Source organism: Micropterus dolomieu, linkage group LG02, assembly GCF_021292245.1.
Source record: "Micropterus dolomieu isolate WLL.071019.BEF.003 ecotype Adirondacks linkage group LG02, ASM2129224v1, whole genome shotgun sequence".
NCBI classification, from domain to species: Eukaryota; Metazoa; Chordata; class Actinopteri; order Centrarchiformes; family Centrarchidae; genus Micropterus; species Micropterus dolomieu.
Genome location: NC_060151.1, coordinates 2,812,896 through 2,878,231, shown reverse-complemented (window position 1 = coordinate 2,878,231; position 65,336 = coordinate 2,812,896). Strand labels below are relative to the sequence as shown.

Below are 65,336 nucleotides of genomic sequence, written 5' to 3'. Positions count from 1 at the left end.
GGGGGGGGGGGGGGGGGGGGGGGGGGGAGGGGGGGGGGGGGGGGGGGGGGGGGGGGGGGGGGGGTGCGCTCCCCGTTGTCACCCAGTAGTCAAAACACCGCCGTCATCTTCATCACCGCCCCTGTCATCATCATCATCATCGCCATCCTCGCGATGACAAGTGACAAATGAAATGAAATGTCAAATTAAAAATAAAAATAATGAGGTCATCTCCGAGATGTTTTTTTTACGGGTTCGGTCTCGCGACTCGCCCCCTCTTCGCCTCATCACGGCGGAACTGTCCCCATCTCGGTTCGCAGATTTAGCGTAGACAGCAGCACGAGACCAGGCGAGCGCGGAGCCGTAGCGGAGGAGGAAGAGCAGGAGGAGGAGGAGAAGGGGGGGAGGGGGAGGGTTCTTGTCAACGTCTCCTCGTGCGGGTTTCCACAGTCACAACTAGTATTGTCGTTAACTAGTACCTTTAATTACAGCCGGGCGGTAGCCTAATTTCCTCGCGGTTGCCGGGCTCCGTGCGGCGCCTCGCGAGCCCTGGGCAGAGCACGGGAAGAGAGGCGGCTGTTCGGGCCGGAGCGGAGTGCAGCAGCAATATAGCCACTTGGGAAATCATAAAAAGTTCATGTTCACGTTAAGCGCGTCCACATGACCAGCCCGTCGGCCAATCCCCGCGCGCGGCCACTCATAAACGTGTATCACAAAGTTGTAAATTTTCATAAAACAACAAGGAATTTATTGCATTTCTTCATGGAGCAGAGCTGCTCCTTCTCTTTCTCTCACTCTCCCCGCCGCCATTTTCCCTTACAAACTAGCCAGCAGCTCACAAAGCTCAGAAAAGCAATGGAGAACTCTGCCTTTGTTTTCTTCCTCTATTTTCCTTTCGTTTGTGTTTGTGTGCGTGTGCTAACAGGCTTCTTTATTTATTTGCTGATGTATGACTTAAGTTGGATTGGACCAGGAATTTGTCCAGGTTGGAAAAACTTTTCAAATAGCCTACATTTTATTCTACAAGGTCAGGAAGAAGAGAAAAACAATTCACATGTGACTAAAAAGACAGATGGTCAGATATCACTTTATAACAATGGTGTCACAATTTGGCAGGGCTGATGCAGAATAAACAAAGCATTGTATTCATTATATTTGAATCATATTTATTTAATATTGCAGTGTTAGTGGCACTCGATGTGGATTTGAAAACGTGCTTTTTAATGCCAACATGTATGTTCTGAATTATTTGCACCAGCAATGTTTCGTGTTGTGTTGTTCTGGCGTCAAAAGATGTGGATTGGGGGGGCGGTCAGGTATTTGGATGAAAGCAGCTCAGAGGTGAAGCCTGACTCTCTGGGTGGCTGCACCACAAGGCAAGAAAAGCGATGATCCCTGCAGTGTTGGCAAAATCTCAGTTCCATGGATGGAAACAGAAAATTCTCATTATATGATGGTGGCCTAAGACTTGTTAAATTAGTGAGGTCATTTTGGGCTACAAAGTGAAATAGCTATGGTTTTGACAGAGGTTCCTGTCCATTTTTGTAACTAACAAGCTACAGAACTGCTGCACACTTTTTCAAGTGAACTAGATGAAATTTGGGCCGCGTGCGATTTGAAGGCACAAGCACAGCCAGCACCTGAGTGGAAGTGCGGGCCCGAAAAGCCGTGCGTAAAAGCGGTTTCGCAATGCGGCAGCGCGTCACCATTTTAACTGCCCTCAGGCCCGGAGCCGCAGGGTGCTCAGAGAGCTGCAAAGACACTGCGGTGTATTTTTGTTGTTGTTTCTTTGTTTGTTTTTTGTACACAATCTTGCTTTACAAGATTGCGGTTAGTGGATGGTTTTGCCTCAGAGAAGTGAAAACACACCTGAATAACCAGACAGTGAAGTTTAAAAGGTAATGTTTGAAGTGGGATTGGTTCCCTTCGTTCCTCACGCGTTAACGTGTTTAATTGCTTGTACAACTTGATTTGGTTAATTAAGTGTCTGTCCACCCACACAGGAGCCCAAAATCCAAGGCCTCAGATGCCGCCTCTGCGTCAATAATACCTCACGGTCCAAATCCAGAATTTGTCCAAAGTACTGTTTTCAATATTGCGTTTTCAAAACCAGCGTATTGGACAAGTTAAAAGGTTTGGGGAACATTTAACAACCCAAACATCCGATTTCAACCATGCAGCGAATACTGCACAACATACTCGATCATCTATTTCTGGTTTCCTCAGTCCGCGTTCATTACCGTCTTCTTATGTGTATTGTAAAACATCCAATTCACACGTAGGACTTCAGCCAGGATTTCTGTCTAATCTGCTGTCAACCGGACTAAATAAAGGACACTGGCAAGTCTAAACAATATACGTCTGGATGGTAGGCCTAGAAAACCGGTGTCGAGCACAGACATCATTCAGACATATAGTTCCGAATCCTGAAATCCTGATTTCAAACCTTCTGTGACCAACACGTCACCTTCCCAAAGTGCAGGGTGTCTGCTTAGCAGGAGATGCGGATCCAGCGCTTCCTCTGTGCACATGTCCCGAGTTAAAAATTAACAGAGCACAAAGCTGCAACACAGAGCAGGAGGCACAAACAGGCCGCTCGATTCCCGTTCTGTTGCTGTCTTTGTGTTTGTTGCTTTTACTGGGGTTTCCGGCCTTTTCATGGAGGCAATAAAGACATTAGGACCTGCTAACATCCCCCCACACACCGCCAGTCCACTGCTCTTTTTGCTGTCTACAGACAGTCGAGGACTTCCAGAGGCAGTGTCTCTCATGTCTATTAGAAATGTCGTTTGGATTTGGCAACACTTTGGGCGGCTTGAATCCAGAAGACCTGGATGTTTTTGTCGTAACTCAGGTAAAAGGCGGGGGAACCTGCCCGCTGTTCCGCAGTTTGTGCTGTGCGCAGGGTGTCTGCCGCTCTGGAGGGAGTAAGATTAAAAGAAAATCCAACGTGATATGGCTGCTTGTTATACACAGCAAGACATCTTCAAATATAATGAATGTGTGAATATTTTAAAAAATCCTTCAAACGGGAGACAGATTATATTGTTCTGAAATCACCTTTATTGAGGACAAAACAGAAGGATCTGAATTTTGGAAATGAAACATGAATATTTTGTGTTTTAAAATGGGACTTTATTCTATGACAGTAGTGCAAAATCTGTTCCTTTTTTCTTTTGTATTCATTAGCCTATTTTATATTTTTTCATTTTTTTCTGAATGTCGAACTGGTGATGGCGGGATAAATGTCCACCAGCTTTTTGGTGTTGGCTACAAAGTGTTATCTTAGTAAATTCGATCTTAGTAAATTCGAAACGGGCAATGTATTTTTCAACTTTTTGTGTAACATATTCAGACACTGGAGCCAAAACATAGCATCTTCCATTTGTATTCAGTCTTTGTTACAGCGTGTCGAGCTTGGGCAATTTCACAATGTGCTATCCAACAAAATAAAGATATTTGAAGAAGAGTTTCAGTCCGTTTCAGAAAAGATACTCAATATTAAAAATTCAAACGTAAAAATAAATAAATAAATAAAATCAAGTCAAATTCCATGTCTCTGGCGCTTTCAAACGCATCTCATGGTCTGGGTCAACAAAGATACAAGTGTAAATGCTGCAGCTGTGAATGCCATTTAGCCACTGGGTAACAGCCCATTAATGCTTTTAAACCTGTAAACAAGGTGAGGATATTTTAAGATCGCGCTGGCACTTAATACTGTGGTTATCGTGTGTGTGTGTGTGTGTGTGTGTGTGTGTGTGTGTGTGTGTGTGTGTGTGTGTGTGTGTGTGTGTGTGTGTGAGGTACAACCAAAAGGGGTTGCTTTCTGACAGACTCTCTTAGCTCGTGGGAGAACTTCATAACTTCATCAGATTGCGAACTGAAAGTTAAGCAGTGTCACAAATTGCCCACATTTGAAAATCTCTGTTGTACCTGAACATGCCATGTACATATTTTCCTGTAATAACATGCTTCACAGAAACTCTTTTTAATGGAAAACCCAAAATGTTTATATGTGGTCAGGGGCGCAGCACAATATTCCGGACCTATAGGAATTCTCTATGGACCCTTCCCTGCGCACAAGCATTCTAGCATCTTTGTGTCCGCAATCTCTGTCCCCTTTGCCCCCCAAGTCCTACGTACATACATGATGTTTACATGTCTATGTAGATAATTTGTATAAAGTGATTTCCGGTTAGAGAAGATAGAAACTGTTTGTACACTAATACATATATGAAAACTTACTGACCACACAAGAATCCATGTCTTGGACCTGTCCTGAATGACTCTATGCCACATAGGAACTACATGATAATACCACAACATTTATTTGCTATTTTATTTACTCTCTCAGCTACTTATTGAAAACTGCAGCTTGACGGGATGGAAAACATGCTGTTACTCCAGACATATTATTTTGTCAGATGTTTATTGATGAAATGTAACCGTCCTGAACTGTCTTTATTATTCTTGCTGACAGTGTAATAGGGGTTGTAGAGGTTATTTTCATGTTATAAATTAGATTTATCTTCCAACAGAACCACAGAAACGTGAAAAATGTTAGCAGCTGTGATCTTAAAATATTTCCAGATGAAAGAGAGACTGAAAGATATCACAGCAAACTCACTGCAGTCCACTATATTTATTTATTATTTACATACAAGAAAAGTGCGTTTTAATCTGAACATGTATAGCTCACACAATATGAAAGCACTGGTGCAAATACAGAAAAAAAGCCTATAATTAATTTTAAAAGCTTATAATACAGGAAATAGCTTAAAGAGGCATGCAGAATGAAACTCTGACTTTCTTATATCCCTTTTAATTTTGTGTTCTTAAGTGTATGATTTCATGAAATGTCTCCTCACAGTTGTTTAGGGCTACTTAAACCATGCTGATATTAATTATTTCATTAGACAGAGTTTAACTCTGTACTCACTGTATATACCTTGTGTGTTAGCAGCCTTATAAATGAAATATAATCAGGTATAGCAACACTATCAGCAGCCCCCCCACAGTCTTTCTTTAACTAATATTGATGACAACAAGGTCCTGAGCGACAACAATTCTGTTGACTTTTTTTCTAGTGGATTACGAAAAGTAAAGAAAACGCAAGAAAAAAAAGTTCTCCACTAGAAATACATGCCTGTACAAATGCTCTAAAAATCTGGACCTCAAGGGAGATTTCAGTTAAAGGAATAAAACGTGACATTTTGTGATTTGTTCAACTCACCTTTTCAGAAAATTGGGCAGAATTTGGTTCGTTGCCAGGCAAAAAGAAAATTCTGAAATGGGTGGGGATCTGCAGGGGGAATCAGGTCTCCTGACCTCTAAAATCCTGGTAAACAGCAGTTTAAGTCTAATATTTTAATAGCATAGCACATTGCTAATTTATTTCACTTGTGTCACTAGCCTTGCTGTGTAGGAATTATAACAATAAGCTTTGTATCCACATAAATCATAACTGCTGCGGTTTCACTGATTTAACTATTTTGTCCCTTTCTGCAGGAGATCACCTCCTGTGGAGTGGACCAGAAATTGGTCCTTTAAGAAGAACCCCGCATGAATATGATTTAATTTTTATTGCTGAAGATGTTTCTTTAAAGTAGGACCCTGAATTTGTCTCCCTACTGTCACTTCTCCACATGTTTAAGAGACAAGAGGAGCTAAAAACATCCTGATCATGACTAAAATATGATGTTTACATGGTGGTTAGTAGTTAGTAGTTTAACCTCCTTGTATTATTTGCAGACTAGGCTGCCTTTTTGTAATCTGAAATACATGAATTTAACTGTAAACTGATGTAAGTTACATGTGTTTTGCTCATAAAAAAACAAATTGTAATTTAAAATGCATTTTGCTCCTACTGGCAGTTGTTTGCTGTAGGCAATAACCTGACTGCAGGGCAAAGGTCACTTTTTATTTCAGGTACCCCTACAGCACTAATGAAAATGTAGTTCAAGAATTAAAACCTGAAAACCAACTGTGTTTAATCTGTCACGTGTTAGCCCTTGTCCTCGTCTTCTTCTTCAGCAGTCGGTAAAGCTGCTGTAGGGGAGCCGCTCCCGGCCACCCTGTTCTCCTTCTTCCACTTCATCCTACGGTTCTGGAACCAGATCTTGATCTGCCGCTCCGTGAGGCAGAGTGTGTGCGCGATCTCGATCCGCCGCCGCCGCGTGAGGTACCGGTTGAAGTGGAACTCCTTCTCCAGCTCGAGGGTCTGGTGGCGCGTGTACGTCTGTCGACCCCGCCTTCTGTCGGCACCTACACGCACAAGAACACGCACATCCTTTCAACAATCTCCCAGCTCAAAGAAAGTCATCTGTTAGGGATTGATCATGAGTATTGTTCCCACAAAATCTTCAGGTTAAAGTTAGCTGAAATATTTTGGTGCAAGATTTTTTTTCCCTTGCATCCAATAGGTTAGTATGGAAGTCCATTTCGAACGAGAAAATATAAAACCATGTGAGATATGTCAAACTTATGCTGGTAAGCTTTCAGTTTAGGTCAATATTTTTACTAAGTAATTTCACATTTTTACATTATGTCATCATTTTGACTTAGCTAGCTTTTGACTTTGTAGGGGGTTAAGGTTATGGTCAATATTGTGCTACAAGACACTTTTTTCCCTTTGTTATATCCAAGTGGAAAAACGTGTAGGCCTACTTAAAATACTTATTCTAAGTAAAACATCTGATTTGATAAGCTAAAAGTATGACTCATTAGGTTAAAATGATGAGATAAAGGCTTCCCCACACATCTCTCAGCCATGTGCAGCTAAGGTGCATAAGATAAGAAGAAAACATGTATTTATCTTCATTTTAAAGACAAATCCAACAGTCCGTTTTCAAAAGTCTCTACACTGTCTCAATAAATAACTACTTTAAAAAATACATTTATTGCCTAAATGAATAAATAAATAAATAAATACTTATAACCTCTTAATCATCTTTTTGAATCTTGGTCTTGTTAACTATATCCAAAGCCACTTGTTGCCACCTCCACATCCTGGCAAACACATTTGACTTGTGGCTTTGTAAACACCATAAAACAGTTACTAAATAATGTGGGTTCAGCTGCTGTCTCTCTGGGCCTGTGTTCAATATTTACTTCACCTTGTGTTTAGCATTAAAGGAGGTAGGCCCTACATGTGGATTTGAGTCAACTAAATAATTAAAGGGGGAATTTAAGGCAGAAAAGGCTGCGAAATCTGACTGATAGGGGTTGCTGATGTGCTGTGGCGGGTCTTCCATAGCAGCTCCCCTGAATAAAGTTAGCAGATATTCAGAATCAGCTTCATTTGCAAGGTGTGTGAACACATACGAGGAATTTGACTTGGATTGCACATTGCATATATTTACCCATAATCTAGGTAGGACTATGGTGAGAGTCAGGCTCCTGGTGTAAGACATGTTGGAGCACTTTTAATTTGATTACAAAAGAAAAAGAAAAAGTGACATGTGCTGAGTAAAGACCACAGAAATCCTGTTGACCTTCTGTCTTTGCGAGGTCACACAGTGCCTGAAGGTTAAAGAGAAACTGGGGCATATTTTCACAGGGGTCGTCTGCAGGCCACACAGACCACTAAACTCTTTTCCTCTGCAGATTCCCATAAAAAGAATTTTCATAAATATTTTTTTTCCACTTAGAAATTGAAACTCAACAAAACTGACCAAATACACTTTTAATGTCTAAGGTTTGTAGTGATATTTCTGCTGGTCTAGTATCTTGAAATAGGCCCTGACTTACTCTGCAGATCGTCTGAGCAGCAATAAAATGCATTGACCAGCCTGTAAAGAATTACATCTTTAGTCATTATAGGGCACCGCAGCTGAGCTCTGTTTAGAAGACAGACACATGCTAATCAGAAATGTAGTCCACCACATTTTCACAGTGTCTGACATAAATCTTTGGGACATAAATCCTCAGCCTCCAACTGGCTGTTTTCTGGGTGTGAGCTGAAGAAAAGAACATGTATTTACTTTGAATTGATTTCCAGGTCTTCTCTGGCAAAGACTACACATTTTCCTTACTGTCCAGGTCATGCATAGACATGCTGACCCGGCCATGTTGACACTGCTGATAATTAACTTTAGGTAAATACATACATTATGAAATTGGGAAGGGGGGGTGACTTATCTCATGACCTCAGTATTTCTGAAATTCTGCCGATGGTGCTGTGTGTAGTATACTTAACTGCTGACAATGAATCCTTACTGTTCAGTGTATTTCTGTGTGGCGGTGCATTCAGGCTGTCCTCTGGATGAATTCAGTGTATCACAGATTTGACCCAATATAAACTTCAAACAATATCAGATGATGCTTATAAAGCTTTTCATTTGAACTGACCGTGTTTTTTTTTACTTCTTCTTGCATTACACACACTCTCATTTTAGCAAAAGATGAAAGTCTTTATTTATTTATTTATTTAGTTAGTTAGTTACTTCTTTATCAAGAGATTTCCACTGACCCCTTAGCTGTTTTTACCTCCATTGGGTGACACTTTCCATGTCATATGAATATTCTTTTTTGTGTGATGTCTTTCTCATTCTTGTGAGGGTCTATGTAAGGATTTCATTGTATTGTTTGAAATAAAGAGCTTGCTTTCTTTTATTTTGTCCTGGTCACATTGCTTTGAGTGGAGCAAGAGAGAGTAAAACAACACAAAATTAAAATTACACTACACTAAAAAAAAATACATACTTACGAAACATACGGTATAGGCTACATTTGTTTATGAATTCTCGTTTTACTATATTTGGTCAAAGCAGTCAAACATTTGCGAAGGACCCAATCTAGTTCATATCAAAATGTTAAATATTGAAACATCTTCACAAAGCCTTACCCACCGCCCGCCCTGTGCAGAAATACTTTTCAAGCTTAAACGAAATGTATTTCACCAACAATCATGTTGTCCTCCACGCGTGATTCTTCTTACAACTTGCGTGTCCGTCTGTGTGTATTTGTGCGCGCGAGCCACAGTTTATTGAAGGCAGCGGTCAGCATGTGTGAGTGACTGAGTGTCAGCAGCGTGGAAGTGTGTGTGATGTAGTACGTCTATGCAAGTATATGTGTGTGTGTGTTTATCTGTGTGTCCCTACCTTATTACTGCATGGCGAGGCGATCATTTGTGCTATGTGTGACTGAGCGAGAGAGAGAATTCATCTCCATTGGTAATATGTTTTCCTCTCGCGCTGTCTGCGGTGATTTGTTCGCGCTCGAGCGCAAGTTGGAATTCTCGCTATCAACAACGAGAAGGGGCTGTATTGTGCTCGCTCTCTCTCGCACACACACACACACACTCACAGCAAATACATATAATACTAAAATACATTTATAAAACAAGTAGCCTAGTGAGTTAGTGTGTTTATGGGTGCTCATGCGCGTCCCTGTGAGAGCTCGAGCGCCTCCTTTAATAAGCACTCATGTGTTACTTATTTGTTGTGTTAACGGGAACATCCGGGACGTTTCCTTCCAATCCAATCGAATTTAAATTAAAATCTATAAATTCATTGTGCAGTCTGGCTGGCCCGACGCCACCAAACCTTCTCCCTCCGCAACCACATGCACCCTCGTTCCAAATGTTTCACCCTCCTTCTATAGGCTACTGTGTATGTGTTTCGTTCACATATTTTCTATTTTGCCGGAATACACATCATTTATTTTGTGTGATGACATAATCGTGTGAAAGTATAGGCTATAACATGGATGTAACCCCAAACGTTATTTTGTTTCTCATATCAGGTCATGAAATGTATAGCCTATTTTGTTCCATTGCTGTGTATAATATTTTAGAATATGATATAATATCTTCTGCCTTATCCGCTCTGGTTTTCAGACCAAACGGACTGGTTTGACTTTATAAGCCTAAAACCAAAGCAAATAAAATACTTTTGATTTCATGATGCACTTTCCACCCTCTTCATCACACAGCTCTCCAAATGAAAAAAACAACCGATAGAACCGATAGACCCTTTCTATCACACACGCAAACACACACATGCACGGCAGTGGGTCTGGAGGATGGTATGGTGACGGAAATTAACGAGGAGGCCTGCAGCGACGACGAAAAGCTGTCCAGTAGCCGCCAAGAGCTCCTGCTAATGAGGAGGGACCTGATTTGTCCAAAAACAATTTTAGAGTGAGTCCGACTGAGCTCTGCAATCTGCGTGTGTGTAAGTGTGTGTGTGAGGTAGTTCTAAAAATACAAGTGTTCAAATGCGGGTCCTGTGTGATTCGACGTTGCTGATTTTGAGAGCAACTCTACTTTTACGCACGTTTGACGCACAAACACTCGCACCCTACTTCTCGGTATTTACGCGCAATGACTCAGTATATTAAGGCAAACGTAAAAATGTTCTTTGTGCTGTTTGTGTTTGTTGTGGTTCGAGGCTCCGAGGCCCTGCTTCCATTCAGGATCCAGCCCGCTGCTGTCGCACAAAGCCGCTTTTACAGTCGGGGGAAAGAGCAGGCATTCAGAGATCAAACCCATCTGCTAATTTATAGTGTTTATAGCGGGTTGGGGTGACAGTGCAATAGCACAATGGGCTTTCATTGGATCACCTAGGACTGACAAGGAAACACAAAACTACCAGGGCGGAGAGGCTGAGCTGAGCTGAGCCACACACTGAATATGAGCGATAGCCGTGAGCACTTTAACCGGTGGTTGTCCCCTCTTAAACACAATACCACCTAATGAATATTCACCAAGTCTTAAATTATGGTTTTATGGAGGTCGCAGTCCAATAAAAGATCTGCAAAGATAGAGAAGTTGTAAAAAAAAAAAAAAAAAAAAAAGAGGCAGAGAGAAAGAGGCAGACAGGCATAGTTCAGCTACTGGCAGCGCAACCAGGCCAACAGTTTAAAGAGCGTTTAACGTAATCATTGAGTCGAACTAATAACACCCCCCCCCCCCCCCCCCCCCCCCCCCCCCCCCCCCCCCAACACTCACAGCACCCATCACGTCCCCTATTTTCCCAGGGCCTCGCCAATAATCCTCCCAGCACCCACCTCCTCTCTCCTCACCTGAGCTTCTCATCCAGGGGTAAATCCGAAGCCCCTGCTCGTTTAAGTGCCGCTGCTGCTGCCCCGGGTTACTCTGTCTGCTGCAGTCCGGCTCAGGGAACCTGGCGGCCAAAGAGCAGAACTGAGGCCGACCGGGGAGCTGCTCCGCGGCGCACCCCTGTAGAGAGGAGCACATGGGCCCGGCTCCCGTCGCGCAATAAGCCCCTCCTGTGAGCACTTCAGAGGGATTGAAAGGATGGGCACCGGGCTGAGTACTCCCACTGCTCCGGTTCAATCCCGAAAGTGACATACAGAACGATGATGAAGAAGCGGAGGAGGGAGGGAAAGGGGGCCCTCCGCTGCCTCTCCCACCGGAGACATGGAGGTGATATTTGCTGGATTCGAGGGCGCACGAAGAAGACACGCCAGGAGCAGCAGAGGAAGGCGGAAAGGGAGAAGTTGGAGAGTCTGTGAGGAGCAGAGCCGAGCAGCTCGTAGCGGCTTGTTGGTATTTGGAAAACAGCGCGTTGGCGAGCGAACTCATAATTTGGCGCCAGTGATTTGTAGGCCCGGGGCGCTTTAATGTCGACTTTTTACGAGGTACCGTGAATTATTGGCGGGGTATTACTGTCGAGATTTACACCAAAAAAAAGAGAAAGAAAATCACCCCACCCCACTCATCTCCTCCCCTCCCGCACATAGCCTCGTGGACCACGTGACCTCGAGTCCATGTGATGTCAAGATGCCCAATGGCCGACGGGGTTTCCCTCAGGATGCAATATTATATTGGAAGAAATTAGCTGCAACACACGCACACACACACACACACACACACACACACAACAAACAATATAATCTATAAAACAGAATCAATACGCAGCAGTTCAGAACGTGTCCACTAATCACCGAGCGCATGTAGAGCTGGAAAATGAAACGGCTGAGGCTGACAAACATCGCTTTCAAACTTCAATCTTTACTGTCCCGCTTGCTGGGTTGGGGGCGGGTTGAGCCGTGTGCAAAAAGTGGAAAACACTATTAGATGGGATATTGATTAGACTTTGAATGGAGTGGCTTCAGGCACGTGCGTAAAGTTGCCGAGAAGACTAAAAGAGGAGATGGATTTCCCCTGTTATCCACCAACGTCGTCTTATCCCAACTCCTACTTTTCAGAGACCACACATGCAGAAGAGAGGGTCCCACGCAGCAGAACAAAACGGGCTGTTGTTTGCTCCCAGCTAACAGTGTACCGCTGCTGACTGGTCACTGCAGACGGACATGAAGACCGTGTAAACAACATTACAGAAGGACGTTTATGGAAGCAGTCAAACATGTCACTTTGAAAATCATTCTGCAGTAACGCCCACATTTGAACTAATAGAGCTATAGGCTAGACAAACAAAACTAGAAACCTGAGTTTGTGCTGGAAGCAAGTGAGGGTTGATGGATATTTCCGAGAAGAAACACGTTACCGAATCCATTATAAATTCCGACAAGAAAAGGAGGAGAAGAAGAACAAGAAGAACCACATAACTAACTGATGGTAGGCTACAGGCTACGTGTCTTCACTCTCCAGGCCATTCAGCATAAATCACATCCGCCTTTGAGTTAAGGTCTGATTAGTTCTGGTCCCTGGCACTGGATCCAGAAGAAACTCACCTGGCATGCAGGTGCTCTGCTTCGTGCTTAGTTTCGTATCCACGACTTTGACCTTTCCTAGCCATGCCGAACTGAGATAATATCTCCGGGCTGAGTGTAATGTTTAACAGGCCATAGAGAAGTTGTGCGTGCATATGTTATCAATGTTTGGGCTTCCAGATTCCAGGTTTTTGGAACTTAGGTCCAAGCATATTGCGCTTTACTGCTTTGATTTGGATCTTTCTTTATCTAAATCTTTATTTGGTGATTCCACCAACTTTACGACAATCAAAGATACCCATTAATGCTCCTCTTGTTGTCTTCCTTTCTTAAAGCATAAAGCCAGAAACAGCATAGTAAAAATGCACATTATTGTTTACTCTTATTTTGAAAATTGGATTCCTGAAACAGAAAGGCGCATTTTATTCACTCAGTGCAGTTGGGGTTGTGTCTGCAGCCTCTGTCTCAATAATGAAACTCAAACCCAAACTACACACTCCCTTGGCTGCGTTTGACTTCCTATCGCACATGAAAAAACGTGAACCCCAAAAGCTGTTTCCATATTAATATAAAATGTACAAATATCTGATATACAGATGGGTGACAAATGACGCAGGAAGAAACACGACGAGACTCAGTATGGAGTCAGGCCACCACCAGCCTCCAGAAAAGCTTCAGTGCTCTATGCCCAGTCTGTGGAAGGATACACACCATCCCTCCACATGACATCCCCATTGCTGTGCAAGAGAGGCCTGGGTACAGCAGAGAGAGACAGATTTGCAAGATTTGAAGATAAAAGTTTATATTATATAATTTGTTGGTGGAGAGCATTGTCTGACGTGTTGGAGCAAAGCCATAGGTGTGAAACTGGGTTGAGATCAGCTGACATTTCATTCACATCATTTTCATCTTCACCAAACCAGTCCGTGAGCCCCGGTGCACAGAGGAATCTGCATTTCAAATGTTTATCCACTCTTTTTCATTCGTCCCCCGTCTGTATAATGCATGTGTAAATAGGCTATGAATGCTCAGTGAGTTTGGCCTTCCCATATGGAAACAATCCGACCTCAAGTCGTCACCGTGATGATGATGAAAGACAGTGTAATGGTGAATATAGAGGCCTGTAATAATGTAAGTGGAGATAGAGGACCGCGGGCCATAAATAAAGTGATGTTTGGATGGGATGTGGATTGTGTGTGTGTGTGTGTGTGGGGGGGGGGGGTATGTTGTTTTAAGAGGAGATTTCCGAGTCGAGGCTTAAATGTTTGGCCTCGTGAACTGAACGGTTTTATCAGTCTGGGTGCTGACAGAGTGTACAGAGAGGAGAGACACAAGGAGGAAGGGAATGATAGAAGTGAAATGAGAGGAGGTGAAAGAAAAAGAAGGGGGGGGGGAAGTGTGGATAAAAAGGAGGAGAAAGGAAAGAGGCCACATCCAACATTTCTTCCTTCCTTTCTTTTAACGAGAGTTGACAGCTAACAGGCGAGCCTGCTTCTTATTTCTTCTAAACTGATACAAAATTAAACAGTACAACAATAAAAATCCATCCTCACAGCCAAAAGAACTGTGCCTCACATTAAATGCAGAACGCAACATTTTTTTATGACGTTTTTATTTTTATGAATGTTCTCTTTTTTTTAATCTGCACTGTGCGCATGCTTTTTACCCAAAAAGAGAAAAAGAAGACAACATAAAACAAACACCATCGATCAAAAAACGAACTAAAACGAGAAACGACAATTAGAGTGTGTAAAAAAGAGACCCGACCTACTAAAACGGCATAAATAGGCAGTTTCATGTTGTTGGAAATTTCATTAATTGCTACGTCATCATCATCGTCATCATCACCATCATCAATCATTGCCATAACAACAACAACAACAACATAGAAGTGAGAAGTACAGTAAAAAGTGCACCATCATCATTTTTTAACTTAAAAACTATACAGCTGCCAAAGATAAAATTGTTAATGATAAACTTCTAACAATATAGAAATGTTTCCACAATAATTGTTCCACAAAGAAAGGAAGCTATCATTTTTCTTTCTTTTTTTTTTGTTTGTTTAAACACTAGAGTAGACTATGTTTGTTTGAGTTGGATTGATCCACCCCGCCCCATCAATTTTATTTTTTAAAAGTTCATTCTTGCTTCATTGCGGGTTTTTTTTTCTTCCAGCGGTTTCTACAGTCATCAGACAGAGGCGCGAGCCCCCTTCAGTCCGTCCAGCTCGCCGGTAGCCATTTTGGAGACTCAAGTTCCTTTCCATCTATTGAACCATGGAGACAGTGGGGCATTCCATTGGCCTCAATTAAGACAAAAACAGCCCCGCGCCCCCCCCCCTCACCCACCCTCAACCCATCCTGTCCAACATTTACAGCCTCCTCCTCCCCCATCTCTCTCCCCTTTCCTCTATCTCCCCCCAAATTTCACCGCTATCCTCCCTACATTTGCTTGTGGGTTTTCTCGCAGCAATCCTCACTCACGGCCTGAGACCCCGCTGTGCCCGCCACCGCCACCGAGCCTCCTCCTCCTCCACCACCTCCACCTTCTCCACCTCCCCCACTTCCTCCGCCATCCCGCAGCTCCTTCTCCCTCCTCTCCCTCTCCACCGCCTCCTGCTCGCTCTTGCTGCTGGGGAACTTGTCCTTGTTGTTCTCCTTCTTCCACTTCATCCTCCGGTTCTGGAACCAGATCTTCACCTGTCGCTCCGTCAGCGCCAGCGCGTGCGACACCTCGATGCGGCGTTTACGGGTCAGGTAGGGGTTGAACAGGAACTCCTTCTCCAGTTCCAGGGTCTGGTAGCGGCTGTAGGTCTGCCGGCCCCGCCTCCTACCAGCAGCTACTGGGGGTGAGGTGGGGAGGGTGAGGAGAGGGAGACACGGGAGAGAGGACATTATTAGAACACTAGGCTACATTACGGGTTAACGTGGTCATAAGCATGTCACCGCCCTTCACAGTGACCCCTTAGCCTATATAAAAAACAAGCACACATAGGCCTAACTGGATGTTATGACAAGTGATGGCACAATTTTTCAAAGTCAGAAACTCTGAAAATGTCAAACGTGTTGTTAGGTTTTTTACTATGTGCGTGGCGGTAGAGGTGGGGTTGGATTTAGAGTTGACTCCTGTTCATGTGATTGATGTTAGGAGGAAATACTTTTGGCCAAACTCCTTGGTTCTTTGTTTGAGTTAACATGGTCAACATTTGCCTGTGAATTTGCCGTAACACTGTGATCCCAAATAGTCTAGCCTACATAGATAGTCCACTGTAGATACATACTGCAGCCTGGGGTGTGAGAGAAAATGTCCCTAATGTTAGAATAGTTACAACACGTGACAGAGAAGTCCACATTTTAAAATCATGTGATCTTCATGTGACTTAAATGTTCAGGGCTCTCTCTTTCACACACACACACACACACACACACACACACTATCCTTACTACTACTCTTTGAAACATGAGTCCAAGAACAGAAACATAAACTCTTTCAATCCATCAAGAACTCGACCACACCTCACCATCAGCCAACGGCAGTCATTATTAAAACAGACTCTTCTATAACGCAGACGGATCTACTGAGCACTTACAGAAGTGCACATGAATATTTGATGCTATAAATACATCGTATCTGAAAAGGGAAAAGGGATCCCACAGCACAGCAACGACGAGTAGGCCTACAGAGATTAAAGAGCTGCCTCTAATGACGAACAAATACTTTTAATTAGAAATGTTTCAAATAATGACAAGGGAAGATGAAGATATTGTGTCCCACATGCAACCGTTCTCTCTGCTGAAAACTGTGTTTCTGTTTTTACAGATTTGAAAACAGTGAGAACCCGGTTCACAGACACAACATAATACTGTGTTTTCTGCACACACATGCGTGGGAGGAAAAAGGTGCATGATGTTTTTTCCTCAATGAATAGTCTGTGGAATAGAATAATTTACCTGCATTGGATGAACCAGGCGAGGACAGGCAGACGCCCCCCTTAAAAGCTTTTTTTTAGCACGCTTATCCAATCAAACTGGGTGATATTATAACATAAAATGCTTAATAGCCCCGTTTTTCAGCACGGGTGCCAGTAAATCTAAGCACATTATGAAAATCAGTCACTATTTTATATTATAAGCTAGACGTTATTTCAGTTCAGTATTTATACTCTTTATAAAGAGGACCAATACAACTGACACGTTTAACCGTGAAAGCCTTTCAGCAAACTCCCGACAGTTTGCTGGTTTACATACAGGGCATTTGTGTAAGTGGTTGTACTGCATATCAATACAATTGTTTCTCTTCTGCTTTGATTATTATGAGCTCTGTGCCGCGGACAACATATAAGAGTGGTCATAAAGCTTTGAAGTAAAAACGCTTCTAAATCACTGATCTGAAGGGAAATCTAGATACTTAGCGAGTTTTGCATTATCCTAAAAAGAACAGTGCACGCCGCATACCACGGATGATTAGCAGAATTCAAATATTTCTTGTGTTTTTTTTTAATTCTCAGGTGTCATTTCCTTATTTCACACACACACACACACGGAAGATGTCCTGCTACAATCACATAGAAGTCTAAGAAAGCCAGCCGGATGGTTTCTACTTTTAAGAAAGTTCTGTGATTCTCATGTGTTGGATGTTCACAGTGTCCGTTTATGGGCACACAGCTGCATTTTATTGTAAAGCAGTCCGAAGAAGACAAGAGAGTCTTCATGGAAATGCATGAACTTAAGTAAGTGATGTCAATGTCTTGTATGTGTTATCTGTCACAGGGCTGGCGCCGTGATTTCGTGCTGTAGGGACTGAAGGGATGGGCGCCACATTCACTGCTGTCACCAGCCATGAATTAAGGGAAATGGGAAACACTTTCCTGGTTAAAATGACACTATGGGCGCTTTGATCCGAAGGGGTTTTGACGGCGCAACATGCTCGGGGGATTTAACCTGCAACCCTGGCTGCGTCAGTACACTGCACAAAGTGTGTGAGGATACACCCCACCTTTCATACCTCTCACAGCTGAGATGACTCAGACAGCTTTTGGAGGAATACATCGTAATTTAGGCCTTTTTTTTTTTTTTGGCATTTGGCATTTTCCTGTTTCAGCATGAAAGATCATATGCTCTTTTAGGACTGAGAAAATGATGCAAGCCTTGGGATTATGAGATATTTTGAAGACCTATTACATTCGAAACCTTTACAATGCAATTAAAGAAGATCTAAACAAATGCCTGGCAGTTGGCAGTTGACATTTTGGAGGAAGGAGAAACGAGGTTTCCACTTGACAACATATGCCAATGAGAGCCGAGGCTAAATACACCAATAAGCATATCTTTAAAATATATACATTAATTCTTCGGGCAAATCAGATTGTATTCTCTTTTTTTCATTTTAAAAGTCGTACAGAGAAAGTGATTTACCCAGATTTCTAACCACAGCAGTGGAAGTCGTAAAACGGCTCATATTCACAATCAAACTCGGATATTAAAGCTCCAGCTCGGGGGCTCAGGAGTATTTCAAGACATATTCAGTGCTTGAGCCTCCTTCTGTGCTGGGGTTAGAACATAAAGGGTGTGGAGGAGGCGATACCCCTCTTACAAGACAAATTATGAAATGCACCCACTCGTTAAAGGGGAATTTCCGAGGTAAACGGCAAGCATAACCGCCCCCGCCGCTGCGCCTCGTCCTCCCGCTTCACCCACAAAAGACCCGTCCGCCTTTTCCGCTATTATAACTAATAAATCCTCACACGGAGCAACGATTATACCCCCATCAAACTGTGCGCGGGCTCTAACTGCTTGCATACAACGCATTCTCGGCGCAGACCTGCGCGGCTTGACACGCCTGGTTTCCTATTTTGACTCGATTTTTCGGCCCCCGAATGATCGGAGCAGCATGCAGCCGAGCCGGCGCGCAGTTAAGCCCAAGTATACTGTTTGAAAACAATTAATCATGGTACTAAACACTGCCATCGTTGGTAAAGAAGGGATAAACCCCTTAAGAAGTCGTGTTCAGCCCCGCGCATAAGTGTGGCCGGACGTGTTTAAAGCTGGGAATGATTTGAAAAGCGGTGGCACACACAGGGGAGCAGAGTGAGACAAGTGTTAGTATATAATATAACTTTAACGATGTAAATTATGACAATTTACAGGCCACACAAACAGGAAACCGTCAATACAGATACACAAGGAGAAACACGCACACTGCTGGAAGGCACTGGAGAGGAAACACTGCAGGGAAAGCGTTCATAGTCTTATAAAAGCGTGCGTAAATGTGAATTACCTACTATTATCTGTAGCAGGTGGTTGAAATGTAGGTCTTATAATTATGGAGGTAAAGCAGTTCGAGGTAAAAACACATCTGGGATTTTTTATTTATTATTTTCTATTTTATGATCATAATCATGAAGCCACAAAAGTCCTGTACAGGCTATAACCCGTCTGCAGTCACACAACCGAGAACACAAGCAATAAACTCTCTCTCACACACGCGCGCGCGCGCACACACACACACACGCACGCACACACACAGCACAAGAAATATGGGCTCAAACAAAATAGGCTACTATACATGTCAATCCATTCACAGCTCTCTCTCCCTCTCTCTCTGTGCCTCTAAGTCTATGTCTCTCTAATACAAAAATGCCTCCTTGCATAATCAGTCTTATTGTGGTGTTGGTGTAAGCCATCAGTTAGAAGCTCGACTTCCCTGTCATGCAAATCATTTTCAAAAATCACATTCTTTTAAGATTTATAATCTGATCGCACTGAACCAACCGGGCCTGATCCATATAAACAGGCTGTGAGTGCACAAACACACAAAGACCACTAAGTGTTCACACATGTATAGGCTACACACAAGACTCAAAAGCAACCCCGCTTAAATTTGAACCCCCGAGGGATACTTTGGGATGATTTTGATATTTGAGTCAGCGGATCGGACAGGCCTGGGAGTTTTTAGAGATCCCAGAAGCTGTGCAGGTGCTAAATATGGGTAAAAAGACCCCCTCACCCCTATCTTCTATACCCACACACACACATGCAATCCCCCTGCTTTAACCCTATGGTGAATTTGCCACAAAGAAAGAATACACGGAGACCACAGGCAAGGCAGTAAAAGAAAGCAGTGTAAGTTTAACCCGGGTCAGAGCTGTGTGTTTAAAATGGGTCTGTGTGGTTTGAAACAACAGCTCAGGGCTGGGCATCTTCAGTTTTTGGAGAGGCTTTCTCATGAAGAGGTTCAGCCCCCCCACCACCACCACCACCACATATTTTTGACCGCTTTCCTCTCTCTCTCTCTCTGAGAGCTTCTATCCAGGCTATTCACATCCATTCTCTCAGTATATGGCCCGGGCAATTAAACCCTAAAGTCATTCACAAGTTTTGGGGCTGCCAATAAAACCATAAACGTGCTTTTGTTTCCCGCTTTGAAGGCAGGAATAAGCTTCAATTGCCCTGCTGCTTTTAAAACCACTTTCCCAACTTTCTTCCACTGTTTCCTCCTCCCGTGTTTCTGCACTGCCCGTCTTCCTCTCCTGGAGGAGCTGCAGCTCTGCTACTAACATGGACGCTCGCCTCTTTGGCAGAGAAGATTCTGCACCGTATGCTTCGAAAAGGGCAAAACAAAACGAAAACCAGCGCTGTATCCGTTTCCTCACCTTGCGGCCTCATCCAGGGGAACAGCTGCGTCGGTGAAGGGCTCTGCTCGGTTCCCTCCGCGTCCTCGCCGCTGAGCCCCGGCGCGCCTCCCAGTTTACAATCGCTGTACTGGACCAGGTCCGCGTCCTGGGCCCCGAAAAGCGTCTGTCGCTGCAGGGCGTCGTATCCGTAGAAGTTGCCCGGCTCGCCGTGGCATGTGACCGCGCAGGGGCTCTGCTGGTACGGGTTGCTGGGCAGCGTGGAAGCGCTGTGGTGGTAGAAGTCCTGGATCTGCGGAGCGTGCTGGAAGGTGGCGCCGGAGCCCGGGCCGTACACCACGGTGGGCCGGCTGCCTGCCAGGTCCTGCGTAAAACCGCACTCGTAGTAGTTCGGACGTAACGAATCCCCGCTTTTATATTTGGAGAAGAGCGAGTTGACGAAATATGAACTCATCTTTTGTGTTGTTGTTTATTGTTGTTTCAGTTTCTGCTCGGCAGAGTCAGAGTGGGGCTGAAGGAAGCGACCCGCGGCTTTCAAACGTGTTTTCTTTTTTTCTGCTTCTGTAGTGCGGTTTGAGGCAGAGAAACACCGACACACCGAGAGAGACAGAGGGGGGGAGAGAGAGAGTGAGGCAGGTCTGCCGCCGGTGTCGGTGACCGTTGTTGTGGTGTTTCCCCTCGCGGCCACAACAGACGAGCGGTCTGAGGAGTAACGGTAACGGCAGCCGGCCAGAGTAGTAACAGCCACAACCACCACAACAACAATAACAGCAATCACACCGATTCCACAAAATCTCCAGCGAAGAAGAAGAAATAGAAGAGGAAAGAGAAGAACAGGGAGAAGTAGAGGAGGAGGAAGGGCTCGTGCGCATCACAATTCCGGTGTTAGGCTGTATGCGGGAGCCCTGTCGCGCTCTCAAACGGGTTTTCCGTGATTTACTCCTCTGCAAATGAGTTGTTTCATATTTTTCTCCCTCCCTCTCTCTCTCTCTCTCCCTCTGGCTCTCTCGCGCACTCTCTCTCTCTCTCTCTCTCTCTCTCTCCTCCCGGCCCCGCTATGTGTGTGTGTGTGTTTGTCGGTTTCAGGGATAATTTGCATCTATTATCAGCTCTTCATCCCATTGGCTTTACCACGCACACAGACAAACGCGCACGAGCCCCTACACACACACACACGCACATATAAGGGTATATACTGCCCACTTTTTTTCTTTCGCTTGTGCCCGCACGCGCTTGTAAGCCTATGTGTCTCCCGGCGTCGGCTCGAGGAGCTCCGCGCGCATGTGATAATGCCAGGAGAGTGAGAGAGTGAAGAAAGAGAGGAGGAGGTGGAGGAAAAGATGAGGGGGGGGGGGGGGGGGGGGGGGGGGGGGGTAATGAGAATTCTGCCTGCAATTCTTTGCAATTGATCAAATGCGCACACAAGCACACACCAACCACTCTTCAAACCAACCAACCAGAAGAAGAGATTGATTTTTTTCTAACTTGAAAACTGAGATTGAGGTTGAGTGGTGGTGGTGTGGGGTGAGGGGGTAGGGGCACAGCGTGGCTGCATGGGAGCGATGTGAATGAGGCCTGAAAATGTCAGGGAGCCTGGGCGAGAGAGGTTAACACAGACTGAAGAGAGAGAGAGGGAGTGGAGGGGTAGCGCTTCTTAATTGGTATTGGTTTTAACAAGTACTAGCCCATAAATGTAATTGGGGTTTTAAAGACAGTTGTCGGGAGCCTTTCTTGTCTTCCATTTGAGTCTGACTGCTGCTGCTGATCAGAAAATAGACGAGCTCCGGGGCCCTGCGCGCATGCTTTCTGATCATCGTATACTTTTATAAATATGATCTCCATAAACATGTGAGGAGGACTGAGGAGGGTAATAGGCCAAGAGAAAGAGGCTGTAAACGCTTTAACAAACTATAAAGCGGACGGGCAGTGTTTTCTTGTTTACGCCCTTGCAGCAGAGAAACAAAAAAGGGGGGTTTACGACGCGCCCTTTGCACGACCGGAGGCCGTAAACGCCTCATCCTTGCCCGGGAACTAATTGTCATATTCGCCGTGTTTTCCATACGGCTGTATGGCCCTTCCTGTCAGGGTGGAAGCTGAGGTAAAGAAGAGCTTTTCTAAAGAGGGATACATTCTGGAAAGGTTAGGTTGTAAAAAGTAAGATGGCCTAAAGTGCAGCGATTAGCACAAAAAGACTCCACTGTGGAGTTATTTCTACTTTGATTGAGACTTAATTTCCCAGAATCTGCGCCCACTACGGGCCTGCAAGTTGCCGATTAACCAGATATGAGGAATCGGTGATGGAAGTTCTTATTATTTTGTTTTGGAGCTATCATTTTATTTCCAGCACTGTTTTCTGTTTTCGAGTCAATTGCACGCGTACCCCAGCCAAATAAAAATGTCATTACCCGAATTTAATTCATTGAGATTATACAGGCTGACACAAGAGGCCCAAATGTTGCACGCACCCGCCTGAATTACAGACCGTGTTGTGGTAAATCAGCTGATTGTACACCCGACTTTCTGAGGAATAATTGCTGCAGTATTTTCCCAATTTATTACCCAGAATATGATCTTATCGAAACTTCACCGCGCCGTGTTTTACACATCCAATAAAGCGCTTGCTTATGAGCTCTGTTGTCTGCGTGTGAGATGTGAATGTGGTGCGCACAAAAAGTCAGATTTTCGGACCAGCTTCCATGCGCGTGAGCAACTGTCCACACATGCCCGCTGTCAAAGCCAGACCACTACAAAGGCAGTGCGAGCCTGTTGTCAGGTCACTCACGCAGAATACACACAGCAGGACAGGACAACAAGCGGCCTCGCTGAACGTTAGAGACGCAGTAATCAGCTGCGCCCGCACTAACCGTGACGCGTGTGGTGCGGGAAGAAACGTCAAAAACTCGATTTCAGCCCTCGCGTCCTTATACGTCACGTCCTCTGGGTCAAATCTGCTCTGATTAAAATATTTAACAGGAGAGAGAGGCCGTAGTAGCCTCACACAGAAAGACCTCTGTGTATCCTACATGCGCTGGATGTGGATTGTCCTCATGTTGTACATGAGGAAAAACGTTTCTGGCACACAGTAGGCCAACACAAGCACTTGCAGCCCTTACATAATCTCTGCACCCACACATGCCTGTATATCAAGGAGAGCCTGAATGCGGGCAAGGTGCGAGCGTCCTTGGTGTAAATTTTGCACCAAGAAAAATAAACATTTCCTGGAAGCCTATAGTCAACATATCCTGCACGCCTGTGCATTATTATTTTTCCAAGGCCTCAACCCTTCCTCTTTATCCCCTGTACGCTGTGAAAAGGACCTGAAACTACCTCAGACGTCAAGATTACCTGAAGCAAAGTCAAGAAGTAGCCTCGTCGCCTCACTTGTTTTTGAAAATGCACCCTTTAAATACACCAAGAAGAGGAATACGGCAAGTTTGACCCCCTTAAAGGAGCCAGTGCGTGTGTGTGTCGTTCATAAAAACAAAGACCAGCCTCGGGCGAGGCCTGTTTCATCGGTGGAGCAAGAGCGCCATCAAGTGACCGGTTGCAGTAAGGCGACGGGGGGAAGGCGGCCTGTAATGCGGCTTTATGGTTCTGTTAAGTGCGCACATAAAGCTACATAAGCTGCTTTAAAATAAAACTGCGTGTTGTAATTGGAGGCCAGATGTGACGGTTGATTTGGGATTTGCAGGAGAGAAAAAAAGAAAGTGAACTGAAGCCAGGCGGGCAGACATCTCTGTGCGTGTTTGACTGGAAAAGGAAAGTGAAAAAAAAAAAAGCAGGTCTGAACTGCACTTTAAATTAGAAACATCACACAAAGACATTTACTTTCTGTAATACTTTCTTTATAGTTGTATCTCAGGCAGGCCTACAGATTAAACTAACAGCACAAAACTAAAGATCAAGAAGATTTATAGTTTGTAAAAGGTCAGTTTAGGCCTTTCGTAGTAAATTCTAATAAGCCATCCTGGAACTAACACTGCAATTTCACTACAAAGCTTTTTTTCTAGTATACCATAAACAATGTATTCACTGTACTTGTATTTTTTTGTTTTAGACTATATTTGTCAGATAGCTGACGTTTATTTGTTGTTACTATTTTTAGCATTTAATATCGGTGTTCGTGCACACGCTGGTAGGCTCATGTATTTACTGGTAATAGTCATATACGTTTAACTGTCATATTAACTCATTAATGCATTACCCTAACCCTAACTCATTTTAATGATTACTGTTCTTATAATCTTGTATGTGTGTTTGCATTAAAACAAAATAAAACAAAATAAGCAACTAAAATCGAAATAATCAAATAAAATAATGAAATGACATCTTAAACAATAAACACTCAATAGTATTAATATTATATTCTGACCTTTTATTGATTGCATCCATGATTCTGTTTGATATTGATTGTTTCCTTTTTTTTGCTTGTTTGTTTTTTGTTTGTTTGGTGGGATTTGTGGGTTTGGGGGGGGGGGGGGGGGGGGGGGGGGGGGGGGGGGGGGTAAAGTGAAAGTATAACTGCGTGCATCACCTCCTCTGTGCCAGTGAAGTCCAGTTGAGGCCAGACCACCCGTTTTATTACCGCAGATGATCGTTGCTTTTATGTTTGAGGGTCCTGGTGTGTGCGTGTGCGTGTGTGTGCTTGTGTGTGTGTGTGTGTGTGTGTGTGTGTGTGTGTGTGTGTGTGCAGGTTGCTAAATTACAGGCTGTAAACAGTCTGTAAAAGCTCTTGTTAACATTATCTGAAGAGAGTGCGGCCCAGTTTCACCCCTCTGGAAAGTTGAGCCCCTCTCAGTCCATCAAAACGGTGTGAAATCACAGGGAAAGAAAATAGCGCGAGATTTAAAAAACGAAAAAATAGATTGTAGGCCTAATAACAACAACTACACAGCACACCCTGTCTGTGGGGGTCTGCTGCCTGGGTGTGTTTTTGGTGGAGATTTATGCCTTCAGCCCGGACTTTAAGGATGCATCTGAGTTAGACAAAGGGAGCTAGGACACACACACACACACACGCACACACACACACACAAAACCAGACTGCAAAAAAAATACCCCATTGGAGCCAAACGGCTACAAAACCATAAAACTCCCAAAGCTGAACAGAAGAGCAGGAGGAGGAGGAAGGAGATGCATCCTCCCTTCCATGCTGCTACAATACAAAAGTAGCACAAAATCAGTTTAGGAGAATCCCACTATTTTTGGGTTTTGCATGCATATCCAGGCCTTTCCATCCCTCTTGCGCCTATCTCCAGTTTACAAAGTCTGACAGATATGACGAGGCCGTCACCTTCATATTTGCTCTTCGCGCCCATCAATGCCACTTCAACACCCAAATAAAAGATCAAGCCGGATCTGAAACTTTTCCTCTAATATTTCCCCTCTCTGTGCCCCCCCCCCCCCTCTTTCTTTCGACGTGTTTGCTTTACAGCCGTTTAGTTCTTAACCTTCAGAAATTTATACGCTATAAACTTTTATTGCCGTCATATTCTTTTATTGCGCAGCACCGCATTGGATCCTCTTTCTCTCCTCTTCTTCTCCGTCTTCCTCTTTGCTGTTTTTATGACAGTCGGCGGCGGCTTCTTCCAAACCGCACTCATCCGCTCCCGCATCCCTCATCACCCCCCTAACCCCTCCTTTTTTTAACCTTTTTTTTTTAACCCGTGAGCTCGAGACCCCCGGTGCGTGCAGCACATCCTGCTCCTCTCGTGCTGTTTGTTTCCGTGTTTGAAAATAGGAAGTGTGCAAAACAACTGACGTGAGAAAGAAGAGGAGGAGGAAAGAAAGCTGCAGGAGCGTTATTAGCCCAACGGGAGAAATACTATCAGATTTTTTTTTTTTTCAAAGTAAAATAAAACAAATGAAACAAACCCTGACGGCGTGTTCGGCCCGGCGGAGTCCACTTGTGCTTTTGCAGTTACAGAAGAGATAAATGCAGGAAGCCTCATCCTTCCTGTGAAGCTCCACCGGGCGACTCACAGCAAGAAATCAAACTGGTCAGAGATTTGTGGCTTTGAAACACAACTGTGAATGCAGATGGATGTGAATCATTTGGAAGAAACGGAGCGGTGGGTTGTGCATGTTCCGCGGCTCTAACCGTTTCCAAAGGAATGGGCCAACAGGGGCGAGCGATATGAGAGAGTCTGCTACAAGTTGACATCTTAATTTGAAACTTTAGTGGTGAAATAATATTAGTTATTGGCTACTTTTTGATGTAGTCTAATTTAAAATATTCGAACTAACTTTTATAACTTCTTAATATTAGGCTATATTATTATATAATATTGCTATTATTGTTATTATGGGATTTGGGTTTTAAACGTTTCAAAATCACAGCCTAGTGACCTTTTTCATTGTGTCTGTCGTTATTATAAAACATAATATGATATAATAGTAAAATTGTTTTAAAATAATCCAATAGTAGGCATATTGTCAGAGCATTTATTTATTTATTTGTGTGTGTCTTGTAAAACGTTCTTTAAAATAAATTACTTTAAACCAAGTCATCCAGGCTCTCTCAAGCTGTCCCCTGAGAGGACTGTGGAATGAAAGCTTTAGAGAAAAAAAAAGAAGCTAGTAAGTGTGTTTCTTAAGCAGGGGGGAAACATCTGTTTTCAATAATAATTATAATCTAGGATATTATTACAGAAAGCGATGCGACATGCTTATGTTGTTCACATATCATTGACGTTATATTTGAAGTTCATCCAGTCAGAGGCAGCTGTAACATGTACACATGTGCATTATTATTATTATTATTATTATTATTATTATTAGTGATAGTAGTAGTAGTATGTCTACCCAGTCAGAAGGAGCTTTATAATGGGCAGTGTTGTAACTGCTTTATTTGTATATTTTTCCTGCCAGTGATGTTGTGTCATGTTATTATTAAAATATTTAGTGTTAAATATATGCCAGAAGGAGCTGTAACATGTGCACACACCGTTATTATTACCACAGGCCTATATAATGTTTTATACATTTTTTTCTGCTCTCTCCAGGAGCTGAAAAGTGTGCCCACTGTTATTATTCATATATTTAATGTTATTATTATGTTTCTATGTCCCTACAGAAGGAGCTGTAACACATGCACATGCTGTTATTATTTCTGCATTTCATATTATTATTATTATTTCTGTCCAGTCAGAGGCAGCTGGAACATCTGCAGAGCAGCCAGCAGCATTTGGCTTGCTGTCCAACTGTTAATGAGTCCAGAATGGCTGATGTGATCTGATCCATACAACCGTTTGCATCAGCGGGACCATAACTCTTTGAGAAAATTTATGAATATGAATGATATTCTCTGTTGCTTGATGAATTATAGAAGCTGTGCTGTGTAAAGCAGATCAGTCAGTGCAGGGGGAAGGGGGGGGGGCTGCTCTGGGCCCCCTGCACTCTAACATCCACCCAGAGTGTGTCAGTGAAGCCCATTATAACCTGTAGACTCTGTTTTAATATGAGAGGATAAAGTGAAGACATATTGGATTGGCCACGTTCGCCTGGGTTGAAATATGAATTTTGCCAGGGGCGTCACGTGGTTTCTCTTGGGCAGCCTATTTAGTTTCAGAAAGTATCACTGAAATGATGAGGCCTGCACCTACTTTGGCCACACAGCTAAATCACTGCACAATGAGCCAATCTGGATTTCTCCATTGCTGAGATATGTTACAGAGAAAGGGAGATATGAAATGAGGGGGGGGGGGGTAGGTTGCAGAGGGTCGTGTGACAATGTATGCGAGACAATTAACCACATCCAACAAATGACTCAAGATCAGTGCCATGTAAGCTGCAGGAATTTTATTAGAAACAGCCTCTCCTCTATCCAGGTTTCTGTGTTTTCCCAGATCCAGACCACCCTGTGTCACAGTGGTTAATCAGACACTAAGACTGTTTATGGATGAATATGACAATAGTTTGTCACCAAAGTTGGTTCTACTTAGCCCTCTATCGCTAATCTTTCTAAAGGAATCCATATAAAAGACAATGGTTTTGGTGGTGAATACTGTTTCCGTTGTACCATAGCTACAGATCAGTACTTTCTTTCTGCTTGTGGAATTACTGCTATATCTCACTTTACCCAAATAACAGTACTGCTGCCCCCTCTCCTTCAAACGTGACCATGATGCCACCCTGGTGTTTCTCTGCCTCCATAACTGAAATGTGAATAGGTGTTGTTGTGTGAGGCTCCTGCTCGCTGCATTCAGCTGCACACTGTTCCATGTGTCACAGCAAACCCTCCACCTCTCTCTCTCTCTCTCTCTCTCTCTCTCTTTCTCTTGCACACACACACACACACACACACACACACACACACACACACACAGTTGGGTGAAGCAGCTAGCAGTTGCTGGCCTTCAGCAGCAGTGGGCTTAGGCTGGTGGGAGGCCTGCAGCAGAGTGCAGGGCTTCTGGATTTAATGAAGCTTCGACCCTTCTAGACCTCTGAGAGGAATCACAATCATCCGCCTTCGAGTCCGCAGATGGTTTATGGGATGGCTTTGTTGGTGCCCGAGCCTAGATCTGCTTGAATCCTGAGGCCTCATTGGCTGGGCCCAGCAGTGCAGGGTGAAGCGGAAAAAAGGCTGTGCTGAGACTTTGTTCACAAAACATGTCTACCTCTTTACGATACTAGGGCTGTTCACACTGCCTTCACTGACAGCACTGTTTGCTACGAATAATGCACATACTGTTACAAAGAAAGTGGTAACACTTTATTTCAACCCCCCATTTTAGCTTTTATGAGCACTATATAAGACATTGAATAAATGTTTGTAACATATACGCTGTTTTGTGTTTATCATTGTATTTGCCAACAGTTATAACTCCTTAATATTTGCTCCTATGAAGTACTTGTAAGCAGACCCAATGTGATTTTAAGTGTTTATTAATGTATGAGAACTGTATATACCAACAGTTAGTGAATGCTTAATAACATAATACAACATACTTATAATTCCATGTAAATCCACCCATGAATGAACTGTCAAGGAGAAAGACTTATTCAGGTGCATAATGCAATAATGTCATTTGTCACACTGTGTTATCAAGCATTCATTAGGCTATGTGTGTATTGACCATTTAAGGGATGCCTGATTGGAGGAGTCATAATTGTTGACAAATGACTCAAGACACACCTTAAAAATGTGCTTGCAACTGCAATAGTAGGCTAAAGTTATAAAACCATTCTGTGAGTGTTCACAGTACTTATACATCCTTTTAATGAAGTGTTACCAATACTGCTGCTGCTAATGCCAGTGTTAGTGCAACCACCCCTGCTACTGACATTGTATGCTTAATCTTACCAGTAGTGGAACTGCAATTACAAAATGGTCGTTGTGGAGCCATACCAAAGCTACACTCTCCGTGCTATGACTTCTAGCCCTGCAACACTGTCTGGAGCTAACACTGAGGGCATGTCCCCAGCAGGGTTTCTGGAATTTAGACATTCTGCAAAGACAGGGCAGCGTTTTAGGCTGACTCTGATGTCTTCTAGGAAGGAGAAAGAAAATTCAGATGGAGATTTTTCAGGGTTCCTTTTTGTGTAGACACCATAAAGTGTGGCAAAAGCAGCAGCAATTGTCATCATCAGATCATTTGACTTCGCAAATTATACAACCAAAATTACCACAATTATCAGAATACATACTTCAGTGAACTAATCTGATGAAGGAGCCACAGCTGAAAGAGTTACTGAAGTTCCCTTTGCCTCTGTCCCTGTTCTCTTACCATCATGTCATTCATGCTATGTTAGTCGTTCTTACACTATGGTATGAACAGCAACAAATGGCAACTGTTAGAGCTTGTGCTAGTTCAACTTCAAGCCCCATTATAACACTTACTACATCATGTGCGAAGCAAGAGAGGAAATAGAGATCCTGCAGCCCTCATCAGACTCTGTGTCTATCAGTCATTTGGTGCAGAGACAAACACAGGAACCGCAGCGGCTTCACAAGCTCCTAATGGACGGATGACGACGCCTCTAATGAATGCACCCATCATCTGTGTGTGTGTGTGGGGGGGTGGGGGGTGGGGGGGTGTTTATGGGTTTATGACAGTCTTTTGGTGTTGCAGCCAAACAGACGCCCCTCTCCTTTAAGCTACAGTGTACAACTGAAGACACACATATTTTAAACACATGCTGGCTCATCTGCCTCTTTCTCTCTTCCCACAGACCAAATTCAATCTGGAGAAGTACGAAAATAAGAAAAGGAAAGCTCAGCCGCTCTTCCTGAACTTCCCCGCTGCAGCCTCATTCACACCGGAGAACATCAGAAAATGAGATCGTCCTATAACGGAAATTATGTAAATGAACGATTTCAGCTGTAACTCACATATGATCCCAACGCCCTTCATCCCAGGATAACCTTCTATTTAATTAGCAGTGAGGAGCAGCAATGGAATGACACGAAGCGTGGTCGTACTGTAAAGTCTCGTCTTTAATAGGAATCCAGCATCCGCAGTGCCATCGCACAAAGAAACAAGAGACAACAACACACAGAAGAGAATTAAACATACAAATAGGGTTTGGAACATTTCACATGTAGGAGAAGATCAGAGAGACTGGACTTTGCCTGCTCGTTAATAAAGCCTTTACTGTGGCCACATGGATTAGATTTGACTCATTAAAAAGGCGGTCGGAAAATAAAATGACTTCTGCGGCTCCATATTCCTCTACAGCAAGGACTCCAAAAAATGCGTTTGACAAGAGAGTAAATAGCCTACAGGAAGCGAGAGAAAGCCATTTTAAAGGCAGAAAGGAACAGAGTCAACAATTAAAATAGAAATGATAATTTATGTAGAAGCTCCGTTTTAATCAAACCCTTTTGTCCTCTCTGTCCCCATAGCGGCATTCAACCTACATCAGCAGAGTCCAACTCGTTACTGTTCACCATTTAACAAACCATAGACACAAAGAGCACATCGGACTGACATCAGAACAGATAATTCAGACAGTCGGCACAACAACATGGAAAATCTAAAAAACATGACAGACAAAAAGGAAAAAAATAACATCTATAATACAGTCAGTTGCCATGTCCCAGAAAAACAAACAATATTCAGCATATTGAACTCATTCCAATAAGAAATACAAGGTTACTCATTTCATATACAATAAATTAGAAATATTTTCTATCAAGAAACTTCTATTAAGTAGGCTAGTTTTATTTTTTTCAGTAAGCATTCCCCTCCGAGATGTAACACACAAAGAGCTAAACGACGAAAAGACGTCTTCAAATGACAAGGGACTCGAGGCATGCGCAAACCATGTAAACATTTTAACTCGCAAATAGAGGATGTGTTGTCGTTGTTCATCGAGAAATTGTAGCGCTTCTCTTTTTAAGACTTTGCAAACACTTTGTAGACCCGTTCATTTCTGCGTGTAAATTAAAAATGAAAAGAACATAAACGAAACTAGAGGCAATATCCAAGTGTGTGTAACTACATATATATATATATATATATATATATATATATATATGGGTTTGTATTTTTTACAATGTTGGTGCACAGGCAGCCTTTGTGGTCTGCAAGCCGCAACGTCCAACACCACACACACGCACACACAACGATGTTTATGGTCTGTCCATAAAACTGCCATCGGACGCCATTTAACTGCGCCGACACTTCAAATAAAGCCATAGTGGCAGGCCGGCTATCCAACATGGCATCTTCATATTTTAACACTTAGATCAATAAAATTCTGCATAAACCTAAGTCTAACCAGATCATACCCGAGCTGGTATTATAAATGTAGACACAGTTGCTGAAGCATTACGCACGGGATTAAATCGACAGTGTTCTGCTCTGTGTGTGGGTATAATCGTGTTTCAGAACCTCTATAAATGATATTTCCAAAATGAAAAAAGAAAAAATTAATTTCAAAATCGACGATAAACGCGTTGGGACATTGCGCTCTTTCTTCAGTCCTAGTTTGCCTTTGGAAACCGCCGTGGCGCACACTATCTGTATGTTTCCTGAAATGAGAGGGACACCCGCCTTGCATAGCAGATAATACACAACATTGTATGTATAAAAATAGAGCTGAATCTTTCTGAAAATGAAATGTAATGAAAGACTGAATAAAGACTGAAAGGTGGTGAGCGAGAGGATAGAGGTTTTTGAGTCTGCGGGCGCAAACTAGTGCTACACGCGCACAGGGACTTTGTGCGCACTAGAATCTGGAATTTGTCATTTTTACATCTTTACTGCAAACTGCTAGTAAACTAAACTAATTAGCAGCCATGGAGGAGTTGCACTGACCAGTCTAATTAACACCAATTTGAGACACATATTTACACATTTAAATGCTGTTTAAGAGTGTCTGGTGAGAAAGCACGTACAGAGAAGAAGCAGGCAAAATATCATCTGAAGTAAATTCAGGTCAGTGTGGTGGGGGTCAAGGCTTACTTCACCTGGATAAATCTGACTTAGATTCGGCCAAAACTGATTATTGGTGCATGGAGCATAGTTTCAAGAAGGGTGGATATGATTTTAAAATTGGTTTGCTTTGTGCTGTGTCTCCTCTCAGACAAACCCTGCTAACTCCAGGCCCTTGTTTTCCGGAGCCGTCCCCGCTATTGATGGCCGATAAAGGCCGCAGATGAGCTGCAGCGCATAAAGCATCCAGAGAGGTAGCTGAAGGGCGGGGATCCACGAAATCGACAGCAGCCTAATCGGATCCCCGGTTGCTGAGTCGGGTTAACACCCCATCACTTCCCACCCTCCTCCCCGCCCCCCTCCGGTATCTGCTCATTACTTAGGCCGACAGCCGGGAAACAAACGGTGGCTTGCTGCTATCAACGCCGGCCATCGGGCGCTTTCTAATCAAATTCTGCCAGCAATGAGAGTAACACGAAAAAAGGAGAAGAAGAAAAAGAAGGATGAAAATCAGTGTGTGCATCCCCCTTCGTTCCTCGTGCTTATTAATGGCCGCGTGAAACCCTGGTTTCAGCACCTCCGCCTCTCCGGTGTCAGCGACGGAACAATAAATAACTAATAAAAGAAGGAGCAGGCCCGGAGCTTGAGAAAAAAGAATACCCCCCCCCCCCCCTCGCCCTCTCTCTCTCTCTCTCTGTTGTTGCGTTACTGTGCGGTTTGCTGCATTGTTCCGTCCCATAATGTAGCCTATTATCAAAGCCTAAATAATAACGTAATATAGAACTATGAAACTAACAAGAGCCATCAGTTCATCAAACGAACAGTCCAGTCCGCAGTTTTACCGACCCATTTAAAGGAGATGAGGTCCAGGGGGAATAGCTGCTAGTCTGTGAGTTTTTCTCCATCATTCTCCATGACCACAAACTCAAATGTTTCCAAAGTTTCAGCCTCCTTCTAACATCAGATGGAGCGTTTCCGACCTTCCTAAGACTTCAGCGTGGTGACGTCCTCAACGTCTGTCAGCGATCAATAAAGCCATTGATCAGTTGTAGAAATCGATGCGATTGAACTGAAGCTCACGTGGTAGTGCCTGGAGGTTAAAACAAATTGGAAACAGCAGATGCGTGTGTGTGTAGTTTTGCTGTTCTTGGGAAGGCCATTTTGTGTTGTAGACAAAAGACGTTTGGGACTTTAGGTTGGATACATGGTGTGAGCTTGCGTGCATGTGCGTCTGAATGGGTATGTGCGCGCGCGAGTGAGTGTCCCGCTAGTCCTTGGGTTGGTCCTTGCTCTGTTTCTTCATTTTCATCCTCCGGTTCTGGAACCAGATCTTCACCTGCCGCTCAGTCAGGTTAAGCGCGCGCGCCACCTCATGCCGCCGGTCCCGCGTGAGGTACATATTGAACAGGAATTCCTTCTCCAGCTCGAGCGTCTGGTATTTGGTGTAAGGGCACCGCTTCTTCCTGGAGGAGCGCGCATGTAGCCAGTTGGCCGAGGGGTCATCTGGAGGAAAAGTGGAGAAAGAAAAGAAGGTGGTTAATAATATAAAAAATAAAATGCACCAACTCTTTCCAGTTCCCTGTCTTTTGTGAGTTTTATAACATTTTATTAAAGACGACAAAACACTCCTTAAATAATCAAAACAACATTTCTCCGTGCGTAAAAGTTGGGGAACTTTGTGCGTAAAAGCTTGTTTTATTTGACACCACGTGGAAGATAGACGGCTTGCTCCATCCATTCTGCAGCTTCCGTGCAGGAGGAAGGCACCATGGACAAATATGAAGAGAACACCGCAATATGCAGATTTAAAAAAAACAAGCGGAACGAAAACAAGTAGCACAAGACTGATTAAACATAGTCTGATCCCGATGTAGCTCACTGATAAACGGAACCAGCTTTGAGAACGGGCTCAGACCAGAAAATACACCAATCTATTTCACAATTCAAGCAAAATATAAAAAAAGAGACATGGTCTGTTTGTCTGTTAAATCACATTTTGTGATCAAACACAGTAGCCGAAATTTACTACGCGTGATGACAGCAAATACACAAAAAGACATTAGGGAAGATGTTTTCCAGGCCTAATACTGTTTTTTTTGTTGTTGTTTTTTTTTGCGTGAGAATGAAGATCACATTGGAGTTCAGCACACTGTCACTGCGCCATTTCACATTGCTCCTAAATTAGTAAACAGAGTCAAATGTAGGCTATAAGCCTGATGGGATTAGAGCAAATGTATTTATTATGTTCTTCCTTCATTTTTCATTAGGCTTTAATATGATTTTCACACATTTCACACAATAGACTGTACTGAACACCTTACAATGGTGAGCACAGCAATTTTCTTCACTAATATTTTAAAAACGTATTATCTTTCCATAAGGAGTTCTTTCAGTGAATTTAAAGGTCATAAAATGACACTCCGCTGCATTTTTCCACACCAGAATTGCGACAAGCACCAACGCGCATGAGAGAAGATGTGCATAGAAACTTCGGTTTTGTGGGAACTTGTGTTTAAAATAGTAAATAATGCTGTTGTGCGTAAATATAGAGGATCCGAAATTGGATGCGGAGAGTAAATTATGAATTATTGTCTAGATTTTTTTTCCATCTCTGTCTCTCTTTTTTCCATATGTCTTGTTTTCCACAGGCCACCCTGACTCCTCCACCCTACTACCCCACCCCTCTTTATAGCTTTGGGTAATTAGCAGAGATCTCTTGTTTGGGAAGCCAGGGTCTGGTTTGGGGCTGAAAGCTATCTGCTCTTCCCCTCTGCAAAGCACTGAGGCATCTCAACTATGAGGCAGCTTGCTGGGACTGTCAAGGCAGAGAGGCTCTCCAAAGGACAACTCCGCCATGAACAAAATAAGAGCTTTTTATGAGATGTTCCATCCCTTTAACATTCAGGAACAATATGAAAGGCAAGAACTGGTTTTCCACTTTTACATCTTCTAAATAAAACCTTCAACCAAGAGCACTCATTCCCTGTGGTTAGCAGAGCCTCTTCAATCAAGCCCACAAACAGAGTCCTACACTAGCTGGAGTTTGTAAAACCAAAAAGAAATTCAATGTAAACAGGTAAACATTGAAATTCTCACTGGGCAAAGCTATGTCTTAAAATTTTGTCTGAACAGTTAAAACATACAAAATGTGTTCCAAAAGCTTAAGGACCATCTCTGATGATGAACAGAAGTGAGGAGCAGCATGCAGAGCAGAAAGCAAGACCGCACTGGTGTTTTCTTTAAAACTGCTACTGCTACCATCTCAGTCTGCAGTGCAATTCCAAATCTGGTGCAAAACCCAAATGTGACTCAAAGAGAGAATTCTTTCTGGATTGACTGTTATACTAAAGCCTTCCAGAGGCAGTGTAAGTCAGACTGAATGGAACAGCGCACATTAAGTCTAACCATCAGGCTGTATTTGGGAATATAAGCCCCATCTAAATCAATTTGGGCAACATTAGGGACAAAAAGCTTTTCCTTGTTGCTGTCTAACCTCAAAAAAAGAGATGTTATCCTGGCAGCCAGGAGCAGCAAGGGGTTATAGAGGAGATTTTCTGTCTCTACGTAAAATGCAACCTCAGTCCTCTGGCCTAAAACGGCAGAAGAGATGATCTTATCACTCACAAGTCATGGGGCACAGCCTGAGCTTCAGCGCCTTTTGACGCCAAGAAGGGAGAGATTAAAATGTGTGTGTCCCTCCCCGAGGAGCAAGTCTTTTTCCTAACTGGTGTTGGGTGGAGACTTTTTCTGTCTTCAATTTCACTGGTAATATTTTACAACCGTGACAATCACACTTGCTATAATGCCTAGGCAATTCACACGACTGCATATGACATTCATCACTAATTTCATTCCTCCCATTTATGAACAAAGAAGTGTTTTGTGTGGAACCATGAGAAGTGTTTGTGTTTGATCGGATTTATCTAAGTATAAATGGTGTCCATCCAAATGTGCTGCCCTACGGAGATGAAAAGTTAGGAATGGTGAACTATAAAAATACTTCTGATTAATACGAATGTAAAAAAAATTAGAACTAGAGGTCAAATTTTGAACTTTTAAGTTAAAATTAAGAGACAGTAAGTCATAATGTTGAGAGAGCAAGTAAAGAGTATTAATTAATTAGTATTAAGTCAGCATTGGAACTTCTTTGTCACGATTTGAATTGAAATATACATACATTTGACATACTATCTTTTCATATTACACATTGTCAATGTTTTTTGACTCGGTATGAGTATTTTTTAACAGCATTTAATGTATTTTTTTTCTTTTCTGGTGGGGCACACACACAAATGAACACACTGAAACTATGCTGCAAGGCCATCAGTTGGACATGGTATAGCTAAAACACATCAAACTTGACCAGCTCTTCATCAAAGAGTCAGTTTCCTTAATCATTCTGTCTATCTTCTGTCTTCCAGGATTAAAAGATTAAAGTAGCATGTGGACACAATGAGCGTGTGAACAGATAAATGATCACTGCAAAACTAGTTCTCCAAAATTTAATCAAGTGATCGTTAAAACTGAGCTTTATATTCGCCGAATTTGAACGAACACAATAGTCTATTCAACGCCCTAGTTGTGGAGAAAATCCCACATACGGTAATCACTAGGCATTTGTTTTTGTTTTTTATAGAACAGCTAAAATAAGAACGTAAGCTTATTTCAGCATCAAAAAGACTTGAAAAATTGCACACTTTGTGGAGTCAGTCGTGGTGGTTTTCTTCATTAATGTGAACAAACTCATGATGAAAACCTATCCAATTCAAAAAAGTAGAAATGAAGTAGCTAACATTTTGTAGCCTACTTGTTAGCAAACACAAATTTGCAGTAATGTATCAACAAATAGGACCCTGACTTTTCTTCAGGTCTTTTCTGCATCACATGTGAAGTTGAGAGTATGTTGAACAGATCGAGTCAGCTGGGATTCTTTCGCACAAGTTTCTGTTTGGTTTGGTGGTTTGTAATTGCAAAGCCAAGATGGCTGCCAGGGATGTGCGCTGCATCACCCAGCCTTGGTCCCTGTGTGTATGTGACAGCCTCCCTGTGTTATTCTCACCAGCCGACTTGGTTAGCGGCTATCATCAGTAAAGACGTCCTTAATACCCTCTGGAATCAATTTTCTCCAACATGGCCAGTATGTAGAGGATCGATTTCATCTCAGAACAAAATAATGCCTGGTAAAGAGGTGAGGAGAAGGCGGGGTGGGGGGTGTATGGTGCTTTTGTCACACGGTAAAGTGGGTGCTTTGCATTCCCCGGGTGTATAATCACCTCCAGGACCATCCATTACGCTCGGAGCTGTGCTGACCGTGACTGTCACCCAGAATGACAAACCGGTTGAGGGGTTCGGAGCGGTGGAGAAAGACTGTTTTTCTCTAAAGGGTGGGGGGTTATGGGTGTATACCTTGTATAGTCCTAACTTGACGTTTTGTCTTTAGGCTACATTGATGTATCTGCAGAAACAAAGTGTGGCGTTGATGTCACAGGTACATGGATGAAAAGATTGATATTCCCGTAAAGCTATGGTCCTGCAGCACATTGTGTCCAGTCGTGGGCCAATGTGTGTCTTTGCCTATGTGTGTGTGTGTCCACAGTGATGAATGCTGTTTGTGTGGAAACAGTGACCGAAACAGCTACAAGACTAATATCGCATCCCGTCTCGTTCTCCCTCCCTTTGCAATTTCACCCTAATAGTTCCAGAAATTGACCCCTCATATATCCGAAAGGCATGTTATTACATTTCCCGAAGTCGTATTTTATCCCTCCTCCCAACACCCTCGCCCACCCCAACCCTTACACCCCATCTCACCCTGCCACCAACAGCAGCACGCCAATTAATGGGGTTGTTCACCCAGCGTTATAACTTAATAAACTTCAGGGGTAATAACTTTCTCACTCTGCCCGGCAGTGGCAGCAGCAGCACAAAGACTGAAGTGTAATCTCGTAGTTTGTTCTGGATGGCTGCCCAGTGCCAGTAACACAAAGAGAATCTGTAGCTGGATGCCGGCTTTGACTGGACGTGATGTTTTTAAAGGTAGGATTCCACAGCGGCCATTTTGAATACCAGAGGACGGAAACTCGGCTTAGATTTGTCCTGCTATGACGTGCCAAGATGCAGACGCTGCATCAATTCTCAGATTCCCTACTGAAAAGTGCATCAGAAACAAGTGGATTCAAGGAGTCCTAGTTAAGACTTTCGCATATTAGATGACCCGTATTACAAGCTGCCACATCCTGCCTTCAAGCAAAGCTTGGGATCATAGAATTCAGCCTTTGTTTGTTTGGAAGTGGGAGGCATTACATTTTTAAGTGGATAAAAACTGTGTTCTGTTAAGTATGTTTCTCTTTTTGGCAACACAGTAGAGGTACCAACTTATGTGCCTTTAGAACGCCTGAAACACCAACTATCTGCCAAAATTCCTTCCTATTATCAATAGTGGAAAGCACTTCCAATAATTCTGCCATGCTGTAACGTTTAGCATGCAAGCAGCTCATAAAGTCAAAGCTCTCAGAGGAATTTGGCCACTGTTGTAGGAACACTCTCAGGCAACTTCTGTGATTATGTCTGGTGGACACAGTGTACAAAATATGACTTTGAGCCAACATGAAACCCATTGTGCCACCATACCATCCAGGCAACAATGACACGGCTCACATTTTCAGCACACCCAAAGTTATTGTTCACCAGCCCATGTGAATAACCAGTGTTGTTGTTTCTCTTCTCAGTCTGTATTTCAATTGCCATGCATTGCACACAAATGACTGACATCATTAATAATGATTACCAAGCAGTAGCAGATTTGGTTTCTTTGTGGGACAGAGCCAGTCTAACTGTTTCCCCGTGTTTCCAGTCTTTATGTTTAGCTAACCTGCTGCTGGCGGCTCTTGCTTCATATTTACTGTACAGATGTGAGAGTGGTATCAATCTTCTCATCTGACTCTCAGCAAGAAACTGAATCAACATAGCTCCCAAAATGTAGAAATATTTCTTTAAACCAGAACAAAACAACCACAAAAGTGAACTAGACCGCTGTGAGGACACTTTAATGAGACTTCTAAATAAATATATTGTTACATGTTTGTAGATGTGTCATGAAAAACGCTGTCCACTTTTCAGGGGAAAGGTTGCTGGTTACAACTCTGTGATTGCAACACAAAGTAAGCCAGCACAGCCAATTGAAAACAGCCACAGCAATGAACCACATTGTGTTTATATTGACAAGTAAATTCCCTTGAATGTGACTACTACTATTTACATAGGAGAGACATACAAAAGTTGTACTAACCAACTGGTCTTTTAAAGTCAAGGTTGGGCGTTGCATGCTAATTTAGTAACCACTCAGTCTGTCTGTCTGTGTTATAGTAAGGATAACTCTGTTTATCCTGCATAGAGAAATATGTAGATTTCTGCGTTCACAGTGCTGGAGTGTCAAAATGGCTGCCATGAACAATAGAAACAGCCTTCACTTGCTGGATGGTGCAGCTCCCACTACCGACCCACTGACCCACTGCAACACAGGCACATCAAAAAACAAATAAGGCTGATGACGCTGTGAAACAGCTCAGAGAAAGTTTCCTAGTGAAGGCCGGTCTGCAATGGATTCCACTTTCAAAAAAACATAATCCATTACAGACGAGCCTTCACTACCACCGCCAGACTGGGACCCACAGTCTTACTGGGGGAAAGTCTAATAATTCAGACAGGAGGCTGCTGGGCTCCATCCAGCCCTTAACCAGCTCACTACTCTGATGGATAGCATGCTCAGATGCTGTAATAAGGTGGCTGAGGGTGTGCGCATGCATCTTTGTGTGTGAGGTAGAAAGAACTGTGTGTAGCAGTGCAGTAATAAAGTGTGTACATGTGAGTGTGTGTAGTAGCCTATTTGTAACTTGTATTTCTTCCCCAGAAAAGGCCAATAGAGGGGTGGAGGCCTCCCTTCTTGCTCTCTCGTGTGCACAACGCACTCAAACGTATCAAACGCTCACGCGCTCAGACGCATGGGCCAGACTCATATGGCAGAATTAGATTTATCGGGCGGGTAGAGGAGAGAAGAGAGCCCGTTCACATCCAGCCTAGGTTAAAAAAGAAAGAAAGAAAGAAATGGGAAAAAAAAAAAAAATCTAATGAACCTATCTTTCTAGGGAGCTTTTTTCTGTCCCACCCAAAATAAGTCAAGAAGCTTTGGAAAAGAGCTTCGGACTGAGCCAACCCCGCCAGCAAGTGATGGATTAAATGTTGTTGTTAGTGCGAGTGATGATAGAAAAACAGAACAAACCCGTGTTGTACTGGCCAAACCCCCGACGGCTTTATATCAAGATGATGGCGATTTCATGACAGGTAAAATATTATTATTATTACAGAGGGAGCAGATGAATAAAACAGCAACTCACATGTGACTGTGTGACCGGAGGAATACAGACTATGATAACACCAAAGCAGTTGTGTCTGGTGTGAAAAGTTATGAAGCGACACCCGATGCCTTAATTAAAGTACAGGCCTATATTCAATCAGCTGCATCTGCTCAGTGCTTTTGATCGCTTAAATAAATTGCCTGTGCTTACATTTTACAATACTTGAACGTTGAAGGTTGCAATACATTTCTTCAACAGTGAATCTGTCGGCTACTCCGTGTGCTAATCTTTTAAAAATAATGGGGGAAAAAACAAGAAAGGCAGAGAATTCGTCACAGTTTTCCGAACACAATTTCACAAAAGAATACCGTTAGGTGATTCATATGTTGGCAAAACATGTGGAGGAAAGACAAAGTTGATTTATTTTGTCTTCTTGCTACAGATTTAAACACCGCCAGAAGCCGCTGTGAGATTTACGGGATCCTGCTTTAAGAGTCCGGTGCAGCTCGTCCTGACTGCCCCCCTTCGCACGTGAGCGGAGTCGAGACCCGCACAGCAGAGTTAGTTCACGCTGCAGGCTGAGTTATGAGGCCTCTGCTCTATTGAGAACTAATCTAGCCACAGGGTCAATGATGGACGGCCTGGCTCCTTTTATGATTTTCAGAAGAAGACGGGCCACGCAGGCCAACCTCTGACATACATCTGATGTGTCCAGCTGATGGACAGTGAGACGTTTGATGAGGTGGGGGCGTAAACAACAAGCTGGGTCATCATTTTTATTATGTTTACAACTTGGTGCTACAGAATAGTGACGTTACAGAGGGATATTTAAACAGAAATGATACAATATAGACCTAGAGGCACCCAGACATGGGTTATGTCTCTACGGGAAAAGAAGGACAGTAGCTGAATATGACATGTTTTTAAATGAGTGGTTACATTAACGTGTAAAGGCTGTGAAAAGTGAGCTATATGAGAAAGATCAGGATGCCTGCAGGTCTACATACAAGACATAGCCAGTCAGCCGCGCTTGTTACAGACTAACTGACACGCGGAGCTTTAAAACGCTATGGACACACGCTCTTATGCGCGCGCGCCGTCATGTGAAAAAATTAGAGAGAAGGCCTATAATCTACCTTCAGAAAAAAAAATACTAATTTAAAGTACCAACCCCTTCAAACAGGGCAGAAGTGCGCATGCCCTGGCAAATACATAAGTATAACAATCTAGAGGTCACCCAAACTCAACATCGTCCTCAAACTACCAACAAACAGATAAATGTAGGCTATTTGAAGCTGGAAGGAAGGAAGAAGAGCAGCAGATTAGAATTGTTTTCAAAATCGGACTGTGATGTTTCTGTTGTTGTTTTTTCCATTTTTGTTTGCCCTGTCTTAGAGCATATGCTGCTATTTGAATAACATCCCTTCTGCTTTAATTAGTTTTTTGGTTTTCAGAGGCAATGATGCAAAATAAGTTGTTTTCTGATCATGCATGTAAACTTCATTAACTAACCGACTTTATTTGTTTGGGGGGTTTTCTAGGTTATCCACATGTCCAAATGTCATATGAATGCAATCACAGCATCATACAAAGAAATATTAACATGCTTTCTGGACACATCTTGTTCAGTTAAGTCAAGACTGTGTTAGGTGTTGAAAAATGTAAATGTTTAGGCTTATTCTTGTTATTGCACTGGTTTTAATTATACAGTAGTGTGTTTATGTTATTTTGTCCACCACTCGCAGACTATTTGAAGGAGGCCTTTGTGCCACATTACAAAAAACTACGGGGAAACTGTAAACAGCTTAAGGTAAAGTCACTTACTAATGCAGTTATTAAGACTGTTTATGGGCTGTCCCAAGTACTCCGTTACTACAGGAGCCGGCTGGTAACACAGGGATGATAAGGGATATATCACAGTAAACTTAGAGAGCAGGAGGTGGGGGCGCTTTGGCTCTCGGCTCTTTGTTCTTGTTTTATGGCGGCATTAAAAGCATTTACAATGTCTTTCTCCGCTCTCCCTCTCGCGCGCGCTATTTCCTGCTTTAATAACTTACTTTGATCCAGGCCGTCTTTGTCCTCACTCCCTTCACAAATGTCCTTATTTTCTTCGAACCCTGCCCCCGGGATGGCGACCGGATGGTGGCTTAGCTCGCGCGCAGCCGTAGATGTCGACTCCAAGATGTACGTGGTGGTCTCGTGCTGGTGCTGTCCGCCGACTTTGGGTGAGATCTCCCCACCGAGATGGCCGAGCTGCGGCTCCAGCTTGACCTGCCCAGTCTGGCCCTGCCCCGGGACAGACTCGGAGCCGCGCGGCGCGCAGTCCAGCCATGAGCGTAGGTACCGTGTGTCCGCGGCAGGAACGTGCTGGGCTGGGATGTACGGGTGATAGACCGTAGGGAGGCCACTGGCACCGTGGTGCGGACTGAATGGGCTCCAGGGCGACGAGAAGACCGGAGGCTTCGGCTGGAAGCTGCAGGATGGGTACGACTCTGGATGGGGATGCTCCGTGTGCGCCGCGCCGCCGGGCTGCCTTCCGCCCGCGGCTGCAGCGGAGCTCGAGCCGGAATACTGGACGCTGGGAAAGCGAGCCGGGGTTGAGAGTTCATCGCTCTCGTGGCTTATGATGGAGTCCACGTAATAGTTGCTCAAAGTCCCAGAAATGGACATTCTCGGACATTATCTGCGAAACGCCGCCAGTTCACTAAATGGAGAACAAGAAGAGGCACATTAGGAGATTTTTCTTTCCCCCCTCTCCCTCTCTCTCTCTCTCTCTCTGTCTTGCTGGCTCGCCCCCTCCCTTCCACTGTCTCTCTCCCAACACTAGCCCCCTTCCTCCCAAACAACTTGCTCACTATAGCGAAACAAAGTGCTATACCCTACAGTCTCGCACTTTGCGCGGGGGTTTGTCAAGTCTGCGCGAGGTGCAAACTGATTGGCCGGACTTTTTCTCCGAGCTTGATAAAGCGTCAATGGAGCGTAAATCAAACCTGACACTGGCCTCTCTCTCTCTCTCTCTCTTTCTCTCTCTCTCTCTCTATCTCTCTATCTCGCTTTCGCACAAAACGATATCTCTCTTTAATAGATTGCCTCCCTTCTAAATAAATTGTCTTGTTTATATGCAATATGCAAAATGAACCGTTCCTCCGTGTATCTGGTCTGTGTATCTATGGCTGCTGTCAAGCTTCAATGACATAAAGCCGTTCAGTTCTGCTTGGTCTGGACAGTATGCATAAAATGCTGAAATGCACAGCGGAGACAATGGCTGACAAATAAGTGGCGCCATTATTTTTGTGTAGGATTTATTTATTCATTCTTAGCCTAATCAAAATAGATGCACGCGCATTTCAATGTGAAGCGCAGGAAACACATTACCAGGAGCACATCCACTCTTGCTGAATTGTGTGCAAGCAATCACTTAAATCAATCGCAACATCAGTCTACACTGAGAACACCATTAGTATACGCGCCAGTCGAGTCAACAGTAGAGATATTTTGTATCCAAGACAAGATAGACAGTAAAATTCACGCCTAGGTGTGTTTAATTATTCACCAGCTTTCTGAAACTACTTGGAAGGTTTTCTGTGAGCTGCAGAGCCGCCTGACACTGTTTTATTGGCAGATTAACAGTCATTTCTGTTAACGAGCGCCATTAAATCGGGCCCTGTGTGGTTATGCCCCTTGTCTTTACAGCGCAAACTACTTCAACTACTTTTTTGGGGTCCGTTTAATACCATAATAAAATCCCAGATCAGGGCGGCTGCTTTGGTTTTATAGGGCTGATATATGGCCTGTGGTGGAGCGGACCGTAAACGAGAGTGAATCTGTTGCAGGCTTCCTGCCGGTCGGGTAAAGGGCGCTTCTCACTCAGCGGTCAGGCTGCCAGGAGTAAACACAGCTCGGACCGGAGCTCGGCAGTGGTACCGGGGACTGGGGTTGGACGCCGGTTGCAGCTTTCTTCTGTAACGGAATAGTAGGTGGCTCTGCTGGTCTGTGCCGGAGCTCCCGGTGGTGTCCACTTGTGGTCAATGACTTTCAGTCAGCAGCGTTTGAAGGATAAAATCAGTCACTGGGCTTTGAATGAGGAGACAAGAGCAGCAGGCTGCAGTGAGTCCAGACATCTGACTTCTTGCTGACCTTTATGAAAGTCACCGGGACTGTAAGTCTTTATTTCTTTACAATTAACGCAGACTGGAGTCTTGGACTTTTTGGGGGTGGCGGGCTGCTAGCAGAGGCTATAAATCCGATCTCTCCGTCGCACAGAGACTACAGCTAACACCGTTATTTACGACGATTAAACATGAAGTACAGTGCTTATGGCAACCCTTATGGGGGTAACGCAGTTATTTACAAGGATGAAGGTAAGCTATAGCAGAAACATAGGGGATATGATGAGTAAGACTGAGAAGCTGACCGCTTTCATTTCAGGATCAGCAGCAAATATAAACAAAACAAAACAAGAGTCCTTTAAACATCAGCCTCGACTCTGGCGCACAGCTTTGGCCTTTGAGCTTGAATTCACCACATGCCTCTGTTTTTCCGTCTTAAAGGACCGATTTCCAGCTCATCTGGATACCTTCCGTTGGATAACAGCGACCCAGTAAGGACCAGACTGATAGGCTGTACACTTTACTAAAGGTTAATGTGTTAACCTGTGATCATCAAGTAACCTGGGTTTCTGCAAGTTTCAACTGGTATTTGAGATTTGAGTTGAATGAGCTTTAGTCATTACAAAATGAATGGTGTTCACAGGGAACAGCCTAGCGTTCAGCCTCATTTAAGTGATGGAGCACTGAATGTTGGAAAAAGTGCCTCTGACGAGCACGTGACCGTTCAATTGTAAAGCATTCTGGTTTCAATATTAGAATCCTACACGTGCTACGCAGTGTTTTAGACATGTCTAGAGTAGAAATGAAAATGTGGGGCGTCACAGATGCTCGGGATATTTTTTTGTGTGTCAAAATGGCCTCTCCATAGACCGCAGGCTGTGGGAATTTAATTTTCGGAGGGCCTCCACCCTGTAGATCGGCCTGCCAACCAGACAGCGTGTTAATTGGAGACAGTATCTGCAAACCACCTTCATTTTCCACACGTTGCCTCAGTGCTATGACAGAAATGACTTAGACAAATAACCCAATCAACACATCCACACACAAGCCTAGTAAGAAGCATGTTACTATCGATAAGGAAGCCTTCACAATCAGCATATATGTAATGTTAGGAATCTTGTTTTGTTGTTGCACTTAACATTGGCTACATGTTTCAAACGTCACGAGGTTAACTTATTTGTCCATCAGTCATGACGCAGAGAAATGGAGCCGCTGGGAGGCAAAAAAAAAGGCAATCATGGAGTCAGCTCACTCTGCGCCGCTGTTTTACACCTCGTCCGAAGCCAAGTTGATAAACATGTAACCAATTAAAGCATTTGGGAAAGTGACACGCTCTCAGCTGACATGGAACGTCCTCCTATAACTTTAGATTTCGGTTTACACTCTCCCAATAAAAGTATTTACAGAACAATAAATTGCGTTTATGGTATCTCGCTTGTTTTTCTAGCATATGGTTTAATATTAGTTCCCCCAACTTATTGAACTGCCATAAAACCAGCGGGGTCATTAAAAGCAAGAGTGTAATAAAATTAAGAAACACAAGTGAACTCATCACTAAGAAGAGCTTAAATGTCAGCGCTGCAGTTTTTTTTTTTTTTGTTCTTTTTTCCAGCAGATTTTAAATAACCCAGGGAGCTGTGCCAAAGAGGCTGGACTGAGGCCGCGTTCATCTCTGTTGATTTGAAATACTGACACGTGAATTCCAGGCGGTGCTTTGCTTTTCCTGGAGCCAAAGCCTTCATTATATATATCTAGACCGTATTTCTAATTAGCCTAGAGTTTACACACATTCACGGGGTATTTTTTTTTGTTTGAAAGTGATATATTGTCTAGGAGAAGTGTTGGTATGCAGACTCTTATTTTACGTTAAAATATTTGGACAGTTTATTATTGTCTATTAAAGTCTGAAGCAGAGCTCAGCTTCATAAAAAAGAAACAATTAACACATTCATAACTGCTCCTTAAATATTCCATCCAAATGTCCCTTGACGGGATTGTTTTAGAACACATGTCAGATATTGTGTCAAATATGAAAATAATTTTTAAAAACCTCAACACGCAGCCGAGTGGGCCCAGACCCTTTCGTTGCTGCAAAGTAGGCCTTTTGAAGGATATTACTAATTTTAAATTGTATTTTCATCATACCCCAAACTCCGGACAGATGGTTTGCAGCCGAAAGATCTCTAGTATCTGTCAGTCTTGTAATCCCGACGCTGCCTTTAAGAAGGATTTGTAAAATACTATACAACAGCCAAAACGTTTATTTATTATTATTAACGTTTATATTTAAAACTGGAACAGGAAACTGAAATAGGCTATGGATAGAAATAATCCTTTTTAGCCATGTATTGTTTTTAGCTTCAATTACTGGAGGGTGTAAATATCGTTGCCCTATTATTTTGCCTAATAGCCTTGTTAAATAAAATAATTTATTAAACTGCTATTGTCATACTTCATTTCTCGGGTAAAACTGAAAATGTACATCTACATATTTACAGCTAGACAATCTGTAAACTTATTTTCAACGTAGTTTTTTTTCTTCATTTTTTTGCAAATTGTTGCAAAGTGTTTCAGTGCTGGAAAAAAGACAGCAGACAATAGGCTCCGGAGCTGGATCAAAACATATGGATATTTAACGAAATATCATGGACGTTTCAATTACTTTTAATGATCAAGTTGCAACAGTATGTGGACTGTTTTAATAAATAGAAAAATAAATAAAATAATAATAAATAATTCATGAAGTTGTTTTGGTCTGACATTTAAGACATGGAATGCTATCTATGTTGACCTAATCAATTAAAACATTTAAGCATAAATGTGCATGTTTTATACAGGCTACAGTAGATTAACATATGTCCGTATAGATAATGCATAGACGTACAGATCTTGAAAATCTGCACTGAACATGGATAAAGGCAAATATGCTAACTAAAATGATCTGATCATGATTGATGCTATTTACCATAATGCAGCTGTTAAACACAGGTGCATTATGGTAAATATTGTGTTGTATAACAAATAAAATAATTCCAACGTCTTCCTATGCAATATGTAATCCTGAATAATGTCGGCCACAACAAACAGTAACTTAATCTGGATGGACATTTAACGCTTAACAAAATAATGTGTAATGATTTAGGCTTTCTATTTTGATGTAAAAGCATCAGCAGATACCCAGCAATAATGGCTATTGAGCATGATAACCTGTTTGAGTGATATGAGCAATATATTTTAATATGGTCCTCACAGATCATGTACAGCATCATATTTCTCAGCTGAAAAGCTTGAGGAGGCTCCAGGCATCTCCCTGAGCCTCTTTACAGCTCAGATGGTAAAGTTGCCTTCGTAAATGAAGTCAGTGGAGAGTTATTAACTGACGATCCACCGCGGCAGGGAAAAGTAGAAATGTATCATGATGTGGGGCCGGCTCTCAGTGACAAGAAATGTCCTGAGGCACATCTTACTGGGAAAGAAAAGTCCAGCTGCTGTGGACTGTGTGTGTGTGTGTGTGTGTGTGTGTGTGTGTGTGTGTGTGTGTGTGCATTTCCCCTCCTCCTTGCAAACCATCTCAAAGTTTTGCATCATCTTGCTACAATGAAGATAAAAGCTCCTGCTTTATTAAAACAGTCTGTTGGCTAAAATCTTTAAGCTCTTGATGTTGACTGATGTTGCTAAGCTTATGCAAGAAAATATGAAGCTAATACAGGGCTGTGTAGCTGTAGCATGAATGACAATTATGCTATTGCTGCAATCTATAAACCCAGACATGCAAAAGAAGTGTGGTATGTGGGCCAAATTTTCTCCTCTCTTACTTTTGACTCTGTTTATGTCTGAAATAATACCAAATGTTTTAGTGCATTGATGCATAATGTGTTATATAATAGATTTTTCCCATATTCCATATTATTTCATGCCAAGTGAGATACACAACAATCCTGTCCACATTTTTACATCACAATCACACAAGTACAGCGAGAAAGACAAAAATATCTATTTTAAAGAATAAAATATGGAGCTAATTAGTGACTGAATGTTATCTAAAAGTGCTTCATTTTTTTAACCACATTTCAGTTGCCCTTTATTTTTCATGGATTTTGTATTGACAAGATAGGATGTATTTCATTTTATGTTATGAACCAATAAATAAATAACAACAAGACGTTTGCTAACTTCGTGTTTGTTATTTTGTAGTTATGTTCCTCTTATTCAGTTTGGGTTCCTTTCAAGTTAGAAAAGCTTGAAGTTAAGAAGTGGGCTGCCCAATTTAAAGGTTTTAAAATGAGCTTTCATCCTCAGTCACCTGCGAGTGTCCACAATAAAACATTGGATCACTTAATATGCTTGATTTGCTCAGTTAACATATCTTAACTCCATAAAGTCCATCTCAATAAGTAATTTATTATGTATTACTAAGTGGGTATGTCTCCATTTAGCACAGTTTTAGTAAATAACCAACTATACTGTACATGGCAGCTTTGTTCTGTGCAGAAACCAACCAATATTGCTGCAATATTTCAATGCTGCTCTTAACCCTTTAAGTCTGTCAATTAGTTTGTATTAATTTGATAAAACCAGTATTTAGATATATAAACCACGTGAGCACAATTCAAACTAAAATAATGAAGCTCTTGGAACTACATTTTGACAGAGGACCTCTCAACAAGACCAGACCACAATATTTGTTAATGGTGCTAGAATTTCCATACCAAAATTTCAATTAATCAAATTATCAAAACGGACTGACACGGAATAAACCTCAAACTTTTGGGATCACAGCACTAAGGAAGGGTGGAATTGGAAGGAAGGTTCCAGTTTTCACATCTGATGGTCCTTAAAATTTCACAAAGTATATAATCCACACATGCAGACCACTGAATCTTCTGATACATCTTATCTCAATTACTTTTACAAAGTATGGTTTTAACACGTGAGAAATCATGTGTATTTGGGATACCTCATAGAGTTACTGATAAAAAGATACTTTGCAAAGTTATGTTTTAAGATTTATAGAAAGCATTTGTCACGGTCGATCTAATGATGCAAACGCCACATGGACAAAGCACAGTTGATGTCTTGTGTTCATGCACACCTATTTTGCATTAACAAAATACACATAACATTTCAGACAAAAGCATTTCTTGGAATTGAGTTTTACATTATTGTTATTATTGTTGTTATTTACCATGTTTACATAAATAATCTGTATAATTCTCCACCACTTGGATGAAAAACATGTAAGACAAACATTGCCATCATGGTTGCATACTAAACATGTGAGTGATAACTTCTAGTGGGAGATGTGTTGTGAATTTGTGTATGCACCCATCTACCCTGCTGAGCAAAGCTCTGATAATTGCTAGGAGGTCAGACCTGATATCATTTATTTCTTCAGTTGATGTTGAGAAGGGTTAGGGCTGTCATTGCTGTCCAACACTGAAGAGGGTGCTATGGAGCAATCTACAGTAAGCACATGGAAAGCTGCACTTGACTCTGTTAGAACTTTTACATACATGAACAGCATGTGTGTTATTTTCTACTTGCCTCCTTGGTCTTCTCATCTTTACGTAAAGGAAAATACATTGGCAATCTGATTACTGGCGTGTCAAGGATGTGGAAGAGGAAGTGCTTGGGTCTTGGATCCCACAGACTAAGGAGCTGCACACACTCCAAGAGGCTGCAGCTCATAATGGTTTAAATTATGAGTAGCACATGCAAGGTCTACGCACAAGCCACAATTATGTAGGTCATAGAGGTTTTGCTAGTGCATGCGCATGTGAAATTGTCCTAATGAGGACATATAATTTAACTTTTTGTGTAAGTTGCACTTACACAACAAGTTACAGTTAAAGACAGACTTAAAAAAATTTAATTTCAAAATCTTTGAAGCAGAGGCTGAGGTAGCCTGACTTTTAGCCTCTATGGGTTTCCCATAATGCAACTCAATGGCATCTTTCATGAGATCCTAAATGCCCACACATTTCAAACTTCACAGGTCCACTTTGTAATGCAGGCTTTTTATTATATATTTGTAGGCTCCAAACCCAGGCTAAGATGACCCTAATGACATCACTATGACATCATCAAGGTTATTTTCTCAGATTTTACACGGCTCCTTCAGAGCCTGCTTTGACAGGCTGAGCATGACTACACATGATGAGTCAAATGAAACGTCATGTGTAAAATTGTCCCTTTAAGTTTATGTCCAATTACTCTCTGTCCCCTTATTTAACTTTGTAGGGCTACAATCATTGTTCATTAAATGTGAACATAATTGAATTAATGCTGCAAGTCAGCACATCTTCAAATAATAATGTCCCAGGCAATATTATCTCCAGTGTGTGTGAAATTAATCTTAATTTCCTATGCCCTTAGTTTTAAAACATTATACTATAACCTTTGCATTTTTTTGCTAAATATGCAACTAAATAAAAGAAAACTAAACTGTCTTTCAGATATGAACCTAATCTATGACCCTGGAAGCATGCTAATGAGCTTGCAGTATTTCAAAATGTCTTAGTCACCTACAATATGATGATGATAACATGATGTTTCCGTTTCATGTATTTGGTGAAGTAAGCGCTGAAGCAGGAACTCATGACTATAAGCTCTAATGTTGTCACAAAAAAAGTTTTCATCGTTCATTGAAGTAATGATTAAACATAAGTGGATTTCAATAAAATGCAGCATTAGGTTTTACAGTGAACTGCTTCATTTACAGCCTGGATGTCAACAACAATCTACATCCTGTGTTTGATGTAATGTTGAGAGAATGGTGAGCTTGTACGGGCTGCTGTATCGGCGCCAGGACATAGCCAGACAGTGAACTGTGGCTGCTAGATGTTAATGTGCTATTAAACGCGTTGCAAATTATACAGAAGCCCTCCGCCACTGACACAGCAGAGAAAGAGAGGGAACAGATTTACAGCTTCATGGCAGCACGCTGAACTTCATAAAACGTATTATGTTTTAAAATGAATACTGCCATCGTTTATCACCACAGCACTACATTTGTTGCACGAGGAGGAAAAGGGAAGGCCAATTCCATCTGACCCCTCCCTGACACACACACACACACAAACACAATCATTTGTAATTTTTTTATCTTTATGTTGACCATAGTTTTATTTTAGCGACAAATGCTTATCAATGAAACCAAATTTTAAACATGCTAAACCCTAAACCTAAGCCAGTGTACTCTAGATACACTGTGTGTTTACACAGGCAAAAGAGCGGCTTCACAAGTGAAAGAACTGCAGAATTTGACTCTGATCACTGTAATGTGTACAGGCCAGTGGTCGAAAAAGTATTCAGATCTTCCCCTCTAAAGTATAGAGTGAAATATAATGAAAAGTTACAGTACATCCTGGTCTTACTTAACACACAGACATGAGACTGATATTGATCTCAATTTACTCTCAGAAACAAAGCAAATAAGTGTATTTTCCCAAATGTAGAACTATTCCACTAAGATCATTGTTTTCAATGTAAGGACATTTATGTGAAAGTGGACTAACAAAAGTCTATCCTCACAATAACATAAAAACCAGGCCACACTCATCAAAATGCAAGAGCTTAAATATCTGTTAATGTGACATGTGGAAGCTAATGCAAGACAAATGTGCATAAGGATTCATTGTAACAAATAGCGGCAATTAATTCTCATTTTACTAAATTTTACACTATTTTACATATAAATTGCATGGACCCTTGTGTTTGTAAGCCCAGGCACTGCACATCTACAGAGGTGTTTTCACTTATTTTGCCCCAGGACTATGCTTGATTGACATCTCCGTCACACACTACACGACTGATCAGCGAGAAGGCATCACACACTACACTATCTGACAACGACTCTGTGACCCCACGACTTATCTCCGTACCCCACAAGAAGTGACACGGGAAATTCTTCAAAACCACGTGCAAAACAGGAGTTTATTTTATATAGTTTATATTTTTGTAGTTTATATATTGTAAAACACGACAAGGAAAAGAACATAGGTGAAATAATGCAGCCTGTTCTCATCTCAGGCGTCATATATAAACGCTTGACAAGCGTATGTATTGCAAAATGTCAATTCTGCGTGTATAGGAGACGCCCCCAGGTGAGTGTGTATGAGACGCATCCAGGCGGGTCTGTATATGATGCACTGGGGTGACCAGAAACGTTAGTAGCGCTTCCGGTTGCTAAGTAGCTCACTAGCTAGCGAAGTTTGTATTTAAAACGTTGACTGTCCCCCAAAGCAATTTACCCTAACCTTAACCAACACAGAAGTTAGTGCCTAAACCTAAGTCAGTAAATATATGCATGTTGACCAGCTAACCCTACCTGCTAGCCTACCTGCTGTGATAAAAGGTAGGGTTAGCCTCCTGTATGTTGCAGCGCAATAGCAAACTGCAGAATATCATACACACGCAAAATCAACGTTTTGCGTACAATAGCCACGGTTTTGTCAAAACGTGTATATATGACACCTGAGATGAGAATGGGTTGAATAATGCATTAGCACACGGGGGCAGCAGGGATTGTCTGCGCTACAGAGAGAGTTGAAGTTGAGTAAAAAAATTTTTATGAAAAAGTAGCTGCCTGCTCTGCCAGCTGCCTGCTCTTATTGGCATGCTAGATATCTGTCTGGCGTCAGCAATGTATTGGCGAGCCTCTTTGATGCGTCATTAAGTAGTTCACTCATAACAATCGAGTGCCGATTGGCGATTTGCTTGGTCTGGCAGGTCTGCTCATTGTACAAAAACACAACTTTCTTAACTTTATTCGCTGGACTAATCTGGGACTGGGAGCTCGAGCACTGAGGTGAGTGTTGATGTTTACACCGCTAGCACAAACGCGTAGGACCTCTGGGAGGAGGAGATTTTAAGACAGGCTCCGGGTCTCCAGTCCAGGCAGAGTCAGCTAGCTAATAGGACCTCTCGCTGCATGGGTAACTGGGCAATTAAACTATCCTTCACAACCGAAAAATGCAGTTTCTGTGAGACGCACTGAACAACCTCCAAACACTTGAAGAGTAGTCCTGTCTTTTAGCGCTGGAGAAAGCGCTATGAGCAGAGCAGTCAATTATTGAGAATGACTGAGCTGGTGGATAGGCACTGTAGTTTGTGGACGTGCTGTGCCTGGAGCACGTCATAGCCAAGTTTATAATAGAAAATAAGGGAAAGTATAGGTCTCCTTTAAAGTCTAACTGAAATTAGAATACAATTTTACACTATAATGATGCTGCAGCTATTGTGCATATAATTCAATTGTTTCAAGGAAGATAAAAAAATTTTGGATGGTTCCCATGCTAGCAGTTGACAGACATCTGAGGGCCGGCTTTGCTAGGAGACTTCTGTGGTGGACTGGACTACAAACTTTGATATGAAACTTTGTTTTTGTTTGTTTGTTTTCTTTTTCTTCCACATAGCGGTGGTTATGTACTGTAAGCGACATCAGATGCACTGTTAAGTTTGTGTTTCATTGAGAAAGCTGAAGTTAGAAAGCTAGGCTAACAAGATTCCACTCTGAAAGTGGAAACTAGTTAACTTGGGACAAAAGCAACGTTTCCCAAAAGCATTGTTGCTAACTACAGTAGCAACTTCCGTGGTTGGAACTATGCAGTTGCGACTCAAACCCTAGTTTGAACTATGGAGGTAACTACGTTGGAAACTTACATGGTGCGTACCATCATTAAGCGGCGCAGGTGTTACCCAAAACCATAGGGATAGAAGCTTAGTTCATGGTGACTATTTCATAGCTAGCAGAAGATGCAGTCTAAGGAGGTGGTTGTAATGTATTCGATAATCTTGATGTACAAACCTATTTAAACCTACCTCTCCAACAGTCGATCCACTGTGGACCAGAGAGAACACTGGGCAGACTTCATTCATCCACAGAAGATCTACAAATGAATTTAAAGCAATTTGTGCTTGTGGTTATTCACAAAAACAGTATTTGTCATGTTGAATTGCTTCTCTAGATTTGCATCTATACTTTCTGAATAAAAATAATTATTCCACATTTGAAAACTTTGAAACAGAAAGAGAGAACGCGCTGATAAAAATGCAAATGTTTATACAAAATGTTATCTATGTCAAATTCAGCCAATGGGAAGGTTTTCCAAAAACACCTGAGAGAAGCACCTCACTGCAAACAAAGACAACATTTATTGAGGTCTCTGATGCAGCAAGACATGGGGAAATCACCATCAAATTCAAAGCACATGTGTTTTGCAATCACAAGCAAACAGTCCAAAAAGACTATCAAAAAAATGTAACTCCTCAACAATATACAGATGATAAAAGTTGTGTAGGTTCTGGCTGGATTCCTCCTCTGCTGTCTGTTGGCATGCAGCTGTGTGCAGTTGAGACTGGTGTGATTCAGGCAGTTTCAGGTTCCTGTGATCTTGAACATCCAGCCCAACAACTTGAAACTACCTACATCACACAACTCCTGGATTAATCCAGTGCCTCCACTCATGGTGGCAGTAGTGACTGAAACTCCAGTTGGTTCTGGGACAGCACAGGACAACACTCCCCAACAAAACCAATGGGAAAGACATTTTCTGCTTCAGTAGAACACATTGTAGGTCCAGATTTATCTGAAATTGAGTTTAGATATGAAGTTAAAATGCCACATTGAAACAAAGCGATCTCTGAAATAGAGCACATGATGCTAAAACCCTCAACAAGTTATCGAAATACGTTGTTTGTCATTGCATTCCAAGAGGAGCTATGAGAGCCTTTTCTGGTCAGACACCACTACCATCACAGCCCGTTGTCCCAAGAATGACGTCCCTATTGGATGATTCTGCACACCTTGACTGACATCCACTGACTTTCATTGAAGTTTGTCTCCCCCGTCACATTCAATTAATTTTCTCCTTTCAAAACCACAATATCTATCTGTGTTTAAGCTGCATACCTTAACTAGACCCTAACAATCATTTATTTAAATATATTATTTATACAAAACCACAACCTTCCCCTAATATTAACCATGTTGTAGAAAGTGAGAATTTAAAAACACTGGCATTGGACACATTCCATGGTTTTGCAGAATCCCCCAAAACTGACCTTCTTGTCTGGTTAAATGGTCATGATAAAACTGTCGGTGCCTTCCAAAACCACTACTAACGATCTTCATTTGACTGTTCACTGATCTGCCACCGCTATGGTTAAGGTTTGGTCAAGTTTAGGGGAAAACACAACTTGGTTACAGGAATAGTTCAACAATAGTTTTGGAAAACATACTTATTTGCTTTCCTAACAATAGTTAGATAAGATGATCGATGCCACTCTCATGTCTGTATGGTACATGTGTCAGGGTTCTGTGCCAGACTACTTCTAGGCCAAATGCAGGAACTTTCTAAAGCCAAGAACTAGTTCGGCGTGTAACTCCGTATAAAACCTTACGTTTTGTATATAAAACAAATGAGGCATAACATGTTCATCAGTGAGCGTTAGACATGTTGGTAGGCTGGATTTTGTTACCTTTGAACAGAACAAAAGTAGCTGTTTCCCCTTGTTTCCAGTCTTTATGGTAATATAAGCTAACCGGCTGCTGGCGATAGCTTTGTATTGTATCTTTTCACATAATTCTCACCAAGAAAGTGAATTAGTCTATTTCCCAAAATTTCAAACTAATCCTTAAGTTCAGGGAAAGATCATAGTCATGGTTAAAAGAATCATTTGTAGTCTTCAGGCTAAAATGAAGGAATTTAGCTGCTTTTTATTGTTTCTAGTGATAATGACTTTACAGAATACATTAGCACAAACTCTATTACTTGTAGTGTCAGATTCATCATCAGCTTCAGCACTATCTTCCCAAATCTTGGTTAACCGCGCTGGTCTGTTTTTTACATTCTGCCGTGCATTCAGTTCACATTTGTGGCACAGAATCAAAACACCAAAAGAAAGCAGAATATGTTTTAAATATGCCAAGGTTCATCTGAAAGACTGACAAATCAAAATCCCTGTTAATTGAATTACAGTTTAATTGTCACAAAGTACAATAACTCTGTTAAGGTTTTCATATGACAGTTGCAAGACTTGCAGTATTTCCTTCCTCTGGTTATAATCAAATGATTAGAGTGCATGTGACTGAATCCAGCAGCAGGAGGTCAGACTGCTGCAGTAAATCATATCTAACAAGTAAAATCCCTTCAGCACCAGGTTCCTGCTTGGCTTAATGAATATCCAACTGTGTGACCCTGGTGCAAAAAGAAGTTTGGAAATCCTCTTGGGCTGCTCTGCGATCATTGGAAGCAGCAAGTTGATGACACAAGATGAACACTGTGAGGAAGCAGAGACGGCCTGAGGTCAGCTGGCATGTGGGTCAGTAAATACAAGAATTTAATTTAGGAATCTTGTCAGGACGGTTTTCATAGACGAGTATCTCTGTGAAAAAGAGAAAAAAAGTCATATCTGTTCAGTCTCCGCCATGTGCAAGAGACAAAGCTTGCCGTCAATCCAATCCAATTCACTTTATTTCTATAGCACATTTAAAAAACAGTTACCAAAGTGCTTTACAACAGTATAATACGAAACACTGCATAAAAGTATACAAACATGACATCAACAAAACTATCAACAACTAGGACCACAACCACTCTTTATGGTACACTTAAAGCCAAGGAGTACAAATGTGTTTGTAGGCGAGATTTAAAAGTAAGAAGGGTGGGTGTCAGTTTAATATGCGGAGGTAAATCATTCCACAATTTGGGGGCAATAGCTGAAAAGTAACGATTACCCCTAGTTTTCATCCTAGTTATTGGCACATTTAAACACATATGATCCGCAGTAACCTTGACGGGGTGTAATTTGCAAAAGCTCAGTGATATACTGAGGTGCTAGTCCATTTAATGATTTAAAATTTTAAAATGTATTCTAAAATGTATAGGAAGCCAGTGAAGCGATGCCAAAATGGGAGTAATGTGTTCATGTTTCCGAGTTCCTGTTAAGAAACAAGCAGCAGCATTTTGGACTAGCTGTAGGCATGAAAGAGAAGTTTGGTTCACTCCTATATAAAGTGCATTACACAGACAGGAAGGACAACAAAGAAGGCAGACTTTCCAGGAGGCACAAACCATCCTTTGGAGTGTCTTTTGTTGACCATCAATAGGCAATAAGGGGCAATAAGGCCATCGTAAAACCACACTATGCAGTTATATACACCACTGGTACAACTGCATCCTCTACTTCCTCCAAGCACCAATAAACTAGTTGGTCAATTTCCTCTGTGGTAAAAAGTAAAGGTGGGAGAGAGCGACAGATGGGAAAGGGAAAAGCATGCAGACAGAGAGCCCTGAGATGAGGCTGGAGACAGTGTGGCGCTGCAGAAATGTTTCTGTCTCAACATGGCGCCTGCAAACCTGCAGCCCAGGAACCGAGGCCGTCCTCCCCCTCTTCCTTCATTACCATTCACTCTATCTTTCTTCTCTTCTTCCATTTCATCTCCTTGTTTATTTCCTTCTGTTATCTCCCGCCTGCCCCACTCTTATATGCTCTATTTTCTCTCCACTGAATTACAGTCAGCATTGCTTTCCTTTAGTGTCTTTTCCTTTCCTCCTCTCTGAACAAACGGACAGCAGCTGGCTATTACAGCAGCAGAGGAAGTTCAGCCATGTGTTCCTGATCAAAGTTCCACATAGAAGCCCCACGGGTCGCTTCTCATGCAACATAACGACTCAGAGTATTGTGTTTAGCCTACGATGAAACAGGGTGACGGTCAGGTTGAGGAACAGTTATCTATCTGTTGCTGACTCACTATCCTGTCTTAACATGTTGAAATTTCCTACGGCAGCGCAATTTTTTACTCTTACCATATCACATGTACACGTAGTCGCTCCAACATCTCATCTCAAATTGGTAAGCTGATTAGATATGTACTGTAACAGGATCACTCTTCAGTCACAACCTGCAGGAAACAGAAAACTAGTTAGTGTGCAACTTGAGTCTATAAAGAGCCAATTTACTGCAGCTCTATCAATGCATCTGATACTGATAATACTACAGCTTGATGTCATATTGAATTTGTACTACAAAAAGGTATATGATGCTTCAGGCAGGACTCAAATACAGACCTTGTGGACGCAACTAAGCATTTTTCAGATTATAAATAATACTATTACCACTGATACTGCTGCAAATGTCACTAGTATGTTATAAGTATACAATTGCTAGCCTACTACTTCTGTATCCTTTCAAGAATCAAAAATAGACAGGAAAATAAACTAACAATGAATGGGAAAATGACATGTTCATACATTACTGGGTAAAAGTATATCTGTGTGCTGTTCAATCTGCTAACCATGCATTAATAAAAAGATATTGAATTATGTTGGTGTTTTATCTCTGCCTCTCTTTGTCCAACAAGAGTGCCCTGCACATAGATCTCTTGTTTTCATCTTAAGTGAACCGGAAGTGGAACAACAAAATTCAGAAATAGAAGTTACAAAGCTCTCACAGGAAATATTTTTTTCAGATAGAACCACTATCGTGTGTCCCACAGACTGGAGAGAGTTGGAAAATCGACTATTACAGCATAACTACAAGTTAGCAGGTCCAACTACTACGAGTGTCACTGTAATAGCAGTGGTAATGTTCTAACGTCCACTGCTATGTCATTTCTATTTGTTGTGTTTTCATTGATAATTTTAGAAGAGAAGGTCAACATAAGCCTTTACTCTTACATCACCAACCTACACAACTGCCCGTGTATTGTTTTCAGAAATATAAATAAAATAAAAATTAAAAATTAAAGCCCTATGGACACTTCTGGACAATGTATACGAAACAATGGGAAGTATCTGGTGAAATATAAATGAAATTGTACAGTTTTGTCTGCTTGTGTATCATAGTTCAACCATCAGACTGGCAGTCTGGCTTATTTCAAGTAAAATTACAGCTGTAAATTTTGACAAGGGGAGATGACAAATATGAAGGGAGGCTAAATGCATAATTATAAAATGTAATAATAATAGGATTCTATTGTGTTTGAAATAAGAAACACTTATTATTATGCATTATTATTATCAATGTTTTTGCAATATCACACCAGTAAGACCTATATTTTATTTTACAAAATAATTCAGCATCACAAATTATTATTATGTAATCATCATTTATGTACCTTTTTACAATCCGTGGCAGAAGAAATTAAAGAATGTGTCTGTTAAAAACAGACAGAGGCTTCAGTCATACAGACAGGGCAGCAGCTTTACATAGTTTATACAAAAAAAGGAGTTCTGCTCTCAAAAAACCATAACAGAGATGGACATTTTAGATCTTCACTTAAAAGCTATAAAAACATTTCTTGCAGTGCTGTAGCTAACATTGAGGACACTGAGATTATGTCCTATGTATCTTTTAGGTAATCGTTGAGTCTAAGGAACCCGGGGGAGGTAACACTTCAAAATTAAAAAAGTATACACCATGGTGGGTGATTAATAAGTGGATTCCGAAAGTGAAATATTTAAACAGTGCCTTTGCCATTTCACTAGATGATAGAACCAGTACATTTTTGTTATCCTAAAATTTAGCCTATACATATATAGCTAAAATGCTGGTTGGAGTAAAATTGAATTTATCAATTATACTTTAAACATAGTAATTAGAAGAAACACACTGAATTGTATAGCACTGTTAATCCATGTGCCAATTTAGCAAGATGTCCCACTAAACCTTAAAACCCCTGTGGGGGAGGGGGGGGGGGGGTTAATGGGTTTAAAGGTGTCTAAAATGCAATAATCAAGTCCCTTCGAAACTTAATAGAAGTATGTAAAGAAACGTGGAACCATTTTACAGAAAGTTTCTTGCGTTTCCTGAACCCACTTTAAACGCTTCAGCATTTCTAGTTCAGGATGTTAAGAAGGCTTTGAAACACCATTAAGAGTTCATGTTAGGAAATACAATTTACAGAAGCTGAACAATTTTAAGTGGACCATGTTGAGGGGTGCATTGTATCCTAAGTCTTTCTAAAATCCTGGTTACGGCCCTGGTTCTTCCCCATCCTGCAGACTTGAATGAATAAATAATAAATGGAGCGATCACTATATCCGCAGCCATCACGCTGTAAACAATCTGTGGCCATTTACTCCTCAACAACCTCCTGTCATTATGCACAAAAAGAAGACTCATGCTCACCATTAGAAGAAGACAGGCAGACTGAGTCCAAGTTGCCTGGATGGGAAATGAAAATAAGAAGTATAAAGCACTTCACAGATAAATTTGAAAAAAAGTCGATACAATAAAGCCTGTCTTCCAATAGGCCTACCGTCCCCTTGTCCTTTATGTCTGAATGCTGTTCGTTTGCTTCAATCTTCCTGTGGTAATCCTCCAATAAAACACCTCAGGTCAACGTAAGAGTCCAAATTATATGTTTGTCATCTATAGACAAATCTTTGCACCACATTTTTCCTCTGAATATCCCGTTAACCTCTCCTCATTCACTCATTCCACCACGTCTCTAAGTACAATGCCGGATATAAGAAGTTTAGGGAGTAGTGTCTAAACTGTGGGGGGGGGGGGTCCTCCAATGTGCGAAAGCTTTGTAACACAGCAGCTTTCAACTCACACCCTGCTCTTCCTCACCCTCTGTGTTTTACAGCTTCCGGTGGGTCCTCTTCTCCATCAGGTCCTGAGGTGATCCCGCGCCTCCAGTTGGAGAGCTGCTTCTTCACCCGCCGGTCGGTCAGGTCGACGCTCCTGCTGATCTCGAGGGGGCGCTGTCGGGCCAGGTAGCCACCATGCTAAGGAGGGATTCCTTCTCATTGTTGTAAGGACTGCAGTTTTCGGCTCGAGCCGACAACCAGGTGCCGACGGCCGGGCCGTCCGCTGCCGGGGCCAGTGGGCTCATCTGGTGAGGATGAAAGGGAGGCAGATGGCGGTAACATGTGTTATAGATAGACTAATATGCTGCTAAAATATTTTTTGAAAGATCGAAAACAATGTTGTGATTATAAAGGATTATAAAGGAAACTGTCTGCCACGCAATTCGGATCGCTGATAAAACAATTCTGTACTTTTCAGGAAGAAAAGAAAAAATCAATATTTAATGGTGATGGTCAAAGGACATGTAATTAACAATATTATGACAACATGTTTCCACAGCTTCTTATCGACAAACACACACACACACACACAGCAAGAAAGCAAATAAGAACATAATTATAACATAAGCACAAAATTGTACCAGTAGGCCTACTAATAATATTGTTTTTAAATAACAACTATTATTATTATTATTATTATTATAGTCGTTGTTGTTGTCAGTTTGGGGTCTCAACATCAACATCTGCGGTGAAGTATTTCCTAATATATTTCCGTAATTCCTTAGTTCTGCAAATCCAACTAACACCGCATGCTGCTGCGACTGTGTGTGTGTGTGTGTGTGTGTGTGTGTGAGAGAGAGAGAGAGAGAGAGAGAGAGAGAGATTCCTGTGTGACCTAAAGAAAATGAGAGATTGAGATTGCAACAATGTAATGTAAATATGGAAATGTTTGTTACATTTTATTTTAAACGAATTGGACAGCTTTAAGCTGCGGGACATAAGCCTAAACATTCAGACCTATTTTTATTTCGGAAATCACATTTTCTCACGCACTATTGTTGATCTTTTGTTTTTATCTTATTTTTTCTGAAGAAAGCTGTAAGGGTTTGAGGGTTGGATTGTTAGTTTCATTTTATTTTTAACTCCAACAATGTTGGACTCGGCGAAAGGCTAAATGCAAGCAACTCACTGCCTTTTCAAATAGACACTCGGGAATACTGGCGATGGTGATGAGGGCTTGTTTGGTGAAACGTGTCAACAGAAAAAAATAAAAATGGTCAACTAAGAAACAACAGCCTATTGGGAGAAATGTTTGTGGGTTTTTTAGAAAACCGCTATCCCAGTTCATAAGGAACATGGATTCTGCTTCATGAGAAGTGTTTATAGACTAGGCTATCCATTAATCAGCGAATGATATAGGCCTAAGTATTTTTTGGATTATTAGCCTTTGTAGTATTAATTAGCATTACCATTTAAAGCTAATTGTTTATTATTAAATAGCAACGTTAGCAGAAATATGTTATTCTATTATTATAACTATAATAATTATTTATTGTTATTATTACTAATTACTGAATCCTATTGTTGTTGTTGTTGTTGTTGTTGTTGTTGTTGTTGTTGTTGCGACGTCACAGCTGATTTCTAATCAGATGTGGCAGAACTCTGGTGGAATATCCATACACTTTAATATGGTTAGGTTGCACAACTAGGCCTACAACAAACGCATAAACAAAGTCTCAAAAGTAATGAGATAATTAATAACGTGTCTCCTCCCTTCGAAGAGGAAGAGGCAGCAGGACATGAAAGAAGTAAATAACTGAAGAGAATTCAGAGGCCTCGCCTGTAATGACATCCAAAGACTGCGAGCTGTTTTTGCCTATAGGCTGTGTGTCTGCATTTTTCAGCATGATGTCATTTCTGCACGGCGAGGGTCAGCCAGAAAGCAGCTTTTGCTTTATGTTGTAATAATATTAGAGCTCTGCATCTTATGGCAGAAAACAACCTCACGGCTTTTGTTTGTGACGTCACCCACTAAGCTATGTTCACGCGCCTATCTGCACACTTTCAGCATTCTTATAAATGACAGGCTATGTCTCTGAAGTGTTCTCTGTCTCTTGCAGAGCGTGAGATGTTTCAGTCATTATTTGATACATCAACTCGTCGCCATATTTAACCAGAAAATCGTTCTGCCTCTTTATCTTCCACAAACAGAGCGGGATCACAGCCGAGAGGAGTGGCGGGTAATGCAGTTAATGTTAAATTACAATTTACGTTTCTTTGTATTTTCACAGACACTGATCGTTTTAGACCGAAATATTCGTAATTTACGACGACGTCCCTCCCATCCCACTGACGATTTCAACATGGCATCTCTGCTTTCCGTCTCACATCAGCAGATCTAGGGTTTTGCTGAAGAATGCAAACGCATAAGTAACTATCTGCAGCAGAAAAGATCATATGTAGCCTACATCATTTATTTCACTCCACAAGGCTTCTACTAGATAAAATCATACAGTACGGATTGTTAATCGCTTTTCTTTTTTCTGACTCGGAGCAACTGCAAGATTGACACACAATTTTTACCTTTTAAAATGTCTCCTCACTCATCATTGTAGGCTTTAACAACATCCAAAACACATCCTAATCTCATTAGCGACATGTATTCAGTTTGGTCCCCTGTGTGGGTTAAAAAAATATAAATATATATGTTGTTGATTTTGATGGCTATCCGTGATCTAAATGCAAAATTAATTAATTAACATGGCCCCCCACAAAACCTGATGTCACTCCCAAAATTGATTGACAGCTCTTTCAATAAAGCCAACTAGGCTACACACAATAGACTACAACTCATAAGTAAGAAGAAACCATTATAGTTTCAGTTAAACCACAGTCAGCTAAGAAACAAATGTTGATTTGTAATAAAAAATAGAGATTGGTATCATAGGGTGAAAATAAATACACTGCTGCCTTTAATGCAGACGCATTGTGAGCATGACAGAAATTATATTTGGCTGTTCAGGTTAACACACGTATCAAGCCAAGGAAAATAAATAATTTATTTCTTGAAAAACCTCCCACCATCGTTTCAGTAAAAATCAGCAGCAGCCATGAACAGACGCTTTGAGAGTTATTGGGCTTAAAGAGAAACATTTTAGATATTTTGTAGGCTGTTTGTGCGCGTGCTGTTTTTATTGTTGTGTTGTGCAACAGGCAACCGGAAATAGCAGCAATGTGCTCATAACAGCATTTCATTTGTTTATTTTGTCCAGAGCCATATGGTGAAATGCACTTTTATTCATTTGCCTACAGTTATTTTAGTTCAACTATTCATTTAAGACCTTCTCTTCATTCAGCGCCTACTTTGCCCATATAGCTTGCTCTGCATGCCCCAGCAGGCGAGAGGAACAGGGACAAACACAGCTGCGTTTGGTCTATAATGTCGATGTCGGGAAGGGATACTAAAGTTTGTCACCACAGCAGGCCCAGCCGGGCCGGCTCGCTCGGCCCTTCCTGTCCGGCTGCTGGACACGGGAAGAGGGTAATTCCAGCCTGGCGGAGCAATAAATTCATTTCAGGGAGAGAAGTGGTGGGGCAAAATGACTCTCTTTTGTCTTTTAAGAGCCCGCCATAAAATGAAATAAAGAGTAGCCAGAAAGACAGTGTGGGGCAGACAGGAAAGAGAGACAGAGGAGTCACCTTGT

The 65,336-nt window shown here is 42.1% G+C and overlaps 3 protein-coding genes across 5 annotated transcripts; all 3 read right to left on the bottom strand.

Moving 5' to 3' along the window:
* Positions 1–4,606: 4,606 nt before the first annotated feature.
* Positions 4,607–11,624, bottom strand: hoxb7a (homeobox B7a). Of its 2 annotated transcripts, none has more exons than XM_046070241.1 (2): positions 10,990–11,624; positions 4,607–6,243 (listed from the first exon to the last, which is right to left on the bottom strand). In XM_046070241.1, the coding sequence occupies exons 1-2, from the start codon at positions 11,525–11,527 to the stop codon at positions 5,984–5,986; spliced, it is 798 nt and encodes a 265-aa protein (XP_045926197.1). In that variant the 5' UTR covers positions 11,528–11,624; the 3' UTR covers positions 4,607–5,983. The 2 variants fall into 2 exon arrangements, with proteins under 2 accessions (XP_045926197.1, XP_045926207.1); XM_046070251.1 differs by having other exon boundaries at positions 11,005–11,624.
* Positions 11,625–15,059: 3,435 nt separating this feature from the next.
* On the bottom strand, positions 15,060–21,175 carry hoxb8a (homeobox B8a). 2 transcript variants are annotated; one of them, XM_046070222.1, is made up of 2 exons: positions 20,270–21,175; positions 15,060–15,460 (listed from the first exon to the last, which is right to left on the bottom strand). In XM_046070222.1, exons 1-2 carry the CDS (start codon positions 20,700–20,702, stop codon positions 15,060–15,062), a joined length of 834 nt encoding a protein of 277 aa, XP_045926178.1. In that variant the 5' UTR covers positions 20,703–21,175. The 2 variants fall into 2 exon arrangements, with proteins under 2 accessions (XP_045926178.1, XP_045926186.1); XM_046070230.1 differs by having other exon boundaries at positions 15,060–15,457.
* A 12,720-nt stretch (positions 21,176–33,895) lies between these two features.
* Positions 33,896–43,652, bottom strand: hoxb9a (homeobox B9a). The gene is made up of 2 exons (XM_046036484.1): positions 43,040–43,652; positions 33,896–34,131 (listed from the first exon to the last, which is right to left on the bottom strand). The coding sequence occupies exons 1-2, from the start codon at positions 43,650–43,652 to the stop codon at positions 33,896–33,898; spliced, it is 849 nt and encodes a 282-aa protein (XP_045892440.1).
* Between the last annotated feature and the right edge of the window lie 21,684 nt (positions 43,653–65,336).

What these genes read in the sequence shown, in the direction of transcription:
- hoxb9a (XM_046036484.1), bottom strand. Translation starts at nt 43,652, where the DNA reads ATGTCCATTTCTGGGACTTTGAGCAACTATTACGTGGACTCCATCATA. An exon ending in CAAAGACGGCCTGGATCAAA is followed by an intron (nt 34,132 to 43,039) that starts GTAAGTTATTAA and finishes CTTTTCCTCCAG; the next exon opens with ATGACCCCTCGGCCAACTGG.
- hoxb7a (XM_046070241.1), bottom strand. Translation starts at nt 11,527, where the DNA reads ATGAGTTCGCTCGCCAACGCGCTGTTTTCCAAATACCAACAAGCCGCT. An exon ending in CTCAGGTGAGGAGAGAGGAG is followed by an intron (nt 6,244 to 10,989) that starts GTGGGTGCTGGG and finishes TTGTGCGTGTAG; the next exon opens with GTGCCGACAGAAGGCGGGGT.
- hoxb8a (XM_046070222.1), bottom strand. Translation starts at nt 20,702, where the DNA reads ATGAGTTCATATTTCGTCAACTCGCTCTTCTCCAAATATAAAAGCGGG. An exon ending in CCCCTGGATGAGGCCGCAAG is followed by an intron (nt 15,461 to 20,269) that starts GTGAGGAAACGG and finishes CCTCACCCCCAG; the next exon opens with TAGCTGCTGGTAGGAGGCGG.